This window comes from Cryptomeria japonica, chromosome 8, assembly GCF_030272615.1.
Source record: "Cryptomeria japonica chromosome 8, Sugi_1.0, whole genome shotgun sequence".
NCBI lineage: Eukaryota > Viridiplantae > Streptophyta > Pinopsida > Cupressales > Cupressaceae > Cryptomeria > Cryptomeria japonica.
In genome coordinates, this window is record NC_081412.1 from 187,155,317 (window position 1) to 187,227,405 (window position 72,089).

At 36.4% G+C, this 72,089-nt stretch overlaps 1 protein-coding gene across 1 annotated transcript; it reads right to left on the reverse strand.

The window, feature by feature from the left end:
• Nucleotides 1–14,485: 14,485 nt before the first annotated feature.
• LOC131048419 (uncharacterized) lies at nt 14,486–55,530 on the reverse strand. The gene is made up of 3 exons (XM_057982375.2): nt 55,314–55,530; nt 33,283–33,317; nt 14,486–14,926 (listed from the first exon to the last, which is right to left on the reverse strand). Exons 1-3 carry the CDS (start codon nt 55,445–55,447, stop codon nt 14,700–14,702), a joined length of 396 nt encoding a protein of 131 aa, XP_057838358.1. The 5' UTR covers nt 55,448–55,530; the 3' UTR covers nt 14,486–14,699.
• Between the last annotated feature and the right edge of the window lie 16,559 nt (nt 55,531–72,089).

Genomic DNA, 72,089 nt, shown 5'->3' on the forward strand with positions numbered 1-72,089 from the left:
ATTTAAATTTTAAAATTAAGTGGTTAATTAAAATTACCCTAATTTTTAAATTCAAATTAATCTTGTGCATTCCCAATTTTTTCATTAATTATTTCAATTTTCAAAAAATCAACCTTAGATCTAAATCTAAATATTAAAATTAAGATGTTCTTTTTACAAGACCCTAATTTGAAATTTAATTTATTGTGGATAATTTGAAATTTAAATTTTAAAATTAAGCAGTTAATTACAAGAGCCCTAATTTTTAAATTTAAATTCAACATTACATCTAATTTTATAAAATTAAGTGGTTCCTTTTAGAAGGTCCTAATTTTAAATTTTCCTTTAGATCACTTTCAATTTTATTTTTTTTAATTTAGAGGTTATTTTTAGCCTTAATTTTAGATTTCAATTTCCTAGGAGATTGCATCTTTTCAATCAATTTGCTTATTTAATTAAGTAATCATTTTTTCTAAAATTTTGCATTATTCAATTACTTTGCAAATTTTAAACTTCAAATTTCAAATTTTTAATTTTTAATTTCCCTCCCTTAGTGCATGAGTTAGTCAAACCTATAATATCCCCATGAGAAGAAGTTGTATAATTAAGGCTTCCCAAGGTTTAATTACCAAGGAGATGGAGCCTAATTTGGATAACTTATTCCATGAGGATGTTGGTGGTTCTTTCAATCCTACAAATATCCACATTTATCCTCATTCTTTAGATAATTCTCATGATGTGGAGGAATCACTAAGTAGGGCTTTTGTTGACCAATCGAAGAAGAAGATTGACAATCAATTTAAAAATCTTCAACAATGGATGAGTCAACAATACCCGGAAAGTGAAGCTCTCCCATTGATTGAAGGATTGAAAAGAATGGTTCAAAGTGATAAACTTGGTGTTGATATCTTGCGTGGTATTGCTCATATTGTTGATTCTAATATTATGCCTGTGAAGAGTTGTGCCGAAGTTCTTGGATATACACAACCTCCTTGTCAAAACAACGAATCCATCCCTTTGACTACTCATATGGCTAGTATTCCCACCTTTACATCCAATTTAATGGCCACTTCTACTCAAAATGTCATACCTACACATGTTAGTCAAGGGGGAAATTCCTCTAATCATAATTCCTTCATTCCTCCTACTATGAGTCTTCCATTTATTACCCAATCCTCTCCAATACTTACCTACCATAGTGTTCCACCTCCTTATTCTCAACCCCCGCCTTCATATAGAAATATCCCTCCTTATTAGATCAACCACCACCTTTATACAACAACATCACCCCTCCCTCTTTCAACAATGTTACCCCTCCTTCTCAATCTAATGTGTCTTATTTCAACTCTTCCACCGAAGCTACCATCAATAGTCTAGCCCAAACAGTATCTTCCTTACAACAAAAAATAGCTTCCATGAATCAATCTAAGTATAGTGTGCCCACATTTGATGTAGCGAGCCCATTATATAATGACATTGTTCGTGTTGTCCCTCCTAAACATGCGGAAGTTCCTCAATTGGAGCTTTATAATGGAAAAGGTGATCCCTTGACTCATGTGAAAACGTTCAAAATTTGTGTAGCGACTTTGCTCATGACCACAGACTTTTGGCTAAATTTTTTACTACAACATTAAGGGATAAAGCTTTGCAATGGTATTGTTATTTGCCTCCTTATTCTATCACTTCATTTCAACAATTGGCTAATGCTTGTATTCAACAATTTCACAATAATATTGGTCCTAAAATCACTTTGACTGATTTGATGCATTGTAAACAAGGTGTTAAATAAAAAGTGACTGATTTTATGGGTAGATATAAGCATTTACATTTGTAATGGAGGGAATTTTCCACCTCAAGGATGATGCATCCTTGAGGACAAATTGTCCTTCTGATTACGTCTACGAACTGGCGCTAATATGAGCCAGGGGCTATCAGAATTATGCAAGAAGTGTCAGACACCCAAGAGGCGTCTCTAGATGGCTTTGCAAAGCCTCTGTCCTCAGGACGGGTGCGTAGAGCTGGGATACCAACGCGGTGCACTATCATCATATACGAACAGAGCGCATAACGCAAACAGAATTTACAAAACAACTAGACAATGCTAAAATGACTGAAAAGCATGAATCACAAAATAAGATAAGAAAATATTAAAGGAGTAAGAAAATCTCACAATAGGTATGCGCTATGAAACCTCCCACAACTCGACATCCTCCTCACGATGATATTCCTACACACATATAAGAGAGGAAAATGTTGGGGTTGTGTTTTGGAGCCTGCCTAAGTCAGACCCCCATTTTGGTGTTTCCACCTCCATGGACAACCCAAAAAGCCACGGGAAAAGAGAAATTATAAAGATAATAGATAATGCAATATGAGATTGGAAATAAAGATTGGAAACTGAAAAAGAGAGGTTTGAGTAGACTCCCCTTCCACGAATGATCATTGGAGTGTTGGTGTGTAGTGCTTGAAATACTTGAAAATGATTGAAGTGTTGTAACAATGGTGGTGTTCTCCAAAATAATCTCCAAGAGCTCAACCTGCAAGAAGGAATACCAAAAACGCCAAAAGAATCTCCCCAAATGCCTCTAACATGAAAGATAAAGACCTGAGAAGAAATTCGGGCATTGGTGGGCGCATGCAGAGGCATTATGATTCCTTTTGGGTGTAGGTGTAACTCTCAAACAGTCACCTACAAATTGTTAGATTCATGGGATGCTAGTGTGTCATGTAGACATCTTCGTGTCGTGCATATGTCCCCGAAGGTGACAGGTTGGCAGAGTTGGTAATGCTTCGGCTAGAGCTGACATGGATGGTCTAAGTGGACAAAAGGACATGATGGTGGATCCTGACCTTCGATGACATGGAGGAAAAGCGCTATTTGTCATATTAATTAGAAGGGATAATATTTTTTATATTACAATATTATCAAATTTCTTTTCATGTGCCTAATCAATATATTCAAAAGATTTTTATTGCTAATTTGAAAAAATATATTAGGGATAAACTCCTCTTTTCTGAGTTTACTTCCTTTACGCAGTTGTGCACAGTACTTCACAATTATCATCTTACCATGAGTCAATTGGAACAATCATCCTCTTCAATGGCTCTAAGTGATAAAAGTGAAAGTGTTCAACAACCTTTTGTGAAGTTCAAACCGAATAAGGGATTCATCAAATTCAATGACAACAACAACAACAACACTCAAGTAGAAGCCACAACAAGTGTGGCTCCTTTATCCAAATATTTTAGAAAAGAATTTACTCCTCTTAATGAATCTTTGCATATTATTATGTCCCAAGATACAAAAGGATGTGTTGAAACTTTCCCCTATTAAATGAATTGATACAAATAAGCCTGTGTCACCTTCCTTTGATTCCAAAGCCTTTTGCCAATACCATCATCAACCCGGTCATGATACTGAAAAAGTGTTATTCTTTAAGGAGTAAAATTCACGACTTGATTGATAATAATACTATTTATGTGGCTGGTGTGAATGATAAAGGAAACAAATCTATTTCTCCTCCTAACCAAAACCTTCAAATCTTCATTGATCCTTTACCTTCTCATCCTGCTAATGTGATTGAAATTGAACAATGTGTTTATTCTCCTAATGATGTTGGCCTTGAATATAATAATGTGGTGAACCTTATTGATAAAAATGGACCACCTAAGGACTTGTGCATTACATTTTATCCTAGCGAGACTATTAAAGCACCCAATGGCTCACTTTACAAAACTGCAAAAATCAAAGCCATACCTTCTCTAGGAGTGTTTATTGATCCATCTTACATGATTAATGTGATAACTAAAGAATTTCTTTATACTTTTCAATTGCATCAAGTGACATATGATAAATCTGATGTGATAGTTAAAGTCTTTGATGGTTACTCTTGTTCTGCTATTGGTTCTATTACACTTCCTATTGAGGTTAGCACTAAATTCTTAGATGTTGTCTTTGCTATAATTCCTACATCTGATCAATTTCGTGTGAAGTGGGACATCCTTGGCTCTCTTCCATGAAAGCAATCGCTTCTACTATTCATAAGTGTTTGAAATTTCCTCATGATGGTAAAATCATATCTGTTAATCATAGCATATATCAACCTACAATGAGGCATGGAGATGTTTGTCTTGATTACTTTTGGTCTGAACAATTCCAACCTCTTCAACCTAGAAGTGACACTCTCTTTAAATCATATCAAAAATGGAAAAATGAGATGATTTTATCCTTGAGTAAACCTAGAAACCCAACACTTAGTCTTCCCTCAACTAATCATCATATACCTCTTCTTGAGGATAAGATTGTGCTCCCTCCTAAGAAAGGAAATAATCTTCTTCCCAAATAGGAATCTATTTCTATTTCTAAGGATAAGACTATCCTTCCTCCTAAGGAAAGCGATATTCTTTTTCCTAAGGAAGAATCCATTCCTTCTCCTAAGGATGAGTTTATTCTTCCTCCCAAAGGTAGAAAAGCTCTTCCTCCTAAGCCTAAACCTAAGGATAAACATATTTTTCCTCCTAAGGATAGACCTATTCCTCCTCGTCATGATGGACCCAGTATCCTTCCTACACCCTCTATTCCTCCTTTATATGGTGAAGTTCTACCTCCTACAACTTATAAACAGAAGCGACTGCCCTCTCCTATTGTTCAACCTAAAATACCTCAACCCATTCATCCTTCCTTAAAAGAAGAAAAAGAGCCTACACCTTCACAACCTTTCGTTAAAACTAAATAAAACCGTTATGTGAGAGAACGTCGATAGAGACGTTGTGCTCGAGCTCGTGAACTTGCTTCCCAAACCATTTCTTCTCTCAGGACACCAACTCTTGATATAATTCCAGTTGATCAATCTTCTCCTAAACAAGAGGTTCAACCTAAATCTCCAAGACGCAAAATGCTTAAGACAAATATTGGTTCAAGTTCTATTCCTATTAGAGCTCCTATTTTCATTAATCTTGATGAAAAAATAGGTGAGAATGTTGTTAATGATAAAATGTTGATCCTAATATTTCTGATGATGAATATGAATATGTTGATGTTGACAATGAAATTTATCTAAGAGATTTTCAAAAGCATTAATCCTAGGTCCTAGTAATGAACAAAGTGATCCATCATTAGAGCATGGTCCTTGTTTGGAACTTGCAATAGCTCCATCTACCTCGCTTAATGTGGTGCCTCTTGCATATTGTCCACCTTCCTGAAACAATGATGAGAAAGATCAGGAGGTGGATAAGGTGCTTGATCAACTTCATTAGCATCGTAGATTCTCTCTCCCTCTCTTCTCTTTCTTGTTTGTGAAACTCTTCTATTTGTCTCTCATTTCTTCTATTTTTTGTCCCTAGTGTTGCCTACTTGAGGACAATGCAAAGTGTTGAGATCTCTTTGGTCTCTTCTATGTTGACTCAAAAGACACACGTGCTCTTCTTCCAAGGTGGTTTCATTTCTTTGGTTAATGAAGACAATTATATGCATACACATATAAATCATATACATTGGTTATCATACAAAAGCATACTGACCCCAGGGTTATGTGAAACCACCCCATGGTTATATTTTGTGATCATTATCCTTTGATTTGTCCTCTCTTGGGGGCTAAATCATTGTGATAATGTGCTTATCATCTTGGGGTGTATCCTACCTTAAAGAAATTGCCACCGATAAGGCATGCACAATCTCTTTAACATGGGGGCATACACTTTGCTCAATGGATGTCTCTCTTTACTTAAGTTACTTAGCAAACTTCAAAGTCTTTTGCTTTGTATTTTTCTTTTCATGACTCATAGTAAGAGAACCTTACTACTTTGTAGTCGTGGTTCTCTCTCTTTCTCTCTCTCTCATAATGTCCCTTTTATCTTCTTATCGAAGTTGTAAGATCCTAAAGTCCACTGGGGGCTTGGTGTATCTTGCCTCCTTGATGACTTGGTGAAAGTTTTCAATCTGAACCCTTTGTACTTTACCAAGAGTATGATAGGCTTCATACTCCTGCTAAAGTGGAGGCTAAATGTAGTGTCCTAAAATTGCACGATTTCGAATTTTGATTGTATTTGGGTCTTCACCTTATTGTTTGCACCCCTCAGCCAGATTAAAGACTTGATTATGGTCTTGCACATCACAAATGGCATCTAACTCGAAATGCACCTTATCTGGCACCTTGTGTCTGCCCCAAAATAGGACAGGACCATGGAACCACACCATGGTCCTCACTGGGACCATGGCACCACTCCATGGTCATCCCTAAATTAGGCCCAATTTGACCCCTTGGTCCTATTTCAAAATTGAGTGGTATTTCCCTCTCTATGTCAGCTCATGTCAAAAATTTAGCCAATTTCACTGACAAGCACGTATATAAAGAGGATTTCCCCTCTCATTTGAACATCCACAATCAAGAAAGCATACATGAGATCAAGCATTCAAGAAATTGAGTAGAAATCAGTCTTATTTCAACTTAGGAGCAGCAGTAAAGTCAAGTTTCAAGCATTGAAGGAAATTATTCATTCTATTTTGTTAAAGACTTCTTAAACCCTAATTTCCATGTGGAGGCAAGAAAAAATTCACAAGGAGATATCATAATTCAATTTTCAATCATAATTCAACATCTCCCTCAAAAGGAGATCCTTTCCTTTCAATCATTTCAATGACATTTATTTCAATTTCATTGTTAATTCCAAATTTGGTGTTTGACCTAAGGCAAACCCCTATTCCCAACACATTTCCCTTTTCTTTTTGTGTGTAGGAAATAGGTATAGAGTTTTACTCCTCAGATTAGGCTTCATTCACAGTGACGAATCATCTCCCTTTGGTGTGTGAAAAGTTTGAAGGACCATTGTGATGTGCCATAGTCCCGACAATTTTTGGGTAGTTTTAAGGAGTAGGTCTGATTCGACTTACATTACTTAATTCCAGGTGCACGTGAAAATCCCACATCTATAGCTCACTATTTTCATACTTTTACCTTCATTTTTTAGCATTTTACCTAATTTCAGCACTTCAACTCACAAAAGAGGATAGCCCTTTCAATCCAAATTCACTTAGCATTTAATCTTGATCTAATCATGACTAGATCTAGTGAATTCTCAGTCCTTTTTTGAATGTTAAGGCTCCAAGCGAAAAAAAATCTCTAGTGGTCTCCATCCCTTGGGTGGAAACCCTAGGGAATTTATTTTTCCCCTTGACAAAGAAAAACACAACATAATTACTTGCTTATATAATGATCTTACAAATTTTGTAGACTTAATCTACTAGAGGTACCAAACCCTCATTCAACTTGTGAGAACTTTCCCACTAGATGCACCAACCCCTCATTTTGTTCGTGAGTGCTAACCCACTAGAGGTACCAACCCCTCATTCTATTATAGGCACTAACCCCTCATTCAAAAAAATCCTTATCAATGTTGCTTCAAAAATGGATGATGGATAACATTATTCTCTACAACTTTTTCTATGAATCTCATCTTCAAATTGTTATAATCTCTTCCACAAATCTGCTTTTATCTCTTCCACAAGTCTACTATAAATTAATCATAAGTCTACCACAAAATCACCATAATATACTCTTCAAAATATGCTACAAACTCCTCATATTTTTCTCCTCAAATCTATGATAAACTCCTCATACTCTTCTTCATTAAATCTACAATCTATCTTCTTAAACTCGTCTTATCACAAATGTTGTCTATCTTATCATTAATGGTCCTTGGTACATATGCTTTGTCGTCTTTGAAACATATACCACACACTCATAACTCCTCTATTTTTAGTATCATATGTATCTTCATATTGATTTCAAGGGACATACCCCTTATGAAATTAAACAACTCTTAATTAATTGAGACATGTCTTTTATACCTCGTTGAGACAAACTAAGTCTCACCTCTTGGAGTAATTTTACTTTAACAAAAATACAATTCTTAATCACACATTCTTTGTTAATTGTCTTTCACTATAATGAATTGCTCCTTCAAGCATATTAATCATTTCCCAACATTCAAATGTCTTTTGACTTCATACTCATAATTGATGGTTTTTGCAAATACTAATCATTGCTTCCATATTTAAAAGACAATCTTTTAAATGAGGTCATTGGTTGCTACAGACAAATCCTAGTCCTTGCACTACTTTATAATGTGTCTTATACCTTTTTGTATTTTGCTTCTTTGTGTGTTTTTATGATTTTTGTTTTTATCTAAGTTGTCTCCTTCTATGAATTTCCTTTACCTTTATTTTACATCAACAACCTAATCATGTGAGTTATTATCATGTAACAAATAATTCATGTATGTTTCAACAACTGCTCCATTGCTCATAAACTTTTCCTTTTGATGGAGCTCCATGGTAGTGTAAGTATGTTCACTGTTGATTTTTGTATTGGGTGACTTTGTTCATCTAAAGCATCAAGTTGACAATATATCTTGAAAAGAGAGATCCATATTTCTCAACTTATATAGCTTCTTCTTCCACAAAACTTATTTTTTGTTGTAGCTAATAAATTTATTCATTAGACCTTCCCTATTGGATCCCCATTTGATCTTCTATATTTCCTTTTATAAATGCAATGAACATGATAGAAAAACCTTCAACTTCCTTACTTGGATTCAAAATCTTCATCTCAAGAGAGGTAGAGGCCAATTGTAACTTTTCATATATGAGGTTATGCTCTCTACATAAACCTTTTCTATTTTTTAATAGTTGCATATTGTATGAATGCAAAACCTTTGTTATTTTAAATTGTCGGGTTTTTTAACATCCACACCTCTATGACTTCACCAAATACTATCTTCAAATCCAATCTCCCTATTGGTATTTATTACAAATATTGTCATCCATTTGTATATCAATGACAACATTTCTATCAGCAAACTCCTTTGATATTAATGATAGCAATCTCATTAATATTCATTTGACGTCAATGACAATATTTCTAACAATCTCCCCCTTTGTCATTGATGGTAAACATAATTTTCTCTCTAACTCTCTCATTTTATATTTCTCCCCCTTTGACATCAACGGGAAAGGGATGTTCATTAAACTTATATCCACAAATGGATCATAGGAAACATCCATTCTTATACTCATACCAAATGTAATATACATATACTTCTTCCCTGTCGGAGATTCTCTAATACTCCCCCTCACTTTAATACCCCTTTCTCTCTATTTCTTGATCCTTTCTCTTCTAATTTGCTTGGGTGACATGCATCTCTATTGACATCAATGTCATCATTCTTTCTTTGTTTGAAGTTGTTCTCTTTTATTATCTTCAAGACAATATACTCCTTTCTATTGGTATTGTTCACAATAGATTTGGATTGCTCACATGACACCTTGACTCTCTCAATCCTTGATGCAATTTATTCATTTTCACATTTAGGTTTCTTTTGAAGGTTCCTTTTGTAATTTTTCATCTTGACATTGATGGCATTGTTCTCCTTGTTCAATAATTTACCCTCTTTTGCATTTATGGTAAAGAGATTTTTTCATTATTCTTCCATTCATGTTTTTGTCATTATTATATAATAGAAACTCCTTGGTATGTGAGGTTGAACTTAAGCATCCAACTTTCCTCTATCAAATTCTTATTCTTTTGCTAGCACATGCTTACCAAATGCAAATATAAAAGCATAATTCTTTGGATTATTCTCATCCTCCCATCAAACTCACTCATTATCTAAAGTCTTATAGTATCTTTATCGTTTTGGCATTGATTATCTTTCACTTCATTATATGGTAACCCTTTAATATGTAGTTTTCTATTACCATAATAGAAATTTTATCCTTCTCTCCAACCATGACTTTTCTTTCTCTAATATTCTATCTTCATCTTTTGAGTTGTCTTTTTCATTGAGCTAAATGATAGTGCAATGATAAGCTCCCTCTAAGTTCATTTGTGTCCTCAATTTTGTGCATGAAGTGCATAATGCAAAATCATAGATTCATCCTTTTTATTCTTCTCATTATCTTGGTCTTGTTTCCTTTTCCATACTTTAGTAGGATTTCCCTTTTGTCTATTCATGTTATCCTTCATCCTATGTTATCTAGGTGGTTTCACAAAACCATTTTTGTAAAATCATGCTATGTGCCAATAATTGTTGCATTTGTAGCTTACAACGCTATAATTCACTTGAGGAGGATATGAACTATATTTTCTACTTATCCATCCACAATGATTTTTATTTTTTGTTCTGCACTCTCTTGCCTTACGATCCAAATTATTGCATCTAAAACTATAGTTAATAAAAGGATGATATATTCTAGTCATAGGTGCTTGCCTTTGTGAGAAGAAATTTTTGAATGTGTTCTCTTATCCTTTTGATATGTGCTTACTTTTTCTTTGCTACATTCTCCTTTATCAACATAGCTCCTTGGCTTTCCTTCATTAGGTTTGTGTGATGACCCTATGGATTCTTTTCTTTTAACTTATATTTTTCTTTTAACAGATGATGGATAACCTTTTTCTCCACAACTTTTTCTATGAATCTCTTCTTCAAACTACTATAATCTCTTCCAAAATCTGCTACAAATTTATCATAATTCTACCATAAAATGACCATAATCTCCTCTTCAAAATCTACTACAAACTCCTCATATTCTTCTCCTCAAATCTACGATAATCTTCTCATACTCTTCATTAAATCTGCAATCTAGTTTCTTAAACTCTTCTTATCAAATTTGTTGTCTATCGTCTCATTAATGATCCTTGGTGCATATGCTTTATTGTCTTTGAAACACATACCACACACTCATCACTCCATTTTCAATCTCATATATATCTTCATGTTTATTTAAAGGGACATACCCCTTGTGAAATTAGACACCTCTTCATTGAGACGTGTCTTTTATACCTCTTTGAGTCAAACTAAATCACACATCTTGGAGTAATTTTACTTTCACAAAAATAGAGTTCTTAATCACACATTCTTTATTAATTGTCTTTTACTATAATTTATCGCTCATTTCAAACATATCAATCATTGCCCAACATTTATCTTTTGTCTTCATATTCATAGTTGATCCTTTTTGCAAATGCTAATCACAGCTTCCATTATTAAAAGACAATCTTTTAAATGAGGTCGTTGATTGGTAGAGACAAGTCCCAATCCTTACGCGGCTTTATAATGTTTGTCTTATAGCTTTTTGTCTTTTTTCTTATTTTGTCTTTTCTTTTCTAAGTTGTCTCCTACGAATGTCTTTTAACTGTATTCTACATGAACAATCTATCCATTGTGTAAGTTATTATCATGTAACAAAGAATCCATGTATGTTTCAACAACTACTCCATTGAACGGATTATTTTCCTTTTGATAGATCTCCATGGTAATGTAAGTCTATTCACTATTGATTTTTGTACCAGGTGACTTTTTTCCTCTAAAGCATCAAGATGAATTTAATATATCTTGAAAAGAGAGCTCAATATTTCTCAAATTATTTAGCTTCTTCTTCAATAAAACTTATCTTTTGTTGTAGCTAATGAATTTATTTATTCAATCTTCCCTATTGGAACCCCATTTCATCTTCTATCTTTCCTTTTATAAATGCAGTTAACATGGTAGAAAAATCTTCAACTTCCTTAGTCAAAATCTTCAACTCAATAGAGGTAGAGGTCAACTATAACTTTTCCTATATGGTGTTATGATGTCTACATAAATATTTTTCTTTAATTGATGCATATTGTATGAATACAAAACCTTTGTTCTTCTAAGTTGTAGGGTTTCTTGGCATTCACACCTCTATGGTTTCACCAAATACTTTCTTCAAATCCAATCTCTCTTTTGATATTAATGACAAAAATTGTCAATCATTTATATAGCAATGACAACATTTCTATCAACAAACTCCTTTCACATTAATGATAGCACTCTCATTAATATGCCTTTGACATCAATGACAATATTTCCAAGACCATTCACTATAACACTTAACAAAACACCAAACAAAATAGTGTAGCATTAGAACCAACACCAGCAATGTTCCCCTAAGAAATCCATCTCAGCATAACCTCTAAAGATCCAACACAACCACAATAGGGACACAAAGAAAAAAATGCACAAGTCTCCTTGAGCCAAGCTGATGGTAGAGCCCATGTAGCTGTGATGGAAGGAATAGTGGATAGGGTTGAAATTGTAGCAAGAGAAAAAGTCATTAGTATGATTCAAATCCAATTTTATATATAAAGGTTCTATATATATAATGAATGTTTTGTCAGAGGTATCGTATGAACATTTTAACTTTCCCATATTTTTTATATTTTACCTATTTTTTAAGGCATCCCCTAATATAAAAACATCCCAACAAATTTATCTTAAAAATGCATCCCCTATCCCCTACCTCCTAATCCTATAGACTTGGAGTAACATAGATTAAAACAAGTATTTAAATAGAATTCTACAATGATGTTAAAATAAATAAAACATATATATCATTATATAAAGATATATACATATTATAAAAATGTTACATATTCAACAAACCTTTAATATTATCTAAATAAAATTGTATGTTATTTTTTACAACATTTTAGATCACATTTAATAATTAAATCATATGAATTCAGTCTCTCAATAATATAATATGTCCAAAAGCATTATGTCCAAAAACAAGTGAGGGGGATGTAGTAGAGGTTACAATGGTACAAGTTCTAAAAAGCAAAAATTGTATGAAAAAAATTAGGTAACATTCAAAAAAACTAACCAATTAATCTTCACAAGATCAATCCAAATTTTGGGTGAATTGCAAATGATATCCTTAATCCATCCAAATTTTGGGTGAATTGCAAATGATATCCTTAATCCTAATGGTTTTGATCCAAGAGCTTCATCATCGAGGATTCCAGCCCTCTAATGTAGTTCTCTTTGTACTAGCAAGAGTCATTAACTACATCTAATTTTTTAGAACTTTGCATTTATTTTGTAGATTGACTTTGTACAAAATAAAATGTAATTATTAATTGAAAACTATTAATATCTAATTATCATTTATACTTATATCTGGTTATCTTTTATGCTTATATCTGGTTATCATTTATGCACTATGCAGTAGACATTATGTAGTGCAATACAATTAACCATAGATGGCACACTCACCGAAAACTCGGTGAGTGACAAAAACTCGCTGAGTTTTTGGACCTAGCGAGTAGTAATGACTTCTACTCACCGAGTTTTTGGCGAGTTTTTGCCAAAAATTCAGCCAATTTTAAAGAAAAACTCGCCTGCGTTAGCATAACAGCAGAAAACAACAAAAAATACATGCATTTTTTGTTTTTCGATATGGTTTTGGGCTAAGAAGGGGGAAACTCACTTGGAAGGGCCACACTGAGAGCCCACTATGCCCTCAAGTAATCGCCGAGTTTTTTGGTCTGTCCGTGAGGATTCATATATGGAATATAACATTTAAGTATAAGAAAGAAGAAAGATACATTTCCTTATATCTTTCTTCTTTCTTATACTTCAAGTTATATTCCATATATACTGTCAGGATGTTTGAGAGTGGTTTCGGACCTCCAGGAGTTATAATGCAAAATCTAGTTTTTGGAGAATTCTTCAATTTTCCAGGCTTAGTCAAATTTCAGGATCCTTCGACGATGCCCCTTGACCCTGACTTGGGGGCGCTGCCTCCAAACCCCCGTCGAAAAATATAGGGGGAAACTACGCTGATGGAAGTAGGGAAAATTTAACCTTCGAGTCTAATTAAGCTCCATATAACAACATAATTAGCATTGAAGAAATCCTGGTATTATACATTTTAGAGTTGAAAGTTTGAAACTATGAGTATGAATGATGAAATTTCAAATATGATGAAAGTTTGAAACTAGTTTTAGCTAGAGCTAGGAAGAGGAAGTTGTATTTACTTTTGGTTTTACAAAAACTATTTACTATTTTGCTTCCAGCCATCAGCATTTCTCATGAGGATGCGATTTTGTAGACACTTTGCATTTAAATATATCTAGAATCAGCTTGTTTCTTTTGTGTTATCATTTATTGCCTCATTGGATGCATCTTCTTATTAAATTTTGCAAAAAAAATGCATTTTTTATTAAAATTAAGCATGTTTTTACGTTGCCGAGTTTTTCCCGAGTTTTCGCCGAGTCGAGCCAAGTCGCAAGTAGTTCAACTATGCAATTAACAATATGAATACCAGTGAAAGAAAACTATATTCTACAATCGTGGACTGAACTCTTATTTTTATTTACATTATATATTTCTATGGTATTACAATGATTTAAAAAAATGTGTGCATAAATTATTTGTCTTGGCACATATTCTAGGTTGCTTGCTTATCATTCTCGATTATAAACTGTTTTACCATTTCCATCCCCCTCTATCTCATCTGGTTATATTAAATAAAAAAAAGCATTGTACAGCAATTAGTGTGTTTAAAACACACGGAGGAATCTATATAATTGTTTAGGAATCTATATAATTGTTTTCCTCCAATGGTTAGTCCTATTTTTAACTGGCATGATGGAAATTATATTGAAAATGTTAATGCAAAAAAAATGCTCTAGGAAGAATATTCAAAAAAACAAATGTCAAATTTATAACTACAGTGCAAAGGCTAACAATGACAATGTGAAGAGGGACAAGATACTATGATAATTTCAATGTTCACAGGCTACGAATTTGATATGGCATTTCTACTTTGAAGTGAGAATAAATCAAAGGGCTGATGTTTCAACATTACTCCTAGTCTCCCAACTAGAATGCATTTGAAGAGAAAAGCTGGTATGTTAGCCAAGGAAAATCCTAATTATCCCTATTACTATAGAACCTAGAGCCCAAGCAAACAAAAGGAAGACAACAATGCCAGCTAAAATTGTTAAAAAGGGAGGATTGCTTCCATCATTGTCCCTCTCTCCTATCAATTCGGTTTTGGTTTTCAATTCGCTGGTACTCTCTTCAGAGTTGCTGCTAGAAAATTTTACCGCCAATAATTTCCTCCTAAAACTGCATTCCCCTGCACAAATTATAACTCCAGTGAGCTAAACAAGTTAGAGAGTTATTAGTTTGAAAACTCTACAGGTACCATCTTTGAAACACCAGAAAATCAATATAGAGAAAAATATTTAACTACACCTTTTAGCTGGAACACATGGATGTTTAGCAATCTTAGTAGGATTCCAAACCTTAAATAGAAATTGAAAAGATTCTACAACAGAATTTGAAAACGAGAGAACAGTTGTCACTGGATGTTTTCCATAATCTACAATCTTTTCAAACATTGCAAAGGGTAAAATATTTCTTGCATACTTAGGCAACAGAAATGCATTTTAAAACTATACCCAAGGTGAGTGAGGCTTCTGGAGGGAACCCAAAGCCAATACCCCAATACAAAAAGGCATTTGAAAGGCCAGATCTTCCAAAAAGTTATGCCGATAATCAAAAAGAATATGTAACTAATCAATATAAGGTAGATTAGATTATCCATTCAAAACATGTAAGTTCTTGGTAGTTTGTGTGTTTGTTACACAGGTGTGGAATTGGTTATGGACTGCAAGCTTATATGCAGCCATTATGTAATGTAAGAAATGATTTGTTTTGGATTATGGCAAAAACAGGTTTTGAAAAGGCCCTGAAACCCTTTACAAAAAAGATTCTAAAAAATTTCAAATCAAACCAAATAAAATATCCAAAACAAGGCAGGCTGTGGCTACCTTAATCGCTGCTTATTACACATAAAACTTCTGACTTCAATTAATTATAACTTCTGCCTTTTTATCATCCTAATCGCTGCCAATAAACACTAAAGGCTGATTATCATTGTCTACTGCTGAGGGTACAATCTCTGACACCTACAGTCCACTTAGTATTTGCTTCAATAAATAACTTTGTTTATTTTGCAGGTTACCGATCAGGATGAATGCAGTTTTTTATATATTATTTTTATTGAATATATTCTGAATTTATTTATTATTATATTTGTTTTTAATTACATTGTTATGATAATGAATATTTATTTATTACATCAGGGACATGACATATGAGATATGTGTAGTGTAAGATAAGAATCACTATTTTCTTGAAGTTGGGTACATTTAATACCATTGTCTCTAGGGGTGAGGGATGAGCTGAGTCTACCGATCTCACACCCATTGCTCTAGTCAGTCACAACCACCACAGCACCACATTGGAGCTACTCTACCATGACTCGAGTGGTTGCATCCACCTTCCCCACTCACATGTCAACATCATTGACTAGCCATTGATAGTTCTACCCACCGATTGCTCTACAGACTACAACCATAAGGGGAATTTTTTTTAGAGAGCATAATTTTCACCAAGATGCCATTTTTTTCTGTGTTCTTATAGTAAAAAAAGCTCTTTTTATTTATTGTAAGGTAGTAACAATGATTTTGTATATTTTACTATATGTGACCAAAAAAATGCTAGTTTGAAGCATGTTTATTCTCCTTAATTAAATAAGTAATATCTTTTCCTCCATGGTGTCCAATTTTGAACCTCTTATAGGTGGAAAAAAGTATTTTCAAATTACTTTGTAGTGGATCATGTAAGTATTTATTTGTGCTTTATTCACTGACATTTCTATAGAATTATTTTATGAGTTCCTTAACTATGATAATTTGGATATTTGTGACAAATCAAATCTAGAGTTGATTTCATGTTTGAGTCATGGATTTGATCTAAATGTCATGGAGGTTATTGTAGAGATTCAACATAACATGGTGTTGATGTGTTTTTTATGCACAGTCTAACACAAAATAAAATACCCAAAAGTATCTTATCCTCTCTTGAACAAAGTTACTCAAATGTTGAAGATTAGCTTAAGGATCACTTGAGACAACTCCAAGGTTCTTGTATGTCGGGTCACGACGTATGGATAAGCACAGTTGGTCATTATGATTGTTGTTCCTCCAAGGGGCCTTACGCAACTGGTTTTCTCTATTTTATATGACTACTAATGTAATTCCAAACCTATATGCTGCATTGTGAGATCTATGAGTTATGCAATTTTAAGAGCTATATATACTTACATGTTGCATATAAAATTTAGATGTGGTTGTCTACATCCATAGATCTAGTGTTGATGTAGATTCTATTGGTTGGTGTTCTTTGGTCACTGTGCATTATTACACTTTTAAGTATGAGGCAAAGAGATGGTGTTACCTAAGGCAATGATATTGTGATACCTATTGTTGTTGACTATGATATGTGAGAGATTCTAGGCCTTGGTGCAGGAGAGTTTTATGACAATATATTAAATGGTGATCATGGTGTCATGGAGGTTATTGTACACATAGAGATTCAACATAACATGGTGTTGATGTGTTTTTTATGCACAGTCTAACACAAAATAAAATACCCAAAAGTATCTTATCCTCTCTTGAACAAAGTTACTCAAATACTGAAGATTAGCTTAAGGATCACTTGAGAATCTGAGACAACTCCAAGGTTCTTGTATGTCGGGTCACGATGTGTGGATAAGCACAGTTGGTCATTGTGATTGTTGTTCCTCCAAGGGGCCTTACGCAACTTCTTAGAATATGAATGCTCAATCTTTCAAGGAATGGTCTCTTTGAATGATATTCAATGAGGCTCTTTCCTACTACTACTACTACTAGATGTTTATCAAAAAATTGCAAAAGATGGAGGTTGAGAGACGCTAAACTATTCCTAAGAATGGATGGATGAAAGACGATCAAGTGAAACTCTACTAGTCTTAGTATTGTCATGCAAGAACTCCACCAAAACTAGTGCAATCTTCTAAGGACATTCAAAGATTTTCAAATTGCTACTAAGCCTAGACACCATCAATTGAATGCATATCCATGATTAAGCAACAATTGAACTTAAGCACTTTCAATAATTCTAGTTGACCACGCAAGGCACGCTTACAATCAGCAAGAGGCTAGTGGTATGGATTTTGAGTTTCACAATAAATCATATGCAACATTCCATCATTCAATCTAAATACTTAAATTAATATCAAAGGTTGACTTGAGAGGATGAAAAATCATGCGAGAAGGTTCAAGGATTGAATAGAAACACCATAACTTCAATGTTTTATTAACCCAATAGAAAAGTAGCAACAATTCTTCAATTCCTTCTCTTACCTCTCTATCTATCTCTTATAGCTAATATCTATTGTCTATTGTCTAATGTCTAATGTCTAATTAATTACAAATGAAATGAATGAAGGGTTATATAGCACTCCCAAATACAATAAAGGGCCGAGATCAAATAAGGATGAAGGGCCAAAAATTTTCCACCTAAACCCTAACTAGGGTTTGACACAAATAAAACTCTATCAAGATAAAGTTGATAAACATTATCATGATATCAACCAATGAGAAAATGACATGAGCTGGCACAAAAATTGAGGAAGCATCCTCCAATGAGAAAATGAGCTGCCACATCGGATCATAACAAACTGTCATCTAGAACCTTGTTCCCTTTCTCTTTCTCTTTTCTGGCATATTCAATGAATCTGGTCGCCATGCCTTCTATCTCAATTATTGGAATTTCTGGTAGATTCTTCAACTGTTCTTCCAAGTGAATGACTTCCTCAAAGGATGTGACGATGGAAGCTTCCCATTCAAGGCTCAAGATGTTTTATCTTGCTAGCAAGTACCATGAATGTATGCATATCTTCCAATTGCTTTTCGGTGATCATTCCATCAATCCCATGGAAGACAACTTTTATTCTTTCCTCGAACTCCTTGGCATCTATAATCATGCCAGGATCAATCTTTCTTTCCAAGATGATTTGTGCTACTTCCACTATTTTATCAAGAATGAGGTGCATAGCATCTTGAACTTGACTGCATTCGTTGCCAATATCTTCAAATACAATCTTCTTCGTGCGAAGAAGGCTACTCCAACGTATAAAGCTCAGTGTAGGTCCATCTTTCATTATCTTCTCTTTCACCAAAACTTCTCTAGATGTCTTCCTCATTTCTTGTCGGACAAGGATAGTGATGTCTCTAGTGTAGACAAATGCATCAAAGGCCTCTATGAGAGCATGAGTTCCTTCAAGCATCCTTATAACTCTACCAAGAGTTTTCATCATCTCTTACAAACTTATTCACCTTTGTGAAAGATTTTTCTATCCAAGTATCCATCAATTGTGTGGAATTCCTTATCTTTTCCGTATGATCCACTGATTCGGTGGGAAGCAAAGGTGATGGTGTGATTGTCGGATCATGTTGCCTCAACGGTTCCTTGAACTGTTGGAAGTAGTTTCTCCATGCACTTATCTCCTTGTCTAACTTCTTATTCTTCTCCACTTCCATTCTAAGCATATCATTGAGTGTCTTCGCTGAATCATTCATATCAAGTATGGCTTACTCTCGATTAATTGGACCTAGATCAATAGTCTCCATATCATATTCTTCTGCAGTGATTTCATCTTCATATTTGTCAACCATCGAAGTAGCTATTTGTATCTTTCGAGAACCTGAATCATCTCTTATCACCTTAGACATCTTCGTGGCTTTCTTCTTTTCAAGGATTTCTTGAGTTCAACTTAGAAGGCTATCCAAGCCACATACTGATTCTTCATCAACTGCTATCACCTCTTTAGCAAGCCTTTCCTTAAGCCATGTAGGGATAGATGATCTTCCTTCTCCCACTTGTGTCTTTTCGTTCAGTAGCTCATCTCTAGGAGGGGAAGTTGCTTCATCATCCTTTTCTTCTTCACCTTCATTATTCACTTGAATATGAGAAGCGAGGTCCCTTTGATCTTGTGATATCTTTTCTTTGCCTTTGTCATTCTGAATTGTAGACTCCATTGACTCGTCCACTCCATGACTTGATTCCTTGTCAATTCTTTTCTCTTTATGTCTTTCATTTTGATTCATCTCCTATTCATGCCTGGAGGAAGTGCTAGAAGGATGACCGGAATTTGATTTATTCTTCGTTCTTGGTGCTTCTTTCTCTTTATGATCATCCTTTCTCTTCGAACCTTTGGAACGAGTTGATTGAGAAGCGCTTCCACTCGCACTCGCCTCTTCTTCATCATCTACTCTTGTCTCTAGGTTGAATGTCATAGTCATATTTTGCTCTTTCAACTTCTGGTGCCGAATGTATATCCATTTGCTAGCGTAGTCCAAGACTTGTTTCATCAACTCATTCAAATCTACGACTTCCATTTCAACCCAATTAATGTTGATCTCTTTGCTTTCTTTCCCATATGCGGGTTGGAGATATTTGCCGCTATCCTGTGCTTGATCGGCAACACTAAATATCTTGCACCTCCGAATGAAACCAAGGGATAGTCTAGAATGCATCTTTTTCTTCACTTCTATTCATCCAATAGTCTTCTAACTGCCATTTGTGTATATACTTCTTCCATGTTATTCCCCTTACATTGTCATAGGGATCAAAATTATCTCTAGGAGTGAATGGCGTGAGTAGAGAGATAATTCTTCTTCGACGTTCTCAACTGCTTGTAGAGAAGGACAAACTTCAATTGAATCACCAAGTGAAATAGGAAAAGAAATACTAGATCCATGTTCATGCTGGTATGGCTTAACATATGTTGCTAATTGTCTCACCATCTCAAGTAGCACTATTTTGTCTGTCGGGTAACGTGGCAACATGTATGGAGGAGGACATCCTTGAATCCTCATGTATGTGAACTTTGGAAATTGAATGAACCATGCACCGTATTGTTGAATCATTGCCTGTGCTCCTGGGGATAGCCTTTGAATGGATTCCATCTTGAAGGGTCCTTGAGATAAGCATAGTGAAGGCATCATTGACTCTCCTATAATGATGCTTTGTCGGATGGTGTAGTTGTGGATATGCTTCACATTGTAGCGTCGTAAATTGTACGCACTTGCTAGGGTGGTACAATTTCACACCTAGTTTAGCACCCGCCTTGGCGCATTTTGCATTTTGCATTGCATTTCCCCTTTAGCACTTAATTAATTAAATTAATTAGGTCTAGGGTTCTATTTTATCATTCCATATCATAAAGTTGGGCCCTTTTCATTAAAGTGTGCCCCTTTCATTTTATTCCTCTAATACATCATTTAATCAAAAACCCTAATTAGGTCCTATTTTGAACTTGGGGGCTTGATTTCGGGGGTCAAAACATCTCAAAATCACCTGTAACTTCGGGATTCGCTCTAAAATCATCATATCCGACGGCCCTGAAAATTTGGTGAAAAGTTGTCGGGACCATGGCGCCCGGCATGCACACGGTCCCGGACATTTTTCCCGAAATTTTAGGAGCACGATCCAATCATAAAATAAAGCTTAACCCCAAGAAATTGGCTGGAGATTCAATCTCTAGGTCGGCCAAAAGTTGAAATTAAGACCTAGGGTTTCCTATATAAGGGCTCTCTTTCTTCATTTGAAAGGATCGGAATTTTGTTTTCAGGAACCTCATATGCAGCGAAAGAGCAGATCTTTGAAGACTTCAGCAACATTCAACATTCATCCATCACGCATTCATCAATTTCATTCATCCACTTAGGGCTTTGAAGGCATTGAAGAGCAATAAGGGATCACCGACTAAAGATTGGCTTGTACCCCCCCCCTTTGGGGTTGGGTATGATTTCATGTTGTTTTCATGTCTTTGCATAAGCCTCATTATATCACTTGTATTCATGCTTTAGATCTCTTTGCATCTTGATTTGGAGCACTTACATTATCATGTACAAGCAATTAGGGTTTACTTTCTAGGTTGCTCTAGTTTGCTTACTTGCATTTTAGGATCTTGCACACACACAAGGTCTGCACACACACTACTTTTACAATACAACTTGGCTATTCGTGGAGGTGGAAATCACCAAAGCGGGGGTTTGACTAAGGCAAAACCCCATATAGCCGCCCACCATACCTTTTCAGATATAAGTGCAAGTTTCAAAATTCGGACGACGCCGCAAGTTGCAGATCCGACGGAAGCAGACGGAGACTGAACAACACACCAAATTTCAGAGCAAAAGACCAGGACAGGGGCGTGGGGCGCCCTGGTCTTGCCAGGACAAGGGCGCTGGGCGCCCTGGTCCCTGGGACAGGGGCGCTGGGCACCCTGGTCCTTCTGTCAGACAGCAAGTTTCAGACAGCTTTTCAGGTTGCAGAACATCAGTTTCAGGGGCAGTATCAGGACAGTGGCACCCGCACCCCCGTCCCGAACATTTTCACTCAGATTTTAACTCCGGGTACGCATTTGCATTCTTGTCTTGTCCTTGTGTTTACAGCTTTCCATTGTTTAATCTTAATTCTGCAATCTTGTTACTAGTTCATACTTGCACTTTGGGATTAGGAATTGAACTTGTATCATTTTATCTTTCAATTACAACAAAGGAATAGAAATCCTAATAGGTAGCCCGTGGCTCTCTCTTCCACAAAAAGAAGTAGCCAATTGTGTGATACCTCTAGGCTCTTTCGTATTCCACAATGTGTGTCAAAAGGTAGGATTAGGACATGTTAGCCTAGTCTCGCTTTTTCCCCTACACACACATGCTCTTATCTCTCCTGGTCCTCTTCCAAGTACACCTCTATACATCAGCCCAGCATATTCATAATTCCTTGCAAGAGAGTATATGACATAGGAACTCATGTTGAATGTCCTAGTGCGGTTTAGCCTTCTCAATTGAACATCCAAGTTGTTGCTAATGAGTCTCACCCAATTGATTGTTTCTTTACCATTGGTGACTGTCTCGATAAAGAAGAACATCCAGTTCTCAAAGTAGAAGGCTTTTGGTGCACCTACAAGTCGATTGAGTAGAGTGATGAAATCCCCGAATTCCTCCTTGAAATCAACTCTATGTGGCCTACTAGGCATCTTGCTTTTGTCGGATCTACTCTTCGATAGCCAATACTTGTTGATAATCTTCGAACATGCTTCAGGGTCATTATCATAAACTGATTTAGCTCCCTCTACGCTCTTGTAGATCATGTCTCTCAGCTCAAGTAAGTGGAATGCTTCACTGATGGCCGTCTCTGAAAGGTAGGCAAGCACTCTTCCATCTTTCACTATTGTCCTCGTGTGAGAATCATAATGTCTAGCACATTCAATCATCAACTCATAGCATTGCATCACGGGAGGGAAGCCAGTTGCTTTCACTATTCCAATATCTATCATCTTCCTTGCTGTCGCAGTAGGTTGGCTTGTGTACAACGAGCTTCTGAACTTCTTGAGATCAAATTTCCCAAGGTTTGTGTCTCCTATATTGCTCCAATGGGACGTAATCTTGATCTCCAGTGCATCTTTTCGATTCTTCCTTGATGAGTGCTTGACGCGTTCCAGCTCCATTAGGCTTATAGGTGCTGCCATCTTTCACCTATGAGAGTTATGTAAATTAGGAGTATGGTGAAAGATATGCAAAATGCTAATGTGGTTAAGCCTATTTGACCTTAAGAATGATAGTAGATAGCTTACAATATTGATTCAAATCAATCTTAAATTGAAATGAATCTGAAATTAGATGCTCAATAGGACTGATTTCTCTATCTTAACACACCTATCTACACTTTCCTATGAATAAAAGAGGTCTGATTTAATAAATTGATCACTATTTGTTTCTAATCAGACCTGTATTTAGCTTCCTATCAATCAAAGTGTGATACCTCTGATTTTTTAATAAATTACCCTTGAATGTGATAAAAAAATGACTGATAAAATTTCGCCTTGTGAAGGATGAATTTGATACACTTAGGATAAATTTTGCTGCTCAATGATGGAATTCGCTCCTCTAAATCACTGGATCTGCACCTCGAATTCTCCTTTAATGCTGATTAACTTCTATGATCTGCTGCTGAAGTTCACTATCTGCTTATGAAATTCGCTGTAGGAGAGAAGAATTTGTTTTTAAATCGATGTTTAAATGAATGTTTTGATCCTCCTTATATAGCACTTGAGGTAAGAGTTGTGTCCTTTCAAGGGTAAAGCTGACCTTTTTTTTAGTAGTTAAATTTTTTTTTTTCTTTCCTAAAGAAGGCCGACTTCTCCTTTATCAAAAATATTTTCTTTTGAATTTCAAATTAAGCTCTTTTGGAGCCAAAGATGGGTTTGAATTGCTCTTTCAATGGTCAAGAGGAGAATTTGCTCCCAGCTAGTGGCAATGGAAGTGTTTTTTGCTTCATTCCAAGGGCAATGGAAGTGAACACTTAGTCAAGCTTTTATTCATTCTCTTTATTTTATTGACTCAAACTTACAAAAATAACTCAAAATATCCTCAATAATTGCCTTGAAATCATCTTCACTCCCCTTCATGAGCAAAGGAAGAGCATTTCGCTCTCACATGGAGGCAATGGAACAAAATTTCACTCCTAATGAGGAGTGTTGTCATTTTATGACACCCTTGGTCCATCAGTGAGAACCGATCAAAGATATGTTCCATGGACCAGCGCTGCCCCAGTTTGATCCAAGAGAAGACGATGGAATCATAAAGTATGAAGTGTTGTGTTGTCGGAAGTTCCTTTCCCAAGCCTTCTCTTCCTCTCTCTTCCCCGGAACTCCAAAACCCCGAAGTTCCCAAGTTGCTAGTCTTCCCAACTTCGGTGACCTAGGTCTCCGAAGTTCCCCCAACTTCGGTGACCCAAGTCTCCAAAGTCTTCCAAACTCCTTCTGGCTTGCAACACTTCCAGATGGCGTGATTGACACTCAAAGCTTTAAATGCTCTGACGACTTTTGTGACTTGTGCACCTTCTTTTGTGGAGCCACAGGGGTGCATTTAATGTTTTTGGCAGGATTTCCATCAAGAGAGGTACGAGGCCATGCTTGTTGTAGTGACTTATGTCATGTCTGCATGCTCTGACTTTGGAAGGTCAGTCAATCCACCCTTCTCAGGGTTGCCTTTTCAGGGTATGGCTAGGTTGCTTGCATGTACAGAAGTCAAGTGCATGCACTTCCCTGCACTCCCAGACTGACATACAGGGGTCATGATCACTCTTGTAACCAATTTTCTATATAAAGGTTGTTAAGCCTCATTGTAAAGGGTTCTCTCCCTGCTGGCTTGAGCTATTCTATGCTCTCTCACTTCTCTTGTATTATTTTGTATTTTGCAACTGTTAATTGGCCATTGGCCTTATACTTAATTCAACTAACCATTCTTGCCTTCTTTCAACTTATGTGTGTTGTGTATGTTTTGCTTACCTTCATCATAGGTGTATGTTTTGTGGCTCTTCTCTCATTTATGTTGTGTTTAACTTATTTCTGAGTGTGACATGTGGGAAACCTTCTCCCCTCTTGGCATTCAGCGAATTCTAACCTCCATACATGCATTGGGGTCACTCATACAACTGAAGTTTGTGCATCTCCTGGGTATTTCAGTTGATTCTTTGTGTCATTTCGGGTAGGAAGAGAAACAATCTCTTCTTGGTGCATCACCTCCTTTTATTTCAAGCATTTCTCTCTTCCCTTTACCTCTGCAAGTTGTTAGGATAGGCTTAGGAGTAAGTTTTGAAGTGTTGAGTTGGTTCAACACCTGCACTTGGATTGAGAAGGAAGCCGGCCTTCTCCAGAGATTCAACCCCCTTGCACAAGATCCCACACTTCGGGGTTGTTTCCATGTTTCACGAGGTTGTTGAGTGCAAGCTTTTGTGATAACAAGGAGCAATGGAAGTTTTGCAACACTTGCCAAATACTTGATTCATCAATTCATCTCTCAAATTCATGTCTTCACACGCAAAATGATATCAAATTCTCTTCATCAATCGCCTAGTATGATTTTGCTCTAAAATATAGGCAAAAGAAGTGAGATTCGCTCCTAACAAGGAGCAATGGAAATGATTTTCACTCCTAAGGAGGAGCAATGGAAGCTCTATCTTAATCAAATTTGCTCTCTATCAACTCAAACTTGAGAAATTTGTCATCTAGACAAGTGGAAGCATCAAATCAACTTGAAGAAAACCTCTATAAGCAATTTCGCTCCTAGACTCGGGCAAAGGAAGGCATTTTCAGTCCTAATGAGGAGCAAAGGAAGTGTTTTTCGCTCCAATCAAGGGCAAAGGAAGTAAATGCACTTTGGACACTTAGCTCAATTTCATCCTTCTACTTTCATTCATCGACTCAAACCTCAAGTCTTTTGGCCACCCATGTGTAAAAATATGTCAAATTGTCTTCAAAGAAGACCTTAGGAGGAATTTCACTCCTAAACAAGAGCATTGGCAGTGAAATTCACTCCCACTTAGGAGCAAAGGAAGTAAATTTCACTCCTGTCAAGGAGCAAAGGAAATCCTCTCATAATCAAATTTTGCCCTTTCTCACTTTAAGCGCATCAAATCAACCTTAAGAAAGGGTTTGAGATCAATTTCGCTCCTAATCTTGGGCAAAGGAACACAAATTCGCTCCCAACAAGGAGCAATGGAAGGGATTTTCGCTCCTGTCAGAGGGCAAAGGAAGTATACCTCAAACTCACCTCATCAGTTGGGTTTCATAAATTCTTTGCTTTTGCATTAGACTTTGATTTTACCTTCCTAGTGTGTAGATGTGTCAAATTAGCCTTAAGAAAGGTCTTGGAGAGAATTTCGCTCCTACTAAGGAGCAAAGGAAATAGCTTTCAAGTTGAAGTTTAATTCACTTTTCCTCACTTTCCTTCATTCTCTCAACTTAAATGCATCAAACCATATTCATGTGGGGCTCTAGAGGTAAATTCGCTCACAACCAAGGGCAAAGGAAGTGAATTTCGCTTCCAAAAGGGAGCAAAGGAAGTAGTTTTCACCCTCAACCTTGAGCAATGGAAATAGCTCTCAAACTTACCTCTAGCTTGGTCTCAAATTTATTTTTTGTAACAGCAGGGTAAGCATTGAATTGCAATGTCTTGATCTGTTCTTCACATTCTTGTTTCATCCTAACAAACTCATTAATTTTTTGCTTGTCCTCTTGAATGAATGCTCATAAATCTGGGCATGGATTTTCATAAGACGCGAGGTTACTTGAATAGCATGAGGAAGCATCATTAAAATAATCATGGGCATGCATCTAATTCAATGTAGTTCCTAGGGGTAGAACCACATAAAGCACATGGAGGAACACCCAAAGGATAATCATATCCATACCAATCAGCCATGACTGATCATATACCACCATGCAGGGCAGAAAACAAAAGTTTTACAAATTTATACATTTCTTTACCATGAAAAAAACTATGCTTCCAAAGTTGGAAGCAAACAGGTGTAACTTTCAAAATCAACTGCTGTAGACTTGAGATGTGTTCTTCAAACACTAACAACAGACACGATACAAAAGCAATAAAATTGTTCTTTTTGGACAGCAGATTCACTGCCTCTCTCAAAACAAGAAATCTTAGAAGCACACCTAACCTCCAAAGCAAATAATTAATTCTAGGTTCATCTCATCAATGGAGTCTTCAATTTTATTTCAACCCATTTAAACTTAGCTTCTCAACACCATTCTGTTGTGAAGGAGTCTGTTTCCCAACAAAAATTTCCCTTGTCTAGAAGAGTTTGTATGGATTATTCATACCGAACTTGGTCTGCAAGGTTGACCCACACTTCGTCTAATAATAGAAGGTGTCTTGCTATTGCCAAACCCTCTTCATATGGTTATTTGTAGCAATTTGAGCATTCTGATATCCTTTCTGCCAGCTATGACCTCAACTCCAATTTCTGCTTTGAGATGAACTTGGGCTTCAGGTTTGCACCGTTTAAGTCTCTTCGGCAACCCCTCTTAGTCTTCTTCTCCAATCTCTTTGCTCTACCAACCTTAAAGATCATCTAAATCCTGATCTTGACCAAGTTATGGTCCCCTCTTTGCATGAATATCTTAAATCGAACTCAATTTATTTTAAGGCAACAATGCCCAATGTTTACTCTTCTATCTGATGAAACTAATAGATCAAAAAATGAATAGATAGTCATAAAAAATATCTTTATTCACACATGAAATTCTTATAGCAGTAGACCAAAGATGATCAGTAAGGATAAAACTCCTTTTCCTGACCACGCAAAGTTTATCTAAAGAACCAAACAATTGCTAAGCAGGACACAGCCATTTATGAACTCAACTGCCTAAAAGACAACAAACAATTAATACATAGTTTGATACAACCATATTAACAAAACATAATAAAGGCATTGTTAGCTGACGATGTTCTTCAATAATTGATGGAGCTTGTTGAGTTCAAGTCAGCTTCTAGAATCAGTGTATTTCCTTCTTACATAGTGGAGCAAGGAGTAGTTGATCCATAAGCTAGAGATTTCCACCCAAATTGGGTTGTCTCTAAGTTAATTCACATAGTTTCAATTTGACCATATTTGTTATGTTTCATTCCACCAATTGTATATGTTAAGATAGTTGTTATAATCCATTACCCATGCCTTTTGAATGTTGGAATCCATTGTATACGATAAAGGGAAAAAATTGAGTTGTTAAGAGGTCTTGACATTGCAATCTACTTGTTGATGACTAAGTATGTGGAATGTCCACCATAACTTACGAATAAGAATAATGTAATTTTTAACCATTATTAGTGGTAGAAAGTTAGAAACAATGTTTAAAAGTTATTGCAAGGTTTACTTAAGTGATAAAACACCGCTTTGCTTCAATTTGTAATTCTATTCATTTAATGTTTGAAATGTAAACCATTTCAATCAATTTCTCATTTAATATTCATTTTAATTTATTTTTAAAACAAGAATGTTATGTTTTTTTACAAGTGTAGAGTTTATCACTTTATGGTATGAAAAGATGTTTTGCTTCAAGTTGTGATGTTATTCATTTAATGTTAAAAATGCAATTGAATTAACATTGCTGTTTACTGTTTAAAGCAATCTTATTTTATGCATTGTTTGACGTTAAAAATGCTACATTAAAATTTATTTTTTTATTTTATTAATGTCAAGTTTGCACTTAGCGTAAAATGGCATCAAGAAGTAAAGCCAACTCACTAGAAGAATAAACACCACTTGGAAGAATGCCACGCCAAGACCAACCACAAGTACTATTGTTTACAACTTCAACAGGCTGATGATGAGTTAAGGCAATAACTACTGCAAGCTGAAGATGAGTGTAGACACCGATTGCCTCAATTCCCACCGTGCACACATAGTTGACCGTGGCATCAAACTATCTCCCAATGTCAAACCTAAGGTAGAAGAAGAAATGAAAGTGGAGAGGATGAGGACACATACAACCATAGCAAGAGTCATGAATCCCAACATGGTGCAGAAAGTAGTGGATATGATAGCTTGTGGATAGTAGTATACGGATTTGTGACAAATCCACTTCATCTAGCTCAAGCAAAGCCAACTTCGAAGGCCATTTTGTTCCCCAAAGCATGTCTAGATCACAATATTATCTTGAAGGTATGGAACAAGGACAAGCACAAGGAAGCAAATGTGGATAGTGCTAATTTCTTGTTCTACAACAGCCCTCCTTTCAACATGGCTAAAGAACCCATAAAAGGAGAATCATGCAGCACCCACTTTATGACATTAGTTGATCATTTCTCTGAAAGGCAACCACAATACAAAAACAAGTCTAAAAATAAAAGGTGGCAATGGCACAAGTGCAGATGCACATTACTTTTAGATGAGTAGATAGATGGAAGGAACCACACCCTCATCAACTTTCTCACAACTTTCACTTGTGCAATGGCATTTTTGAGATTCATAGACACCTCAAATAAGATCAAAATATTGAAAGAATTTCAGTATAATGCTAGAGGAGATTGTGTTAGCGGTGGGCATTAAAAATATGGTGCAAGTGGCAATTGATAATGCACAATGTGTTGTAGAGAGATTGCTTCAAGAGAGGCAACGGCCATTTTTTTGGACCCCTTGTGCTTCCCATTGCCTTGACCTTCTCTTAGAGAACATAGACAAATTTTATTAGATAAGACTGACGACATAAAAAACCAAGAACATCACTAAATACACCTATGATCACCCTTGGGTTTTCAGATTGATGAGAGATCACACCAAGAGAAAAGAGCTTGTGCAAGCATGATACAATTTGCACTTAAGCTCCTCACCTTGTAAAGCATTTGTACTTTGTTGGCAGCTTTGAAGCAAAATATTTGTGAGCGAAGCATGGTGTAATGTCCCCTACGGGAAGGCTACCTGTTTCCCAATAATTATTAAACATTATTATGTCTTAAATTAAGTTATTGAGATTATAAATCATCCAATTCCTCATAATACAATTAATACTATTTGAAGGGTTTGCCCTCAATTCTTCCCTAGACTTGACGGAGGATGGTAGAATTACTGTGCTAGGACGCTTGGAAACTGTCTACAAGTAGGCTCCCTCTAGGTTTCAGGAAAACCTGTTCATGCCCATCTTGGGACTCTCCCTCAAGGCATCAGAAATATATGTCCTTACCCCATCTTGGGACTCACCCGTCTTGTGACAGAATTACTCCGCCTCTCCCTACACAAAACCAACCTATCCTCATGAGGGGCAATAGCAAATGATCAAGGAATGGGATATGAGTACACTAACTTCAAATGTATTATGAATAAATATGTAATTAAGTATGACTGCCATACATATTGCAGTCTATATTAATATTACTATTAAATTCTGCATAAGAACATTATCAGGCTTCATATATTAAGCATACATATTAAGAACATCCCCGTGCATACCACCAAGAACAAGGATGTTACTGTCTGTAACTTAATAACAGTTCTGATCTGATTGATGGTGTTGTCACTGGATGCTTTTGATCCCTTTCCTTTATATCTCTCAACATGAGGGAGAGGTCGCACCTCTTCATCATGTATCCCCTTTGGCAAGAGACACACCCTTTCCACCATTAGCACCCTTTGAAAGAGTTCAACTCTTCATTATTTCTGCCCTTTGAAAGGGACACAACCTTTCACAGTCAGATCTGCACTTCTGATTCCCCAAATTTTCCCCCCTTCAAATGAGTTCTCCTCCCTTTTATACCTCATATTTTGGGGAGTCACAACTTAACATTTCATGCCTTTTGACCATTCATTAACTTTAATCAAATTTAATTATATTTAATTATATTTTAATTTAATTTCTATTAAGGGTTTGCCCTCAAGTCTTCCCTAACCCTAACGGAGGATGGTGGAATTACTGTGCTAGGTCGCTTGTAAACTATCTACAAGTAGGCTCCCTCAAGGTTTCAGGAACACCTGTTCATGCCCATCTTGGGACTCTCAATCAAGGCTTCAGAAATATATGTCCTTACCCCATCTTGGGACTTACTGATCTTGTGACAGAGTTACTCCGACTCTCCCTACAAAAAACCAACCTATCCTCATGAAGGGCAATAGTGAATGATTAAGGAATGGGCTATGAGTACACTAACTTCTAATGTATTATGAATAAATATGTAGTTAGGTATGACTGTCATACACATTGCATTCTGTATTAATATTACTATTAAATTCTGCAAAAGAACATTATCAGGCTTCATATATTAAGCATACATATTAAGCACATCCTCATGCATACCACCAAGAACAAGGATGTTACTGCCTGTAACTTAATAACGGTTCTGATCTAATCGATGGTGTTGTCATTGGATGCTTTTGATCCCTTTCCTTTATATCTCTCAATGTGACGGAGAGGTCACACCTCTCCATCATGTATGCCCTTTGGCAAGAGACACACCCTTTCCACCATTAGCACCCTTTGAAAGAGTGCAACTCTTCATTCTTTCTGCCCTTTGAAACGGACACAACCTTTCACAATCAGATCTGCATTTCTGATTCCCCAAATTATCCCCCCTTCAAATGAGTTCTCTTCTCCCTTTTATACCTCATATTTGGGGGTCACAACTTAACATTTCATGCCTTTTGATCATTCATTAACTTTAATCAAATTTAATTATATTAATTATATTTTAATTTAATTTTTATTTTTATTCTTTTGCATTTTAATTTTATTATTATTATTTATTATTAAATTATATTTCAAAGTGGGGACATTACACATGGTTGGATTCATCTATATTCAAAACCGGTTAGAGAGAAGGTCACAAAGACATTTTTTTATGATGTCTTTGCAAAGAGATCTACAAACATCATTAAGGTAACTTCAAACTCCAATTTAATATTTAAATTATATACTTTAATTTCACTTTTTGTATATATATTCTAATTATAAGATATTGCTCAAAATAAAAATTTATTTTTTATTTTGTTTATAACTCTCATTTGTTTGTAGATTCTGGAGCCTTTGGTCAAAACTTAGCACTTGAGGCCATAGGCACACACAGGTAAGCAATCCAAAACAACGATGAGGGAAGCAAAGCAAAATTGGAACTCATGTGGAAGATCATTGATCGAATGTGGAGCAATCAACTCCATCAACCCATTCATACAATGGGATACTTCCTCACCCCAAGTTTTTCTTTTCCAAAGACATCACAAATGTTAATGGGGGCCTAATGACACTTTAGGTTGAGACAAAGGACCTAATTTTGGGGGAATCGTAGAATTATAAGCAGATTACAAGGAGGCCTTTTTTTGCCACTAGCTATCCAAGGGAGAACCACCAAAGCACCAAGCCATAAAAAATGGCATTTTCACTCATAACTTACAATTATTGCTTACAAAATTTTGAATGTCTACTTCGCAACTCCTCGGTGAGAATATTGGGATGGAAATACTCAAAATCTTCAAAAGCTAGCCCTTTGTATATTATCTTTACCTTGTAGCACTTTTGGAAGTGAACACAACTGGAATTTGTTTGAGACCATTCACAAAAATAAGAACACCAAATCAACACAAAAGCACCTCAATAACCTCATCTTTGTGTAATATAACATTTGCCTTGGCACAAAAAAGATGGGCACAACTATTCCTGAGTTGATAGACTTCGATGAGATTGATCCATATAGTAATTTGACTGTGTAAGATGAGGGCACCCCTATGTTTACATAAGATGAGATTCTTGATTTTGAGAAGGAAGCAGAGGAGGGATTAATACAAGCAACAGTTATTGAATTAGAATGACATCACGGGAGATGATAACATTGAACCAAAAGACTCATTGCCTTCTAGTTTGAGTGTTGAGCCAAGGCATTCTAATGCAAGGGTAGAGCAGCAACCAACTAATAAACATGTTTATGCCATTAATATTCCTGCATTGATAAACATGCACCATATGATACACCACAGCTTGTTTCACACATCTTTTCTTCTAGAGAGAGAGACCCTCTTGACTTTCATTCATTAATGCGTATTTATTATTTACATTTTCCTCTTAAATGGCTCTTGCAAGAATAGGGTAACCCATAATTGAAATAAAAACATGAATCCTTTTATGCCCATCAGATTCATTACTATTATGAAAAGACCTTCATAAAGTCAAGGAGAGCCATGTTCATTAAAATTGCATAATAAATCAAACCAAAAGATTAATATAACTTACTAATTACAGAAAAGTTTGACAAATACCTTCAATAGCTTTTAAAGCATAGCCACTGGAGAACCTATGAACAGAAATTCAATGAATAAGGAAAGAAGCAAACTACATATGCAATAAAAAGAAATCAAAAGAACGCCAAAAGGACAAGTTTCAGATATAAAAAGGGAAATAAAATCAGTGCCACAATTTAAACTACTTGGATAAGTTCCCATTAACAACATAGAAATCACAATCATGAAGATAAGAATTCAATTCAAATTTTCATAAACATCTTTGCATTATCTTAAAAGTAAAAATAACCATTTTTTCTTAGACCTGATATTAAATTGCTGAATCTAACTGATTCAGGATTATAGTCACATGCTAAATATCCAAGCGTATTAAGGATTACATAAAGCATGTTAACCAGAGTTTAGAAACCACCTTGGAACTTTTCCACACTATCGAGGGATCACACTACTCTACAGTGACATGCAACAAGAAGATACATCTTATGTCCATAGTAGGCTGCTAGAGGATTAGTTTTACAAAAATTTGCAGCAAGATATTTCATTACACTCCCAAAGCTGACAATTTGATAAGGATGTCTTGATGGTACCACGGAACAAGAATAGAGCATTCAGCAGGTTTCAACAGATGAAACATGACAGTACCAGTTGAAGGGGTGCAGAAATAGGAAAAAGGTGTACTGACACGTAGACATTGTCACAATCATGTCCCTTTGTATCTTATGTGCAATGACCCATTATGGTTTATTCCACATTTATTTATATGCATAGATACATAGGAGTAAGAGATGAGATAAGATAATTGTTATTAAAAGATAATGAGGAATGATATATATTACAGATTGATTATCATACTAATTGATATAAATAAAAAGATAAGGCATTTTGAGTAGAAATTTTTCAGCATTGTGATGTGCTGGTGATGTAAATTTATATGCATCAGTAATGGACCCAATTTAGAACTTCTAATGGAATGAACAGTTGATAGACAATGGTCTATATTGCTTCCAAACTTGTGCATGTTATTCTTAATTAATGATGAATGTTATTATATTGACATACATTCAATTATTCAGTTTCATGTTATCATTTGATTCCATTGCAGAACTCTAGATCAGTAATGCCCAAGATAAGATAATGCATTTCTGGAAACCTAAATTAACAGAGATTGAAGATTGGTGGAAAAGCAAGTTACAAAACTATTTTAAATCAAAAGCATGGAGGACTTAGGATCACTTCAACCACAAGAGAGCTAACTTTTCCCGAGCCCAAAAAGAAGTGTTTTGGCTGGATTTTTCCCCTTTTTTTGTGGCCTTGGGCTTTAGAAAGAGCAAAAGCATCCTTGAGGTTTGAAATAAAAAATCCTATTATTGAAATCTTCAAAAAACATTAGAAATTATAAGATATCAGTCTCCACTCTAGAAGAGCCAACAACTATTGGTTTGGCACCACTTTGGATTCATGCATTGTCTAGTGGGCCATTCGAGGGTAGATCAATGTTGACACCATGAAGGCAGAGTATGTATCAAGCACCAAAAAAACATTTCTAAGAAAAGAGATATTATTGAGATGGATGCTATTTGTGAAGAGGCTCACCTCCCTATTGACGTGTTTTTTGTACACCATCATACACAGAATAAAATACCAATAGGCATCTTATCCTCTCTTGAGAAAATAGTCTCTAACTGCTGAAGATTCGCGTAAAGGATCAGTTAGGTAGACTCCAAGGTTCTTTTAGTAGGGTCTCTACGTGTGGACAAGCTTCCAGCGGTATGATGTGATTTGCTGTTTCCTCCAAGGGGCCTTACGTATTCCGAAAGCTCAAGATTTTACTAAACTAAGAAACTATTCAAAAAAAAATAACAAAAGGATAGGGTTTGAAAGAGGTCTAATCTAATCTAACCCTATGAATGACTTAGTATGGACAAGACTTGGCAAGATTCAACCAACTTCAATTTTGCCATAAGATAACAACTCAATTGAAATTAGTGCGATCTTCTAAGGTAACAAAATGATATTCAATGCATCAAAGGTCATGGGCACTACCACGAAGGTACATATCCAAGATACAATAATGATTGAAGATTAGGGGATTCAAAGTATTTTCCAGTCGACCACGCAAGGCGTTCCTACAATCAGCAAGAAGCTAGTGGTTTGGATTACGAATCCTACCAAAGATCAAGTCTCACACTATGTCCTTCAAATTAACAAGCTACTTTGATTGAGCATGATTCAAGTAAGTTAAACAACCATGAAGATAACTTAAGAAAGTTGCAACGAAACACCATAACTTCAATATTTCATTGATTTCCAAATCATCATGTACAACAATTGCTTGAATTTCTCTCTTCAAACTCAATCTTGCTACAAAATAAAATTGCTTCTAGCTCTAATCTCTCTTCTCTATTACATCAACTATTGACTATTACACTATTAACTATTTCCAAATGAAATGAAAAATGGGGGTATAAATAGCATCCACAATTACAATGAAAGGTCCAGATCGAAAGTAGATCAACGGTCAAGATAATGACACCTAAACCCTAATTAGGGTTTGTTACAAAATGGCCTCCTTTTTACTGAACAATATTAAATGCATAGCCAAATATTAAATTTTGGCACAAAAACCTAGGAGACATAAACCAATGAGAAATAAGATGTCATGTCATCTGTAACAACCTTTCATCTAGAATCTTATTCCCTTTCCAATGTTCTTTTTTGGCATACGCAATGAATCTTGTCACGATTCCTTCGATTTCTGCAATTGGAATCTCGGGAAGATTCTTCATACTCTCTTCTAAGTGGATGACCTGATCGAATGCATCTAGAAGAGTTGCGTCCCATGAAGGTTCAAGTTCCTTCGTCCTTTCAATCAGGAGCATGGTGGCAAACATCTGATCATACTGCTCATCTGTAACATTAGCGTCCTTGCAAAAGATGATCTTGATTCTATCCTCTAGTTCCTGCATATCCACATCTATCTCGACCTCGATCCTTCTGCCAAGAATGATACGAAGTACCTCAAATACTCTATCCTGGATCGGATTGACCACCTCCTCAACTTGGCCACATCTAGTACTGATGTCTTCGAAGAAAACACTCTTCATATGGAGTAAGGTTGACCAATGGAACAAACTGTGAGATTCTCCCTCCAAGATCTTCTCCTGCGCTAAAATCTTCCTTGATGTGTGTCTAATAACTTTCAAGACAGGAATGATAACATCCTTGGTATGGGCGAATGCGGCTACTATTATCATCAAATTGTGGATCATCTCAAGAACCTGGATAGCTTGATGAATAATCTTCATCATCCTTGTTACAAACTCTATAGCCACTGTATGAGATCTATCCATCCAATTACTTGTACGTTGGACCATGTTCCTGAATCTTTCTGCTTCATTGATTGATTGAAGCGGCAATGCTTGTACTGGTGATCTAACTGGATCCTGACGTCCCAAAGGTTCATTGATGTGACTGAAATATGTCCTCCATGCACCGACCTCTCTCTCAAGCTTTCTATTCTTCTCCATTTCTTCTCTAAGCTTGTCTTTCAACGCTTCAAATGAATCGGTAGCATCATCTAAAGTCTGTTCTGCTGTGGATGGTCCTAACTCAAAAGTCTGTATATCATATTCTTCTGCTAGGATTTCACCTTCATATTTGTCTACTGCCGGTGTAGCTATCTGCAATTTCCTGGATCCAGTCTCATCTCGAATCATCTTGGACATCTTGGTAGCCTTTCTCTTCTCTGTTACTTCGTGTGAACGTCCAACAAGGCTCTCTAAATCAATTGCATTGTCCTCGTCCTCTACTACGATCACCTTGGTTAATCTTTCCTTCAACCAATCTGGGATAATCGATCTTGTTTCTTGAACTTGAATCTCTTTATGCACTATTTCTTCCTACCTGGGAGGAGATGTTATTTCATTGTCTTCTTTGTCTTCATCTAACTCATAGTCTTGGAGAGATCCATCTGGTGACCCATGCTGTGCCTGTCCTTCCTCCTGCCTATCGTTCTGTACCATCGATTCCATGGATTCTTCCACTTGAATTGTTCTCTTCTCAGGTCTAGAAGAAGTATCGGATGATCGGTCTCTGTTAGCCTCTTGTTTCTTCTTGGAGGACTCTCTCTTTCCAGGTCTTTCTTTCCTCTTCGAACCTCTTGGATGGAGATTGCCCTCACTGGCACATCGAAGGTTTCCTTCACCTGAATTTCTAGGATTAGGATTGCCTTCACTCACACTAGCTCCACCTTCGGCAGGTTTCTCTTCCAAAGTGAAAGTCATGGCTATGCCTTGTTCTCTCAACTTCTGATGTTGTATGTCAACCCATCTGCGAGTACAAGACAAGACTGGTGCCATCAAAGTATCTAAATCCACATCCTCGGGCTCATTCCAATCTAACCTTATTGTTTTGCTTTCTCGATCATAGGAAGACTGGATATGTCTGCCACTGTCCTGAGCTTGGTCGGCCACTCTGTAAATCCTACATTTCCTGATGAAATCCAAAGGCAATCTAGAATGCATTTTTCGTTTCACTTCAAGATCATCTAAGAGATTCATCATAAAATCTTCAATCTGATACTCATGTCTAAACTTCCTGCCGACTGTCTCCTCTAAATGTCCATGTGGATCAAAGCTTTCTCTCAAAGCAAAAGATGAAAAAGAATACAAGGCTAACTCCTTCTCTGCATCATCCATAGCTAAAGCATTAGGACATACCTCAACTGAATTACCCAAAATGATAGGTATTGGAACTCCATTCTGATGTCTGTGTCTGAATGCCTTCACATATGCTGCCAACTGTCTTGTTACTTCAAGTAACACAATTCTGTCTGTCGGGTATCTCGGCAACATGTATGGAGGTAAAGGACATCCATGCACTCTAATATAAGTGAACTTGGGAAACTGAATGAACCAAGCACCGTACCTCTTTATGAATTCCTGGGCATCCTGAGATAATCTGTTGTGAATTCCACCTTGCAACGTCCTGGTGATGTTCATCGTGAAAGTATCATTGACCAACTTATAGTTGCTCCCTGGCGGATGATGCAAGTAGGCATAGGAATCACAAGCTCTGACCTCGCCGGGTCCTCTTCCAATCACTCCTCTGTGAGGTAGTCCTGCGTATTCAACACTCCTAATCAAGGCATAAATGACATATGAACTCATGTGGAAGGACTTAGTAGCCTTGAGTCTCCTCAACTGTACGTCTAAGCAATGGCTAATCATCCTAGCCCAATGTATCGTACCTTTCCCTTGAACGATCACCTGGATGAAGTAAAACATCCACTTCTCAAAATAGAAGGCATGAGGGGCTCCTGTAACTCGGTTGAGCATGGTAATCAAATCTCTGTACTCCTCCTGGAAATCAATTCTGTGCGGTGTGTTCGGGACCTTGCTCAGACGGGGACGGCTCTTAAGTAGCCAGTTCTTATTGATAATGCTTAGACAAGCATCTGGATCATCTTCGTACATTGATCTGGCTCCTTCTATGCTCTTGTATATCATGTCCCTGTGCTCTGGAAGATGGAAAGCTTCACTTATAGCTTCCTCTGAAAGGTACGCCAAAGTGTTTCCCTCATTGGACACGATCGTCCTAGACTGTGGATCATAGTGACGAGCACACTCGATCATCAACTCATGGCACTGAACAGCTGGAGGAAAGCTGGCCGCCTTAATGATGCCACTCTCTATTATTCTCCGGGCGACAGGTGATGGCTTGCCAATGTAAGGGACCTCTCGAAACTTCTTCGTGCTGAAGTTCCCCAAGTTTGTATCTCCAATGTTGCTCCACTTCGACACGATCTTGGTCTCCACTTCTTCGGTCTTCTGATCTTCTTTCATGAGAGCTGAGCGACTGGTGGATGCTCCCGCCTTCGGGGTCGCCATACCTCAATAGAGAGCTAACTCTAGAATGCAAAAAGAACAAAATTCGCCTAGGCAAAATTGAGGTATAGATGGTCTTCAACGTGATCTCCTCAAGATAGTAATTTCGCCACCTTTTGTGTCCTTGACGTGATCTTCAAATTCCCCTTTAACGTGATCTTCAAGCCTTGGCAAATTCGCTCAATATAGATTCGCACCACCTTGGAAGTTACTAGCGCCACCTTGGATTGATAGTTCGCACCACCTTTGATTAATAAACTCCAAATCGCACTTTCAAACACAATTTCGCACCTTCTTCCTCAAAATCGCATGTAAGGTAGGTAAAATGATGATGTGAAAATGAAGATTTCACTCTCCCTTTATAGCGCTCACCTCTCCATTCACCCCCAAGGCCGACTTTTATAAAAAATATAGCAATTAAAACGATTTTTAATAAAATAACAAGGCCGACTCTCCAAACCAAGCGCTCTTTTTAATTTTTTAATTAATTTAATAATCAATTATTAAATGCCATCGTTTTTAATTAATAAACTTCGATTTTTTTTACAAGGCAAAAAATAATTAATTAATACCAAGCGCAATATTTAAATGCCATTTTTAATTAAAATATCGATTTTGCTAGCATTTAAATAAATTCAAAAATGTTCATTTGAGCGCCAAAATATTTTGAAAATGAAGTATACGTACCTCATCGCCCTGGTCCCTTGGAGAGGGACAGGAGCGATCCATCATGTTGGTCTCGATTTTTGCATTTTTGACGTTCAACCTTTGCATTTCTACGTTCAAATCATCATTTTTGTCGGGTCCTTCGAGTTTGATTGACTTGCATGTGTGAAGGGATGCCCTTGGATGTAATATCGCCCTGGTCCCTTGGAGAGGGACAGGAGCGATCCTAATGTTTTCACTTGAAATTCTCCATTTTGACATCAACTTTTCCTTGTATGGTGAATAATAACCTTGCTTGTTCATTCCATGCTCGTCCCACTTGCTTTTCACAAGACATTTCGATGTTTAAAGGATCATCGCCCTTGTCCCTTGGAGAGGGACAGGAGCGATCCTTGTCTTTTCTCCATTTTAAGCTCAAATCGGTGATATTTAACGTCCATTTCCCTTTGCATCGCCTTCCAAATGATGTTTAAAACCATGTGCGACTTTATCTTAACGTGATCTTCAAAGGATATCATGTGTTTTGGCAAATATCGCCCTGGTCCCTTGGAGAGGGACAGGAGCGATCTCCATGTCCTGGCTCAAATTTGTAAACATTTGATCTTCGTTCTTCGTTCATTGCCTTCCAAAGGACATCCTTTACTTCGCCAATCCTTGTATTGTCTTGATTTTGAAGGAGCATGAGTGTTTTTAATGAAATCGCTTTGGTCCTTGTCCAAAGGACAGGAGCGATATAGGCTCTATAGCTCATTTGACAACATTTTGACGTTCGAAACCTTTGTAAATCATCTTCAAATGACACCTTATACATTGTGTAATCCCGAAAGACCTTGACTTGGCATGAACGTGAAGGAAAATGAATGATTCCATATAAATCGCCCTGGTCCCTTGGAGAGGGACAGGAGCGATATAGCTTCTGTATTCAATTTGACGATCATTTTACGTTTGAAGTTTTTGTATATCTCCTTCAAAAGACGCCTTAAACCTTTTACAACCTTGTGAAGTCTTGGCCTTACGTGATTTTTGCATGAAATAGCCAATATAATAAACATCGCTCTGGTCCCTTCCCAAGGGACAGGAGCGAACTTCAAGGTTTTGAGTTTGTTCTTGCGTTCTTCAACTTGCCATTACCTTCAATGCGTGATATGACGTCCCTTGACCCTCCTTAATCGCTTGATGCTTGACAAACTTTCAAAATTTATGACTTTATGCAAATTTCGCTCTGGTCCCTTGGAGAGGGACAAGAGCGAACTAGGGGTCCTAGTGTAAATCCATTCAATTTAGCGACTTTGGATACTTCGTTCTTCATTGGGACACTTCGAAACGCCTTTACCACCCTTCATCTTGACTTGGAACGGTCTTGAACTTGAGGAAAAGGCAACATACTCACTGTATCGCCCTGGTCCCTTGGAGAGGGACAGGAGCGATTCTAGCTCTGTAGGCCTCATTTCATTTCGCCATCTTCAAAACTTATATTCAACGGATTCGTAATGTACCCCTTTATTCATCCATGTCTTGAGATCGATTGTAACTTGGCAAGAAAATCATCTATAACAAAAATCACTCTGGTCCCTTCCCAAGGGACAGGAGCGAACTTAAGCATTTTGGTCCTTCGTTGGCATTGGGCGATCTTCAATTTATCTTCAATGAGTTCATTTCACCTCTGTCCTTGCCTTCAAACATAAACTTGACTTGATCTTCGCCCGAATCTCGCCTTATGAAGAATATCGCTCTGGTCCCTTGGAGAGGGACAGGAGCTACAATGTACTTCGCCCTGGTCCCTTGGAGAGGGACAGGAGCAATTTTAGCATTCTGGGTCATTCTCCTTCATAATGGCATCTCAAATTATATTCATCTGATAAAACATCTTCCCTTGGACATCTTCAAATCGTTAGGTCATTAAAATCCTGCAAGGACAAAGCAATATTCGATTTGTAGCTCCGGTCCTTCACTGAGGGACAGGAGCGATTTTGCTCCTACAGGCCAAAATAACATGATTTTATACATCTTATCACTTCACAAGGCGAAAACAAATCATTTTCAATGTCCGGGATCAAAATCAAAGAACTCAAAATTTGGTCAAAATTGGTCAATTGGTCAAAATTCACATTTCATCATCAACACTTAGACAAATTTAAGCTCTGGACTCAAAATTCCAATTGAAAATAGATCATTCTGGCGAACTCATTGCATTCAAAATTTGCATCCTAGAAAAGAAGCTCAAAAAACTCTCAAAACTGACTGGATTCTAGCCTGAAAAGACGGCAATTAAAACCCTAAGGCTTGACCCTAAATCCAGACAACTGACCGACTAACAAAATCCTAAAAGCGAAGCGAAAAGCGAGCGAAAAACGAGCAAAAAGAGGGGGTCCCCATTTGCAATGGGGCGATGGGTGAAATGGTCACAACACTCCCCTATCTATAAAAAGTTCATAAGGGGCCCCAAACACCTAGGGGATAGTGCAAGATAAAGGGGGAGAAGAATCAATGATGAAAACAAATTTTAATTTTAGTGAAAAAAGAGCATGAGAAAGAATGAAGGGGTGGGAGGGTGTATGTCCCCATTTTTATGCAATCTTGTTCTGCGAGCGTCAACTAGTTTTCAAGGTTTTTCATCAATTTCCTGATGCATTGGGACAATTCCAATCTGTTGAAATTAGACTTTCAGATTTAATGGAAAACTCAGAAACTGAATCTTAATTGATTTTCTGTTTAGTTTAGTGACTTTCAGAATTAGGCATAAACATAAAGATGAACAATAATGAAACACGACATGCAAATACCCTGGGAAAACCTCCTAAGGGGAAAAACCCAGCAATAAAGACCCACAGGTCTGATTATGCGTTCAATTCCAAAAGGTAACAATGTGTACTTAGCTGCAACTCAGATCTGAGATCTGTATTCTGCACACTTGCATAAATTTGATCTGCTTCTTGATCATGAACAGGTTTGCACTAGGTTCTTACTTCCACAGGGAATAAGTCTGCCCTTTCAAGTGAATATATTTGTTTCGGGTCTGTATCAGATCTGCACCTTGAAGAACTAGCTATCAACAGCAACAAAGTATCAGATCTGCACCTTGAAGGACTTGCTATCAACAGCAACAATATTCGCTATGATCTTGAACAAATTCACTATAATCTCCTTAAACAGATTTGCCAAGTTCAGTAACAACTTTCACACCTTTAAAGCAGATATCCTTTTTCGCTGTTTGTGTGTTTATTGAATGGCAAATGACTTTGTTATATATGAGTTCTAACGTGCAAGTTTTCCTTTGGGGTCGGCCCCATATTTTGGCTCCCCTATTTTATATTTAACCTTCACACATTACCTTAATTGTTCTGCCCTATTTAAGGGTCACGCGCTACATGGGAATAGGACCCAACTGAGTCTCCACGTTACATCAAGAAGAAGGGCCCAGCCCTATAAGGATTCGAATCCTTATTTATTTTCCTCACTAAGTTACAATAAACTAACACTCCCTCTTAACTAGGGAGGAAAATAAATACATAACCAAATTCACATGGACAATCCCATGGCATGAATAATTACAATGTTTAAGATTAGGGCCCAGCCCTAATACTACAATCAATATACAATTCGTGATTTGATCACGCAATTACATTACAATTAACCTTTACATGATCTTCTCTTGCAATGCCTCCAGAGGATGAAGCCAACGCTTCATAACTTTACACTTTCTTGGGGACCTGCATGTAACACCATGATCTTTCATCATGCACATCCACAAAGGATGACAGAGACCTTTCCATATGCACACCTGCAATAATTAATACTCAAAGATATATATAACCATACAACATAAATCATGCACAACCGCAGAGGATACATAAGCTTCTTCACTGAGAAGAACAACCTGTCACCTTGCACACCGCAGAGGATACATAAGCTTCTTCACTGAGAAGAACAACCTATCACCTTGCACACCGCAAAGGGTGAACTCACCTTGCACTCCGCAAAGGGTGGAAAGAACTGCCACCTTGCACTCCGCAGAGGGTGAGAGAGAACTGCCACCTTGCACTCCGCAGTGGGTGAGCGAGCACTGCCACCTTGCACTCCGCAAAGGGTGGATGATACACCAAGTGTATCATAGAATATAACCAGAACACTTGTTAGTTTCAACATAGAATATAATAAAGGAAAACATTTGCAATAATCAAGTAACACATTTATCAATTCCATCATTAGAGCAATAGATCACAATGATTAGAAACCAGCAATAAGGTTTACTGAGATAAAGAGTATTTTTAAAGATCTCACGAGACTCCCTTTAAAACCCTGTCTAGAAGATAAACAAATAGATCAAAGGAGGAAATCTTCACGATTGTGAGGATTTTATACTTCATTTATGTTTGCATCTTCTTGCTCATCCTGAATTTGATAGTCCCTTGCAAAGTGGCCACGCTTGTTGCATCAGAAGCATTGGATGTGGGATAAGTCTCTTGGTCTTTTCTTTGAAGGAGGGGTAGGAGAGCTGAAATCTCTATTTCTCTTGAAATCATTCTTCTTCCAATGGCTGCCTTCCTTCTTAGCCAAGAGGACATGTTGCTCATCATAAGGGTTCTTAATTTTTCTTTTCGTAGCCAGCCGAGACTCTTCTTGAATGCAATCTCCCATTAATTGATCAAACTTAGGAAGCTCAACTCTGGCACAGATTCCTTGAACAAATGGTTCCCAAGAGGGAGGAAGACCATTTAAGGCAGTCATAGATAAGTCACTATCTTCAATGCTCTTCCCAACGGTGGCAAGCTGATCTCTCAGCTCAGAGATTCTCATGAAGTAAGCAGCAACAGGTTCTTTTTTAATTTGATGTAGGAGAGTTGATTCCTTAAGGCAAGGATGTAGCTGGTATTGTTGACTTCGTACATCTTTTCCAATGTAGAGAACATCTCCCTGGCGGACTTCTTCATGGAGATGGAAGGCACCAAATGATTTTTGACGGAGTCTATTATTATCCTTTGAGCTTGGAAGTCCTTCTTCTTCCAATCTTCTTTCTCACTTGCACCCTTAGGTTCCTTAGCATTCTTGCTAACATATTCAGCAAGATCATTCAATGCCATCATTATCCTGACCTTCCAAGAAGAGAAATTTGTGTGACCTTCCAACCTATCTTCAAACCTGATATAAGAAGCCATGGGGACTAAACTTTTGAACAGCAGGTTAGAAGGAAGCACAAATCTGATTACATCCTCTATACAGACCTAGGGCTCTGATACCATGTTGAAATTAGACTTTCAGATTTAATGGAAAACTCAGAAACTAAATCTTAATTGATTTGCTACTTAGTTTAGTGACTTTCAGAATTAGGCATAAACGTAAAGATGAACAATAATGAAACACGACACACAAATACCATGGGAAAACCTCCTAAGAGGAAAAACCCCTACAATAAAGACCCACAGGTCTGATTATGCATTCAATTCCAAAAGGTAACATTATGTACTTAGCTGCAACTCAGATCTGAGATCTGTATTTTGCACACTTGCATAAATCTGATCTGCTTCTTTATCATGAACAGGTTTGCACTAGGTTCTTACTTCCACAAGGAATAAGTCTGCCCTTTCAAGTGAATATATTTGCTTCGGGTCTGTATCAGATTTGCACCTTGAAGAACTAGCTATCAACAGCAACAAAGTATCAGATCTGCACCTTGAAGGACTTGCTATCAACAGCAACAATATTCGCTATGATCTTGAACAAATTCACTATAATCTCCTTGAACAGATTCGCCAAGTTCAGTAACAACTTTCGCACCTTTAAAGCAGATAACCTTTTTCGCTGTTTGTGTTTGTATTGGATGGCAAATGACTTTGTTATATTTGAGTTCTAACGTGCAAGTTTTCCTTTGGGGTCGGCCCCATATTTTGGCCCCCATATTTTATATTTAACCTTCACACGTTACCTTAATTGTTCTGCCCTATTTAAGGGTCACACACTACATGGGAATAGGACCCAACTAAGTCTCCACGTTACATCAAGAAGAAGGGCCCAGCCCTATAAGGATTTGAATTCTTATTTATTTTCCTCACTAAGTTACAATAAACTAACACAATGTTCTTGGTGAGCTCAGTTTTCAATTTCAATGGGTTTCAATAGCAATCACTATTTTCAAAAGTTCTTGCATGGCACCAGTATTTTTGGGTTTTCTTGAGTTTATTTTCTTTGGTCCTTGGAGAACACTACTATTTATAGTAAGTGGTGGCATGGCACCGACCTTTCTGGGTTTTCCTAGGTTTGTTCTCTTTTATTCTCAGAGAACACTACTATTTATAGTATGTGCTCATGTCGGCATCAGTTATCATTTGTCTACTTCAATTAGTTCTGGCATGTTTGATTCCTTGTTTTCAATGCCTTGGAGAATTTCCGTAAAGTGATGGAAATTGTTTTAATATTTTCACTTAAGTGTTTCAAAGGTGACTTTTAATATTTAACTTAAGTGAATTAACATTTCAAAAGGTGTATGCAATTGGGACATTGTTGATGTGTTTTTTAGACACCTCTAACACAGAATAAAATACCAAAGGTATTCTATCCTCTCTTGATCAAAATCTTCTTGGGTGCTGAATTATATGATCAACCAAGATGACTCCAAGGTTTCTATAATCAGGTCTTGATGTGTGGATAACTCAATGGTTTGTGATTTGTTGGTAATCCAAGGGGGACTTACGTTGATACTTGAATGTTGAATGTTGCTGGAACAAGAAAGTTAACTTGATTTAGAAAAAAGAGCAAAGGGATAAAGGGTTGAGAGATACTGAACTAAACCTAAGAATGCAAGGAGGAAGGACAGCTCTGATGAAACTCAACTAGACTTTGCTTTACCATGCAAAGCAACAACTTCACAAAGGCTAGTGCAATCTCCTAAGGGAACCAAATGATTTTCAAATTACCATCAACAAACATAGACACCATTACTTGAATGCACATCAACGATTGAATAGTAATTAAAGTTAAGTTTGGATGAAAATTCAGTTGACTACACAGCACTTAACAATCAGCTAAATACCAGTAGTATAAACATGAGAGTTCCACCATGAGTCATGCACAAAGTTCTTTCATTCAACTAAACAACATGAAAGTAAATGAGAAGTAGAGACCATGCAACAAGTTAAAATAGCACACCAAATTCACCATAACTTCAATGAAATTAACATGCTTCTTACAACAAGATCTTGGCAACAATCTTTGCTTTCTCCTAATCTACTCTATTCCTAATGATCTAATTGCTAACTATCTTCTCTTCTTCTACTATTACCCTTTACAAATGGGAAAATTGAGCCTTATATAGATAGCTATTTACAATGAGTGGCTCAGATTGATTCACAATCAATGGTCGAGATTACAAGATGGAAACCCTAATTAGGGTTTGTTACAACAAACTCCATTCTAGCCAATGAAATAATTACAAGATTTGGACACGTGTCCATCTTTGAATGTGAACCAATGAAATATGAGGTTAGGCATCTTGAAGTTTGTGCCATCATAAGATGAGCCAGATACATCGAACTTAGACGAGTTGATGCGGAACCTGTTGATGTGGTTTTTTAGGCACAATCAAACACAATAAAATACACAAAAGTATCTTATCCTCTCTTGAGCAAAGTCCTCCCAAATGCTAAACTATGTGATCAATTGGAAGACTCCAAGGTTCCTGATGTCGGGTCACGATGTGTGGATAAGCTCATTGGTTTGATGTGATAATGCTGGAATCACAAGGGGACTTACATTTGAATACTTGAACGCTTGAATTGTTGGAACTTAGATTCTAACTACTTGCTAGGAGAATTAAAAAAAGAGAAAAAGAGATAGGGTTCAAGAGGACTGCACTACTCCTAAGAATGCAAGAGACGATGAATGATTGAGTGAAATTCAACTAAGCTCCGCTTCGCCAGCAAAGAACAACTGCACAAAGCTAGTGAGATCTTCTAAGGAGAGCAAAATGATGTTCAAATCACTACCAACGGCATAGACACCATCAAGACAATGCATATCAATGAGGCAAGTAGCAATTGAAGTTAAGCTCATTAAGAATTCCAGTTGACCACGCAAGGCAAACTTACAATCAGCAAATCGCTTGTGGTATGGATATATGAATTTCATCATTAATCATTCACAATTCCTTTCATTCATCTAATTATTCATCATCTAACATGAAGATCCAACAAGAAACCATGCACCAACAAGAAACCATGCACTTGTAAAGAAACAACACATTCCACCATAACTTCAATGAAAAGGAAGTTTATTTACAACTTCGGCAACAATTTTTGCCTTCTCTTCCTACTCTACTCTAGCTGCTATTTGCGATTAAGCTATTCTTGAACTGCTAACTATTTCTAAACTATTCACCATTCACTATTAACTATTAACCTTTACAAATGAGAAGTTTGAGCCTTATATAGAGAGCTCATTACAATTCAAAGGCTCAGATTGATTTGGGATCAATGGCCGAGATTACAAGATGAAAACCCTAATTAGGGTTTTTTGTAACAAACTCTTCTTTGCCAATGAAATAATTACAATATTTGGACACAGGTCCTCTCTAGAATATTTGACCAATAGATAGTGGGGGTAGGCACATTGGAGTTTGTACCCCCATGGATGAGCTTGGTTCATTGAATCCGGACATGCTGATGTAGGACCTTCTGATTGATGGAATGGTGACTAGCTAAGTCACAGAAATTGGCGATTTTCAAGAATGAAGCTCGATTTTTATCGAATTCCAAACTTCTATTAAAAATAGTTCAAATTCGGCCATAAATTCGTACGGCCATGACGTCATTTTTATTTATTAGAGTTAAAATTTAAAAAGAGTTTTTCTAGGTTTTTGAAAAGTGTTTAGGGTTTTTTTTAAGATTTTCGGGAGATTTTCTCTATGAAGCGTTGCTATTCTTTGTATCTGCAAGACTGCAACTACTGGGTCGCAAGTATTCTCTGTATCTGCAACTGTTGGGTCGCGATTCGCGGGTATTCTCTACAACTGCTGGGTTGCACTCGTGGGTATTTTCTGCAACTGTTGGGTCGCACTCTGCAACTGCTTCATCAACTAGTCGAATTTATTAGAAGTATACACATTTAAAAAATAAACAAAATTATATAAGGCGAATTTTATCCAATTTTTTTTTTCGAATTTTTCTCTTGTCGAATTTTATCCGAATTTCATGGCCGTCGAATTCGAATTTGAACCTTGTGACTTAGGTGACTAGGATGACACCTCGGTTCGCTTGTACTTGGTAGATCAACACAAAATGCTTGAGCAATATCTCTTGATACTCAACATTATTCACTTGCTCAATGTGGTGATGATGATGGGAAGCATCGTTATGGTCGAGTCATTCCTCCATCTTTGCTTGCTTATCTTGCCTTGAGATAATTGCATGATCTCTCCTTTACACCCCTTTGACCTCTTCATGAAAGTTCTTGAATATCTCGAAATCCTTCTTGTGTAGTCACCTTCCTTGATACCCTTGTGCTTGTCGATGAAGTTTTCCCCTTGAAGTTGCATGGTGTTGTGGGCCTTGCAATCCTCCTCCTCTTATTCTTTCAAGGTGTTGCTTTGCAATTTGCATCATCTTCTCACATCTGCAAAACAAAACAAATATGGTATCAAACACGCATGATATATAACTTTTACACACCCTCTTAATTTTGATATGATCTTTGATTTTTTTGTGTTGCAGGTCTGATAGGTGCATTTATAGGGGAGATCGCTCACTTCCTTTGCCATTGGAAGTGAGTTCGCTTCCTTCCAATGGCAAAGGAAGCAAGTTCGCTCCCTTCCAATGGCAAAGGAAGTGAGCAAAATTGCACATACTTAGCCAAATTATTTTGAGGTGTTAGTTAAAAAAAATCAAATTTATTGCTCAAACAAAGGTATCATATCATGATTCAAGACGTTTTGGACCCCGTGAAGGCAGATGAGGGAAGTTAGCTCCCTTCCATTGGCAAAGGAAGTGAGCGAAGTAGCCATCCATCTTGCTCTTTGAAATCTTTTCCGTCCATTTGACCCTTCTCACCAATTCAAGCCTTAAGGTTTTAGTCTCCATGCGCAAAGATACAACAAATTATCATCAAAGGATGCCTAGGAAGCCATTTCACTCCCTTCCATTGGCAAGGGAAGTGGCATCACTCCCTTCCAATGGCAAAGGAAGTCACTTCGCTCCCTTCCATTAGCAAAGGAAGTGAGCGAAGTTTGCACTTTCAGCACTATTCCATCAATTCAATCCTTCTAATGAGCAAAGGTGAGGTTCCATGCAAGGTGAAGTATTAGAAATGCCTAAGGTCTTGTTCTCCATCGCTCAAGTTACCACATCACCTTCGTGCATGCAAAGGAAGACATATCACTCTCTTCTATTGGCAAAGGAAGTGAGAGAACTTCCTACCAGGGAGCAAAGGAAGTGACTTCACTCCAGTCAAGAGGTAATGGAAATTTTCATGTACTTAGCTAAATTTTGCCTTTGCAACCTGCCCTTCAATCAAGCGCAACTAAACCTCTTGGATGACAAGGAAATCTTACATAATTGGTGAAACTTCATCCAAGGGATGCATGCATCTATTAAACTTCCTTTTAATCTTGTCACGCTCAAATTGACACTTGACTTGACACCTTATCTCCATCTCACATATTGCTTCTATGAGGTCAAAGGAAATGACTGGCAATGCCATGGAAGAGCAGAGGAAGGTAATTCACTTCATTGAGGGAGTAATGGAAGTTTTCATATACTTAGCCAAATTTCATCCAACTAACTTTCCTCATTCCAACCTAAGGAGATGGAAGAAAACCACCTGAGAAAGTGCACTTCTTCAAACAAAAGGCTAATAGCAAAAGACTCTACCACTATCCTAGAAAGCAGAAAAGAGTGGGGGTCCCCATTTGCAATGGGATCGATGTGTGAATATGTCACAACAGAACCCTTTGATTGGTTGAATGATGCCACCTCAATCTATTCCTTCTAGATCATTGCAAGTGTATGTGGTTGAGCAATATCTCTTGATACTCAACATCTCCAAACTCAGTGTGATGATGATAGAGGCATATTCCCAAATTGCATCATTTTAGTGATCAAGTTAACTTTTATCTACTCTTTTGAAACTATCTTTTCTTGATCATGTTTGTGTTTTCACCTCCATGCTTGGGAATCTTCTTTCTTCTTTGTGGTGTATTTCCATCTTGATCCTTGGATTGATCTTTGCTTTTGACTCTTCTACACTCAACTTGAACTCCTTCATTTCATTCATGCTTGATCATCTTCCATTGCTAATTTTTTTATGCCCATGCCATACCATTTCATGTGACACATTCTCCCTATTTCAAACAAATGTCCATAGATGTAATAGTTGCTAGTCCCTCATTTGCCCCACCTAAAAAGCATAAGCTACACGCCACACGATATAAAATTTTCTAAGATGAGTGTGTTGATGGGCGAAATGAGGCTAATTTGGATAAAGGATGGCTGTTCCATTATTATAGATGGGTGGACCAATATCAAACATTGGCCGCTTATAAATATCATTGCCATTTGTTCAGCAAGCTCTATTTTTCTTAGAGCTATCGATTGTTCAAAGAAGAAGAATGGTGTAAATTTTCAATTCTAGATTTTAAATGATGCCATAAAAGAGGTTGGAGCCTCTAATGTTATACAAGGGGTGACAGATTTAGCCCATGTATGTAGGTTAGTTGGCTTGATGGTGGAGGGTGCTTACAAATGCACTTTTTAGATACTATGTAGTGTTCATGCATTGAACAACACATTGAAGGACATCAAGAAGATCAATGGTGGTAGAAGCTAGAGACATACAGCTGTTCATTTGCAACCATCACACTTCACTTGCTTTGTTCAAGTCTTTTTTTGAAGAAGGAATTCCTCAAGCTCATATACACTAGATATGTCAGCTACTTCATTTTGTTAGAGCAGATTGTTGAGGTGCAAAAACCTCTACAATTAATGGTGGTTATTTTAAAATGCAGTAGATGGCCAAAGGCAAGCACAACTAAAGGAAGAAATGTGAAACAAAATATCCTTGATGATGATTGGTTGTCCACGAATTAAGAAATTGTTGGTTTTATTATTAAATTTTTAGAAAAGTTAATTTATTAATATTGTTAACTCATAAATTATTTTCATTTTTTGTAATAAAATTCACTCTTTCATTTAAGTCTTAAATTCTTAATCTTTTTTGGAATTTCAATATTTGCAAATTGTTTGCACTTGCAAATAAGTTTGCTCCTTCATCGCACCAGTTCTGAAAGTCATAAAACATGCTGATATGAACTCTCCCAGCCCTGAAGAGACTTATAAAGAATTTGATAGCATGCTTGAGAAAATTAAGCAAGTCATTCATAACAAAGATCCTACTTTGGGATATTAAGATGAGCATATTAGGCTCATTGTGATGCAATGGTGAACACTATGAACACCCTTCATATGGCAGCCTATACTCTAAATCCCAAAATGGTATGTAGCTAGGGATGAGGAGTGCACCTCGTGATGAAGAGGTGAAAGAAGGGCTGATGAAACTAATGAAGAGTCTTGTACACATCACACATAGTGGCTAGCCTTTGTCAATCTCCATGGTCCAACCTTCAACAATTCAAAGGTGAGGATGGATAGCGCTACACTAGCTCAAATTGACCCAATTGAATGGTAGATATGACATGGAAAGGATGCACCAAAGTCAAGGATACTTGACACTCACTTTGATTCATAGGTTGTCAATTCCTTAACTCCAAAAAAAAGTATTGGTCCACATATAGCTCCATTTTATCAATCAAGAGGAACAACCTTATCTCTAGACAATCATAAAAATTTATGTTTGTATATAGTGCCTTAAGGCTACATGATCTACAGACCCCTGAGCATCGCTAGAATCCAACCTCACATGGGATGTTGATCCCAAAGATGCTATATAAGTTGATGAGAAGGATGCACAAGATGGATTGGTCAAGGTTCCATGGGATGAAACAGACCCTCATTGTGGCAATGACTCAAACTCAGATTCATACTCCAATTGTAATGCAATCCTACTAGAGGTAGATTCTGATTAGGGAGAACTATATAGTTTCTATGTTTTTGTCATTTTGTAGTTAAAACGAGCAGTCCTTAGGCATTTTGCTATAATTATTATTTAATATATATACACATTGACAATGAAAGCAATTAAATTTTGTTAATTTGTTTGTGAAATCTCAAGTCAAGTCTAATGTTATGTATTAAGGTTTTATAATATCTATGAAAAGTATCTTATCAATGTTATCATACAAATATTTGAATTTTTTCCTTATTTTTTAAAGCTGTCCCCTGCCGTTCCCTTAAAAAATGGCCTAAAAAACTATTCCCATGTCCCCTGCTATCCCTATCTTGAAAACTTGGGGAAGCATAGTTTTTTCACCTTCACGCAGCAGTTAAAACAATTTTTCAGTATTTTAGCATTTTTTTATTTGCCACATTTTTTACCATTTTAAACTCATGTAGTAAATTTCATTTACAACTTGGTTTGTAGTAGTGTTGCAGAGTAAGTATAATGCTACTATGGTCTCAAGTTCAGTCACTTTGCGTGTCTTAATGGACAAAGGATTTTGCAGAACGCTACCATGAGAGCCTAGAGTAATTATTCAATGAAGCCTTGTAGGGGTCATGTTGGTAAGGATTCAGGGAATGAGGTAGATGGTTGGAGTGTGGCAGGTGCTGAGTTGAGATCTAGCGATGGGACTTCTCTAGTGGCTGGGGGTTGTGTGGTTGATCTGTCTAGTGCTACAAGCAGCAACACAAGTAACATGAAGAGATGTGACCAACATTTATTGGAAGAGCAACTAGACCGAGAACATTAGTTGGCAACTGATAAGGAATCCAACTTTAGTTGACAACTGAAAGGAGTCCAACTTTAGTTGACAATTGAAATGAGACCAACTTATAGGCCCCACATCCATGGTGGATTAGTTGGTCTTTTCTGAAGATCTTTTTTGCAGATGGTCGGGAGCAGATTGTTGTGAGTCGGTTTAGCAAATTCAGTCTGCTGATTAGATTTGTGTCTGTGTTTTGGTGGGGCCAGATGTTCACTCTCTTTTTGTTTGTCCTTTTTCAGTCCCTAAGGGCTCTGTAGTGCACAGCTTTCGCTGTCGGTTGTTATTGAGTATATGTGGTTTTTTGGTTTATGGATGACGACCCCAAATATATCCGTCATTTTACTGATAAAAAACTAAAAAATTAAAAAAAACTGAACTTTTAAGTTTAGAATCTCTTTCAACTACTTCAGTCAATTGTGGATGTATAGAATTTCATTTCATTCCAATTATTTCATTTCTCCTTCAATGTTGTTTAAGATTTGTTGTTATTACTAGCCTTTGGCATTACTTTCGCAAGTTCTCTTTTTCACTCATTTGAGTAGACAGAAGAAGCTGAATCTTCTTTTTCAGCTCAATTTAATTTTAGTCTTTAAAAATCTTCAAATACATCAATGCCCTTTGTAGTCAGGATTACTATCTTATTTCCTCGATTGGGTAAATTCCCCATCAAATGAAAATCTTTTCCAATTAAAAGCTGCTTTTGGTAGCATAATCTGCAAATTCTTCATTGGTTGTTTCTACTTGTTGAGAAGTCAATCCACAACCAAAAAAATGGAACCAGTGGGAATCGGTAGCTGCTGAGATCTTCGGTTCAATTCCTAGCTGGTCCATAGTTGTCAACAGGGCAGAAGATCCAGCAAAAGGTGCTCAGAATGGTGTAGGGGGGTGTGTGGCTCGAGGTGGGTGTCAAAAAGCCAATACACACCTTGGAAAATGTCTCATATTACTTGTGAGAGGTCGGTAGCTGCTGCTGGAGGCCCTAGGTTTGCCTTGTGGCAAGTTCATGCTTTTCAAGGCTACCGTGATTCTACACCACCTAGCCCTCAACAAAGGATCTCCCATGCTACGAATAAGTAGATTCGATCACTTCACAAATACCATAGTTTGAAATTTTTATTTCAACAGAGACACCATGGTACAAGCACTCTTATAGAAACACCATGGGACTTTGCATTACTCGTTTGCAAACGTGTGCCCCCAAAACATCATAAGGCCCAAGCTCTACAAATTGGAGACCAAGTTTCCATAAGGACATGAAATAAAATAGTCTGAGACCAGTAATGTTCCAATTTTCTCTGCAACTTGAGACCTACCTCTTATCCCTATTTTTTAAATATAATTTAGCCATATGAATAAGAAGTGAAAAAGCACGCCCCAGAAGTGGAACAGACATTAACAAAAGCAATTAACGAAACAATGGTTTACGAGAAGGCTTCTTTAAGGCACCTGTCCCAAATAAAGCCATGACAGGATGCAAATCCACACCAATGCAGAGAGATACCCACACCAAAATTAAGCCGACCCACTTGACCAACCCTCAATTTTATATGAAATTAAAAGAAAGTTATTGGAGATTGAAAGGATTTCACCACTGAGTAGGCTGCAAGGATTATCGGAGAAGCATTTGAAGTTACCTGGTGAGAGAAAAATTCCGTTGGGTCGGCAAATATGCTCCTTTCCGGGATTTCGACGTATTATTAACTTCAAACCTAACAAAAATGACATTGGAAGCGAAAGGAGCAATAGCATTTATCGCCATGACCGACATTCTGGCCTGCTATCGATAATTTTGCTTCCCCGTGCATGTAATTTTGTGTTTTCCATGATACAACTTTGAGATTAAATTTCTCCCCCTTAATTAAATTTAAGGAATAAGAATTGACATACCAAAGGCGGATTATTTACTCATCCATTGGGTGCAATTTATTCTTTCATGTTAATAATTTAAATAAAAACGTTTTCTTTTCCAATTAATTTGTATTGCTTAAGTCATTATACAATTCAGTTTTTCTTTTTCTTTCAAGTAAATGATTTATTTCTATAATTGTATGACAAGACATAGAAAAAAGAAAATCTAGAAAAATCTAACAAAGTTTGGACAAGTCTTATCTTCTTTAATGCAAGGGCAGATAGACCCAATCAAATACAACATACATAAGGTGAACTGTTGAAGAAGAAGCATCTAATAAATGTTGATAGTGAAGTCCTTTTTGTAGCCCAAAATATTATGTCATACAGATTCAGCACACTTCATAATCATCTAAGGTATCACTGATTAATTTTGTACATCATAAGATTTCACATCAACACTCACATCTTCACAAATGAATCGATATTCCTTATATATCCTCTGCAACTTCCAAACAAATTAATTGTGTCGACACGGTTAGGACTTAACAAATCAAATGTGTGACCCAAAATGGGTCGGCTCCAAGCATATACATCAACCACAAAATCTGGTTGCGGCTTTAGTGAACCTTAACCATATTATAACACATCCTTCAAAACCAGTGAAATGGGTTAGGATCAATCGCAATTGGAGGAACAAATTGTTGAACATCCAGGATGTTGAGAGGGGGGGTGAATTAGTATTCCATTAAACGTATTAAAATCTTTAAATAACGATCCACATAACATAATTAATTGCAGTAAAAAGAAAGGAAACTATGAAAGCAAATATTTTTGCATGGAAACCCATAAGGAAAAAACCACAGAGAGGATTAACTCTCAATATCTTATAACCAGTTACAAAATATTACAATAGTGCTCACTGCATGGCTCACTATCGAAGGGCTCACTGTCAAAGGGCTTACTGCCCAAAAATGGATACAAAAATGAACTGTTATAGTTACATCTCAAAAAAACATGGAGTACAATTCCAATTAGGCTCAGTAAACAGTTTATGCACACCTCGTCAACTCTTCTATTATTCACTTCTTGATTTAATCACATATCACTACCAATTGTTGGCTCTATCATTACTGTAGCTACCATTGTCATCATTATCACTACTCACATCATACATATAAATCGATCCATGTTTGATTCATGTCAGCTGCATATCCTTCATTCCAATAATCGAGTTGGTCAAAAATACACTTTACATGATATACATTTCATCCACATAAGTCAGCCAAAACATGATGCAAAAGGATGTCTACTGGAAATTACATGCTATGATCTATCCTTAGTCTTGTCCCAAATCCACAAAGAAAAATGTGATCGTCTAACAAAATGTGGACTCCTTGAGCTGACTGTCATGTGTCGAAGAAACATAGTAACTACCAAATAGGGCTTTCAAACCTTGTATCTTTCAAACCTTTTCATACCAAGATATGAAATCTTGAATATAGATACTTGAGGCATCTGCAAACTCACTATCAAAACCATAGACTGGAACAATCAACCACAAAGGAGACTCATGTATATATAGTTCATCTTGTTGGACTATCTCCAAACTATCCCAAAACTATCCAAGAGCATTAAGCTAATGTTGCCACAAGCATCAATGACAACATTCCCCCCTTTGTCATTCATGGTAACATGCACAAAATTGTTACCATATCTATCTCCTTATGCTTATCTCCCCTATGACCATCTCCTTATGTTATCCAAAACTACCAAAACTTCCTTATGTCTCTCCCATTGACATCAAAGACAAAGGGCATATACAAAAAGAACTCTAGTGAAAAACTGAATGAAATGCTCCCCCTAAATAAAATACAAAAAGACTATGAACAATGAAAATTTTAAATACTTTTGCAAACAAAAAGATTGTCAACTAGATGTTGACTCTTTGATCTTTTGCAGATATGTCTTCCAGACATCCTTGTTTCCATCCCAAGCTTGGACATCATCTTCAAGAAATTGTCATGAATATCCAATGTTTTTAATATGCTTTATCTTTCTTCAATAGTGGTAGGAGCCAAATCAGATTGATCAATTTGATGCACCTTCAGAAGGCCACGAGAGACTAGAGACACATTTTCATTGATTAAATCTTCGAGGTAACCAAGAGGAAGAATGATGCTTTCTCTTGGTTGTTGTAACTCAAAGAACCTTTTGTGCAACTCCTCAATAGCAAGTCTGGTGGAACCTTATAAATCAAAGTTATGATAGGCTACATTGATCTGAGACTCAATAGAGTCAATCTCATGTCTTATTCTTTTGGTGGCCTCGGGCCATTGCTATATATAACGATATAAGACTTTAGCTTAAGGCACACTTTTCCTTTAGAAATAAGTTCAAGAAATATTATGTGTGCAGTTGCACATCTTCCTTTAAGCTCAATTAACTTTTTTTCCTTTTCCTTTTCAATTTATTTTGGCATAACATCTTTGAGACTAGAAAAATAAACTTTGAAATAATCCATTAACAATTTTAAAATTTCTACACCTGAAAGAGATGGGTCAATATTGTTGTTGGGTGTAACACTGTGTATCACTTGAATAGTTTTCTCAAGCAATTTTTCTTTCTTTTGCTTCTCATGCATCAAATCATTTATAGTAGATGTAAGAAATGCATCTCCCAACTAAAACTTGTGCATAGGATCCATTTTGCTTAAATCAAAGAGTACCTTAGAATGAGTAGTAGGTTGAAAACTTAGCTACATATTCAGTAAATTGTCCAAGTGATCTTCAATACTATTGGAGGAAGTAATGACTTCCATTTCTTTCTTCTCTTATTTTCTTTTTGCGTCCTTCTCTACATTCTCCCCTTCAGCTTCTTGTTTTTCTTCATCTTTTTGCTCTCCTTTATCTTGTTTTTCAATTTCAATTTCTTTCTCATCACCTATTTTCTATTCCTTATCTTCAAACATTTCTCCTTAAGGATTATCAGGGGCAACTGTCATGTCAATCTACTCATCCTTTATCATAACATTTGCATTTTCTGGAGGAGGAAGGGGTGTCTCACCCATAACAATATCCTCAGCTGCAACTGTATCTTGATCTTCATCCTAAGACTCGTGTTGCATAGTGTCATCAATACCATCATTCTTGTTTGACAACATTCCAAGTTTTTTTGCCATATCCTTCAAAGCTTCAACTATCTCTCTTTGTAGGCTCCCAAAAACTTCCTTATTTTTGTACATTAGAATGTCTTCTCTTCTTTTTTATCTAAATTCATTTGAGTAAACTTTCTTTAATGTATCTCTATCATCTTCTTATAAGGTTGTGCCCATAATTTGTAGGGCATGCTACTTGATCTTTTCTACATCTTCCATTGCTCCCTATTTCAATTTTGACAACACACTCCATAGATCATCAGGAATATAATTTTTGAAACTTTCCATATATGCTTCTAGATCAGTCAACAATTGTTGCCTTATCTACCTCATCTTCTATTTCATACATTTATCCAACCTCTTTCATCTTATCATCTGACACCATATAATTAAACAAAGTGTCCAACTTTGGAGGCTTCTTCTTCTTAACTTTCTTCTCCTTTGCTTCTTTCTTTCTTTCTTTCTTGAAGTACACATTTTTCCTTTTCAGCTTCAAATTTTTCTTCATCTAAAGATTCTGCAAGATGTACTTGTTTACCCTTTTGAGTCACAGATTCTTTTTCTTCAGACTTTGTTTTTGTTTCTGATTCTTCTTTTTATTTTGATTATTTTTCTTCTTCTTTATTAGAAAATTTACTTTCATAGCCTTTTGTTTTACTCCCCTTGGAGTAGAGGAAGGGGATGGTTCTGGAGGATGCATGTGTAGCCGACGAGGAGGAGATTTTGGTTATCCTGGAGCTTGTTGCAAGACCTGCTTCCTATCTCTTTTGATCAATATCTTCTTGGGAAAGACCAGTTGCTCTAGCAGTTCCATCTATTTTCTTCTGGACCCTCTTGTCAATGACGGGCTTCATATATTCCATATGCAATGCTTTGGATTTCTCCTCATATGTGTCATGCCTTTCTTGGGTTTTATCTTTAGAACTTCTCAAAAGAACTTCAAGTAGACCAATTATTTCTTCTTTTGACACTTCATATCCAAGAGTTGGTATCCACTTAGTTCTAGGCTCTACCACCTCCATAATGCATTCATCTATAGTTATCAAAAAAGTAATATCATTGTGATTATTTTCAACAAGCCTTTTGAGAGTTTTTTCTCTCTTTTTCACCCATTGTTGAAATACAACAAAAAAAACCGGTAAAAGCTTCATCTTTTGCTATCAAGTCCTTGAACCTATTCGTGTACTCGTGTATCTTATGTGCCACTAGTCTATTGGGAATCCAACCTAAATTCTTATAACGTGGAAGTTCACCTAAAAAGTAGAATAATATGCACATCTCTAATGTGACATGCCAAAAATCATTCTTCTTTTCTTTTGGCTACTTCAAGTTTTCCATAAACTGTTGTCTTAACAACTCACATAGATCATAGTCTACATTTTTCATCACCATCTCATAGGCTACATTGATAGTTGTTGTCAATACGAAGTTATTTCTGTTAGTGAATTAAATTTTGTTTTTGATCATCATTGATGCATACTTCATTGCAGGGTTAGTAATAGTACTGACTGGTGTACATTTTCCATTTGGGGTAGCACTAGTTAAGTTAGCCACAACAGTATTCTTCACTACCCTCATTACCAAAAATGATCCATTAGACCATAACCCAGTAGCTCATTCAATCACTTCCTACGTTATCATACATGGTTGGTCTCACCACACAAACTCATCATGAAATCTACGAATTTTCATATGCACCCACTTGCCATCATAGTAGAAAAAGGGAAATATATTCCAAACATTCAGCTTCTTATTTGCTAGGGTTTTTTACTCAGGCTTCAATTGAAAGTTGTCACCAGTTAATTATGTATTCCACATATCATTGAGGTTTCCATGGTTGTATTCTTCTATTTTTACATGTATAAATGTTGTAATATCCTCAGTTGGTAAAACTCCATATGGAATAGTTGACAATGCACCCATCAAATCATCCTTGATTGACTTGTCAAAGTATTAGTTAAACTTGGGATGGGGCTTAGCATTAATATCAACAACCTTTGGAGCCACCATTACAAATAAACTTAGTTGCAGAAGCTATGGTTTAGAAAACTAGGGCACAGGAATACCTCTTTGCACTTCACCAGAAAATTTTGCACTTGTTCACCTTGCTCTCTTTATCTCTTTTGGCTTTGAATGAATGAATGACTTAAAAAAATCCTTTTAAGAGTTCATCTAGCTTGCCAGTGCATGCAATAAATGTTTTGTGAAAAAGGTTGCTAATAAGTTTGTCTATCACAGTCACCATCCAATGTACCACAAATCACCGCATTTTAGTGTTTCTTATCACAATTTTAGCCAAAATATGAATTTCATCACTCTACACATTATCTTCATTTTGTGATAGCAACATCACATTCTTTGGTAGGGGATTATGATCTTCACTTTAGCTCCCCCTAAGCCGAAGCTCTTTAACTTAAATTTTAGAGGAGCTTTCAACACTAGAGCTAGGTAAAACCACATCTTTCTTCTTCCAGGTCTTTTTCATCTCATTTTTAACTTCTTCCACACTGATCTTCTTCATAGGTTCATCTCTTTTCACCAGATTATCTTTCTTTATACTTTTATTTTTGTAAAACTTCACAAGGTGTCCAAACTTATTGCAATTGTAGAACTTATCTTATATTTCCTTTGTTTAGTTTAGATCTACATAGATAAGCCTTATAACCAAAACCATTACATATATAATAATGACCACTGAAGAAACTAATTCTTTCATAGTTGTTCATAATCTAACTTGTGCACTGACTAGCTTTATGACCAAACTTTTTGCAAGCAAAACACTAACTGAAAAATGATCTAGCATTTTGATTCATCTTGTTTCTACATTATATAGCTTTATGTCCAAATCTATTGCATGAAAAAATGTAACCATTAAAAGAAAAATAACTTTGACCATTAGGTACTGACTTTTTTTCTTTTTGATTCTTGAATTGATTTCCTTTAACAAGTTGAACAAATTTTGTCTTCTCAGCTAAACTTGTTTTGATTTTTTCTTTGGTTTTTTGATGTGAGCATTCACCAACTTCAAATCCTAATCCACTCTTGTCTTTTAGAATCTTTTGTACAGCTAATATCTCATCAAGATTTGTTGCACTCATTCTGAATTTGTCTTCTGGATTCTTTGTTTTTTCTAGATTTGATCTTAGGGTTACTACCTCTTGTTCTAGTTTCTTGCATTCCTTTATTTTTCCTTTAATTATGTCATTTAGATAGTCTTTAGTCTTTTATCTTCTTCAATCTAAGTATTCAAATTCACAATCATGTCATTTGCATCTTTTAATTCTTCACTAACCACCTTATGTCTTTCTTTAAATTTCTTGATTTATTCCCTCAACTTCCTAATGCATTCATTTGCTTCTTTAATGTTTTCTTTTAGATCTTTGTTTCCATTTTCTGTATTTTCAAGATCTTCAAGAGAAGCCTTAAGTTCTCCATTTTTATTAAGTCCACTCTCTCCTAAGAATTCTTCCAAGATAGATTTAGGTGCCATATGTTCAACCTCCAAGATCTCCTTCAAGTTTTTAGAATCATTCAAAAGACAAGGCTCTAATACCAATTTTTGAACATCAGGGATACAGAGAGGGGGGGTGAATCAATATTCCCTTTAAAAAATCAAAACCTTTAAATAACTATCCACATAACATAATTAATTGCAGTAAAAAGAAAGGAAACTATGAAAGCAACACATAAAACTCGACACCAGTATTTTTGCGTGAAATTTGTAAGGGAAAAACCACAGAGAGGGTTAACTCTTAATACATTATAATCGGTGACAAAATATTACAATAGTGCTCATTGCATGACTCACTGTCGAAGGGATTACTACCCCGAAATGGATACAAAAATGAACTATTATAGTTGCATCTCAAACATGCATGGAGTGCAGTTCCAATTAAGATCAGTAAACAAATTCTACACACTTCATCAACTCTTCTATTATTCGCTTCTTGATTTAATCACATATTGAACTACCAATCGATGTCTTTATCATTACTATCTCTACCATCACCGCCATTATCATCATCTACTTGCACCATACATATATATCGATCCATGTTTGATTCCTATCAACTGCATATCCTTCATTCCAATAATTGATTAGGTCTAAAACAAACTTTACACACTACACATTTCATCCACATAAGTCAGCCAAAACATGATGCAAATGGATGTCTATTGGAAATTGCATGTTATGATCTATCCTTAGTTTTGTCCCAAATATGCAAAGCAACATGTGATCGTCTAACAAAATGTGGACTCCTTGAGCTGATTGTCTTGTGTTGGAGAAGTAGAGTAATTGTTGGACAGGGCTTCCAGACCTTGTATCTTTCAAACCTTTTCATGCCAACATGTGAAATCTTGAATATAGGTCCTTCAGGCATCTGCAAACTCACTGTCAAAACCACGAATTGGAACAATCAACCACAGAGGAGTGTAGACCAAAATAGGACTCATGTATATATAGTCCAACTTGTTGGACTATCCCCAAATTATCCCAAAACTATCCAAGAGCATTAAGCTCATGTTGCCATGAGCATCAACGACAACATTCCAACACAAACCCAATCAAACAAATATCAACACCACTGTCAAGATTGCTCATTGTTAACATTTTTATCATTAGGGGGAGATTCAAAACATCATGCAGACTAGGATCAAGGCATTGAAGACCATCTATAACCTTTCTACAACATGTCTTGAAGAGATCAATCACTAAGTATTAGTGCAGAGGAACATTGTCACTGAACTAGTAAGTATTGTGCAAACCAAACAAATAGTATGAAGCCGTGATAAAAAATACCATGCACTGAATCACCAACAACCCTAAAATTCGTGTCACCAATCCAACAAACTATTCTCAACATCTTCCCAACATCGTATGGGCAAAACAATCACTATGATATAATGCGAAGCATTTGGGTGAGCTAACTAAATACACTTTATGCTGACAAACTATGATTTGAAGTCAAAACTCTTATAATTATTTTTTACAAATGGTTAAGTTGTAAGAATCAATACAATGATGTGTGTCATACTTCATAGCTCAATTCCAAAACCACATACCCAAATCATGCAAAGCATAATATTGCAGAGAAAAATGTCATCGCACAGTTGTAGGAAAACAAATTGTTCTATACTTAGACAAATTTATTCCAGTAACTGAATGAGAAATTGAAGTCAACTGTCATAGTAATGACTTCCTAAACATGTAGACTTTGACCAAGATGACTACAACGTATAATTAGGTTAGGGATCAAGTAAACCAATACACAACATCTACTCCAAATCAGTATAATGTCATCAGATGAAGCTCCAAACTATCTTCTATGTCTTTGATCAATGGCATAACAACACTCAAATGTCTTCAACACACACACATGCACAATCTAATACATCAATGACCTCAGCTCATAGTCCAATTATCTCCTTAGTGACAATACATGATTCAATGCTCTTCTTGGGATTTCTCTTTTCCTCTCCACCTCCCACATTTGCTACATTATCCTTCTCATTTTCTTCTTTTATCACAACATCACTTGTATCCATAGTGTTCTTTATAGCTCTGACCTCTCTTTTATCTCTTGTAGCCACTTTTGCATTATTAACCTGTTCCCTAGAACAATTTGTGTTACACTCTGCTTAGCAGCGTGTGGAGGAGAGACACACTTCTCACCTCTTTTCTTCACTCTTTGTAAATCAACATTAGACTTCTTTGGAGGAGGAGTGTCCTTGGATTGCTCAATACTTATTTCTTTTTCACCAATATCAGCTAAAGGAGCATCAAGTGTTGTCATATCAATGTTTTGGATAGAAGATCCAACAACGTCTTCAGCTATTAGTTTGACCTTCTTCATTTCTTCAAGAATTCGAGTTGTCTTATCTTCAGTTTCTTTCTTCATTCTTTCAATATCATATTTGTCTTTTCCCATTAGGGTATTTACCCTTTTATTAGTTCGAAACTCTTGTCCTTCCATATGTGAAAGTTTTACTCTTTCCGCATAAGAGATGCTCCAGCCTTGTTTAGTGCTTGTTCACTCATTTTTGCTTCTTTTAGGACAACCTTTTATCTCTCAGTACCAAGAATCATTGCAACACTTACTGGAAGTTTTTTAAGAATTTCATTTAGAGTCATATTGAAGGTGGTTAAGTACATCACTATGACCTTCTCAATTGTTGTCTTATCAGTTGGAGGCACATTGTCATATAATTCAACTATTTTATTTAAACCTTCGTGTTCGACCATTGCATTAAATGTGGAGGCTAGCTCCAGAGACATATGTTCCTATACAGTTTATTTGGTTTTCTTATCACTTATCTTGAATATGAAGGCCTCATTTTCTTTCTCCTCTTTTTTGATTCAACGCTTATAGATTCAAACTTATCACTTTTTCCTTATTGTTTCTTTCTTTGTTTTTCCTTCTTTTTAGGAGCCTCAAGTTGCTCCAATATAATAGTAGGAAATATTTTTTTGCTAGGAGATGTTAATGTTGTATTGGAAGGAGTAGGAAGAGTGATAGTAGCAATAGTCTACCTTCTAATTCTTCATGGTGCAGGTGGTGATTTTGGGGCCTCAGTAACTAATTTAGATGCCTCACTAAAACCCTTACTAAGTTCCTTCTTTTTTATCTTCTCAAACTTTTGGCTATTTAGAATCTCTACATAGATTCCAAATCTCTTTGCATTAGTATCTATGGGTTTGCTAAGCAACAATTCAACATGGGCAACCCATTCATCTTTAGAAAGATCATATGGCAATTTGGGAATCTAGGAAGTTCTAGGTTTAGTAGCATCCATATAACAATAAAAAATATGATTACCTCCTTATATTTTTCAGCAACTTCAACTGGAATTCTATATCTCATTTGCATGTCACCCTAGAAGGTTTTGAAGAAACCCCAAAAGGCACAATCGTGTTGGCTTTCCCATCTAAAAATCTATGCACGTGATCCCTAATTTTATAGGCAATAGACATATCTATTTTCTAGACCACGTTCCTTTTTATTAGACAGTTCAAATAACCGGAAGACAACTAAGAGGGGGGGGTGAATAAGTTGTCACGGATTACTGGAACCTTAAGCAATTTAAAATTTTAATACCAGAATCCAAAACATTAATACCTGAATGCTTAAACCAAATACCAAGATAACAGATAAACCAATTAGGCATAAACAATAATCAGAGAATAAATACCATCCACATGACACCAAGATTTATACGTGGAAAACCCAGTAAAGGGAAAAACCATTGTGGGAAGCCTACCCACAGTCAGATAATACTTCTGTAGTAAGTATGTGAATTAAAAATAAGGGGCCTATACTTGCAAGAAGGCCAACAACCTAGAGTGCACTGCTCATCACAATAGGAGTCTCATTGACTACATAGAAATACAGACTACAATCCAAAAGAAGGAATGAACTACAAAAGATAGCATCTCCTATGCCTAAATACAGTTTTGGTTAAGCTCAATACCTAAGGACTAAATCCTCTTACATAAACCCAACTTGATCTCCAATGATCGACCAAATCCTCTGTTGGCAATATAGATGAATTGATTATGTGTTGCATTGATGCCAACACTGTCTGTTATGGTTGGTTACCGACAGAAAGGTTTTGGTTACTAGTAGAAGATCTTGTGTTACCAGTATGGGTTTAAGGTTTAACCGACAAAGCTTTCACTGAGAAATCTTGACATAATGCTAAGTGGTGTTGGTGCAGCTTCTAGATGGAATTCAGGATGCAGAAGGTGATCGTTGATCGTGCTTCAATTGATTGGAGATATTGCTTTGGCGTGGTGGACCCAGATTAGGTCTGCTACCTATCTAGGTTATGGACTGGTATCATGATAATTTGTTCTCTACACGTTACCAGAATGTTTTATGTATTGGTTATTGTTGTTTTGATCTAAAGCCGACATGTCATATCATTTTAATATGAATGTATGTAATGATCTTATTGTAATGTCTTTTAGGTGACCGACCTAATTTGTTTAGGCCTTAGGGTTTGTATAAAGTGATGTAAGATGTCATTGTAGATCAAGGGAATGGGAATGGAAAATGTGTGTCATGGTCATGAAATGTAATATCATATGCGAAGGAGATTTGGTCGATCATAGGTGATCGAATTGGGTTTAAGTAAGAGGTCAAAGGCCTCCGTTATTGAGCTTAACCGAGACTGTAATCAGGCATGGTTGATGCTATCTCTGATAGTTCATTATTTTGGATTGTTGTCCAATTATCTTGAGGTGGTTATAACCTCTCTGTAGTCAGTGAGAATCTTTTGTAATGAGGAGTACACTCTAGGCAGTGTGCCTTCCTGCATGTGCAGGCCCCTCATTGTATCACATACTTTCTGTAGAAGTATCATATGATTGTGGGTAGGCTTCCCACCGTGGTTTTCCCCTTTATCAGGTTTTCCACGTACAAATCATGGTGTTATGTGGTATGGTTGCATTGTGTTAATTCTTTGTTTCATTCTCAAGTTTTATTGCTTACAATTATTTGTTTCTACTATTCTGGTACCCAATGTTTATGTGCTTCAGCTAATGGTTATTAAGTGGTTTGATTAATATAATTTGTTGACAATTGATTCACCCCCCCTCTCAGTTGTCTACCGTTTATCCTAACAATTGGTATTAGAGCTTTGGTCCTCTTTTGCAGAAGCTTAATCGCTTGAGCTAGATCCTATGGCAGTTAATACTTCAAATCCACTGGCAAATATTTTTAGAAGAGAAATCCCTAAGCTTGATGGAACAAATTATGGGATATGGAAAATCTGAATGGAGACTCATCTTAGATATCTTGACAAGGATATTTGGGAGATCATTAAGAAAGGATACACCCCTTATGATCTAGCATCTGGCAATCTTGCTCCTGCAAACCTGAACAAGAATATTGAAAATGATTGCAGAGCTAGAGAAGCCCTCTTGTGTGCACTTACTAATCAGCAAATCATGGGATTGACTGATAAATCATCGGCAAAGGTTATGTGGGATAAATTGCAAACTTTGAATGAAGGTGATCCTACTGTCAAAATTGCTAAACTTGATGTTTACCGTGTAAGGTATGAGAACTTAAAGATGGAAAGAATTGCTACATTTATAGAAGGAGTAAATGAAATTGTAATGGGAATTCAATGTTGTGGAGGATCTCTGAGTGAAGATGAAATCATTTCCAGAGTCTTGAGAGCCCTTCCACCGCCTTATAAGATGAAGGCAACTACAATTAATGAACTGAGAACAATGGCAAACACTTCAGTCAACAGAGACATTCTAATTAGGACATTATCTGATTTTGAGCTTGAAGAATTTGGACCTTCTGGAGCTGCAAAATTTGAACCTTCTTTTCATGCATCATCATCTATCAGCAAAAGTGATTGGAAAGCCTTATATGCGAAAGAATTGGAAGACATGAGGAAAGAGGATGAAGAATTTGATCAACTTGAAGCCTTACTTGCTAGAAGAGTACCTAAAGGACTGACATGAAGTAAGTATAAAGGAAAGGCACCTTTTAAATGTTTTGCATGTAATAAGATTGGTCATTTTGCATCTAGATGTCCTGAAAGGAATGAAAGATTTGAAGAAAGAGTTAAGAAATCATTTAAGCCTAATCAGAACAGATATAGATTCAATAAAAGTAAACAATGCTACATAGCGGATGAGGAAGGAGTAAGTGATGACTCTAAGGATGAACCGACAACTAACTCTGCTAGTGGATCCGATAATATAAAGGAATGGGTGTTCTATGCTTTAAAAGAAGATGAACCGAAACCAGATATCATGAATGAAGAAAAGGCCCTGGCAGCAAAAGTTGAAGACAATGATGAATGGGTAATTGATAATGGATGCTCACATCATATGACTGGGATAAAAGAATTTTTTTGTCCCTACAAGAATACAATGGTGGTCAAGTCAGATTTGTAGATGACAAAGCATGTATGATCAAAGGTAGAGGTATTATTTCTCTAGATGGCAAGCATAATATTGATAATGTCTATTATGTAGAAGGTTTAAAGCATAATCTTTTAAGTGTTGGTCAATTGGTGGACAAGGGTTTCCAACTTCAGTTTAAAGATAGAAAATGCAAAATCATTAAAAAAAATGGTTTGGAGATTGCAACCGGTACTCAGACTGGAGGTAATATCTTTCACTTGAAGACTGGTAATAAGACATGTTTGATTGCTTATATTGATGAGAGTTGGTTATGGCATAAGAGGTTGTGTCATGTTAATTTTGATTGTATTGTTAAGATCAGTTCAATAAAGGCAGTTAGAGATATACCTAAGATTATAAAGCCTCATAATCTGGTATGTAAGGAATGTCAATTGGGAAAGCAAGTTAGAACTTTTTTTAAGAGCATACATGATAAATCTAATGTTGTACTTGATTGATTCACACTGACTTATGTGGTCCAATAAGGACTTGAAGATTTCAAGGTGATAGGTATTTCATGATGATAATTGATGACTATTCTAGAATGACGTGGGTGAATTTTCTTAGGGAGAAGTCTGAAACCTTTGAGAAATTCAAGATCTTTAAAGCAAAGGTGGAAACAAAAACTAGATTGAAAATCAAGTGTCTAAGATCAGATCAAGGCGGTAAGTTCACTTCTCATGAATTTAACAGTTATTGTGAGACAAATGGAATTAGAGACAATTATCTGCACCTTGGACTCCTCAACAAAATGGAGTATTGGAAAGGAAGAATACAACCATTTTGGATGCAACAAGAACTATGATGATGGAAGCCAACTTGCCTCACATCTACTAGAGAGAAGCAGTGAGTACAATAGTTTACACATTCAACAGAGTTCACATCAAAGGTGAAACCGGTAAGACCCCTTATGAATTATGGTTTGGACATACACCTACTGTTAAATATTTCAAAATTTTTGGAAGTAAATGTTATATCAAAAGGGATGATTCAATTGGGAAGTTTGATCCTAGATGTGATGAAGGGATATTTCTTGGATATTCAATTCAAAGCAAAGCATATAGATATTATAACAAAAGATTGCAGAAAATTATGGAGAGCGCAAATGTGAAAGTGGATGAGCAATATAGAAATCAATCTATATCATATGACAGGGAACCAACAGTGGAAATGATCATAACTAAACCGGCAATGTCTCAACCAGTACAAGACATTGAGACAGTTATACCGGCACAATCAGAAAATTCAACTGTGACTGATGATCAAAACAGTGAACCTAAAGTTCACAAGACACCAAGGTATGTAAGGTTAAATCATTCTGAAGATCAAATCATTAGAGATAGGAACAAGGGAGTTATGACAAGAAGAAGACTGACAAATGAAGAGGTATGTCTTATTTTTCAAATTGAACCGACGTCTGTTATTGAGGCTTGTAAAGATAAACATTGGTTAAATGCTATGGAAGATGAATTAGATCAAATAGAGTAGAATGAGACCTATACTTTAGTTCCCTGGCCTAAAAAAAAGAATGTTGTTGGAACTAAATAGGGTTTTAGGAATAAATTAAATGAAGATGGTCAAGTTGCAAGAAACAGGGCTAGATTGGTTTGTAGAAGATATTCTCAAATGAAAGGAATTGATTATGGTGAGACATTTGCACCTGTATCTAGAATTGAAGTTGTTAGACTATTTCTTGCCTATGCAGCTTATAAGAACTATAAGGTCTATCAAATGGATGTTAAATGTGCATTCTTGAATGGTGAACTTGAGGAAGAGGTATACATTGAGCAACCTAATGGATTTTCATTGACAGATGATAAAGATATGGTTCATAGGTGAAGGAAAGCTTTATATGGATTGAAACAATCTCTTAGAGCTTAGTATGCAAGGTTGGATAAATATATTTTGAAGTTTGGTTTTACTAAAGGCAGTGCTGACAATAATTTATATTATAAGATCACTAATGATGATATTTTGATTATTAAAGTATTTGTTGATGATATCATTTTTGGAGGAGAAGACAAATTGTGCATGGAATTCTCTAATAACATGAAGAATGAATTTGAAATGTCCATGATTGGTGAGATGAGATTTTTCTTAGGTTTGCAGATTACTCAAACTGACAAAGGCATTTTTATCTGTCAAACTAAGTATTAAAGAGAATTGTTGAAGAAGTTTGGTATGGATAATTCTAAACTGGTAAGTACTCCTATGGTGACAAGTGAGAAATTACCTATCAAAGACACATCTACACTGGTAAATTCAACAAGGTATAAATCTATGATTGGTGGCTTCTTATATCTAACTCAGACTAGACCAGATATTTTGAATGCAGTAAGTATTGTTTCAAGATATCAAAGTAATCCTAAAGAAAATCATGAATGTGCAGTAAAGAGGATATTTTGGTATTTGCAAGGAACAATAGAATATGGCTTATGGTATTCTAGAGATGATGACTTCACTTTATGTGCATATACAGATTCAGATTGGGTAGGAGATACTGATGACAAGAAGATCACTTCTGGTGGAGCTTTCTTTTTTGGAAAGAAATTGGTTTCATGGATCAACAAAAAATAGTCATGCATTTCTTTATCTACTGCAGAAGTTGAATATGTTACAACAACAACTAATTGCACTCAAGTCTTGTGGATGAAGCAAATGTTGAAGGATATCAAGGTAAATTGTAGTGAACTGGTAGTTATCTATTGTGATAACTCTGCAGCTATTGACATGTCAAAGAATCTGGTATTTCACTCTGAGACTAAACACATATCAATAAAATATAAATTTCTGAAGGACAAGGTGGAAGAAAAGGAATTCAAATTGGTTTATGTGAATACTAAAGAGAAAATTGCAGATATATTCACTAAACCGTTGTCTAAGGAACCATTTGAGTATTTGATAGATAGGTTAGGGGTATCTTCCCCTCCAATAGAAACTTAATTGATGGAGTAGACCATCAATCCGACATGCATTATCAGAGATACTATTCATTCTGGCACTGATGAGTGGTGCTACTGCTCAGGGATAGTACTCAACTTTGAGATTCAGAGGCTTACATTCTTGCTTTGATATTTCTATCAAATTTATGGCATTGATGTCAAAGGTGGAGAGATAGTAATGTGAAAAATAAATTCAGAACTTTATAGAGATATTATTCACAAGGGGAGAGTTATTGATATTCAGGAGATTGTTGGTTGTCTTCCATAGGGGGAGACTTGTTTGGCATTTCTTTGTACTTAAATGTTTTTCACATCTAGTGTTGTCATCAATGCCAAAGGGGGAGATTGCTGGCAATATGGATGAATTTATTATGTGTTGCATTGATGTTTTTCCATTGATGTCAACACTATCTGTTATGGTTGGTTACCGACATATAGGTTTTGGTTACCGATAGAAGACCTTGTGTTACCGGTATGGGTTTAAGGTTTAAATGAAAAAGCTTTCACTGAGAAACCTTGACAGAATTTGCTAAGT

Coding starts and splice junctions, on each gene's coding strand:
- LOC131048419 (XM_057982375.2), bottom strand. CDS start 55,447: ATGTCGGTCATGGCGATAAATGCTATTGCTCCTTTCGCTTCCAATGTC. Junction 33,318..55,313: donor CGGAATTTTTCTCTCACCAG/GTAACTTCAAAT, acceptor TTCTGTTCATAG/GTTCTCCAGTGGCTATGCTT. Junction 14,927..33,282: donor TGCTTTAAAAGCTATTGAAG/GTATTTGTCAAA, acceptor TAATTTGTGCAG/GGGAATGCAGTTTTAGGAGG.